Source organism: Phyllobates terribilis, unplaced genomic scaffold (genome assembly GCF_046119375.1).
Source record: "Phyllobates terribilis strain yellow unplaced genomic scaffold, ASM4611937v1 Scaffold_4__5_contigs__length_816908805, whole genome shotgun sequence".
Lineage (NCBI taxonomy): Eukaryota > Metazoa > Chordata > Amphibia > Anura > Dendrobatidae > Phyllobates > Phyllobates terribilis.
The window spans coordinates 600,098,100-600,170,188 of NW_027362764.1; positions in this window are offsets into that span (position 1 = coordinate 600,098,100).

Below are 72,089 nucleotides of genomic sequence, written 5' to 3' on the forward strand. Positions count from 1 at the left end.
AAAAAATTATATTCAGTTTGCAACCTTATGGAGGTCAGTATAGATGGACTAATAGAACAAGTCCCACACACAGCTAGAAGGCCAAATATTTTTTCAGAGGTAGATGCAGAAAAAAATTATATTCAGTTTGCAACCTTATGGAGGTCAGTATAGATGGACTAATAGAACAAGTCCCACACACAGCTAGAAGCCCAAATATTTTTTCAGAGGTAGATGCAGAAAAAAATTATATTCAGTTTGCAACCTTATGGAGGTCAGTATAGATGGACTAATAGAACAAGTCCCACACACAGCTAGAAGGCCAAATATTTTTTCAGAGGTAGCTGCAGAAAAAAATTATATTCAGTTTGCAACCTTATGGAGGTCAGTATAGATGGACTAATAGAACAAGTCCCACACACAGCTAGAAGGCCAAATATTTTTTCAGAGGTAGATGCAGACAAAAAATTATTTTGAATTTGCAACCTTATGGAGGTCAGTATAGATGGACTAATAGAACAAGTCCCACACACAGCTAGAAGCCCAAATATTTTTTCAGAGGTAGATGCAGAAAAAAATTATATTCAGTTTGCAACCTTATGGAGGTCAGTATAGATGGACTAATAGAACAAGTCCCACACACAGCTAGAAGGCCAAATATTTTTTCAGAGGTAGATGCAGAAAAAAATTATATTCAGTTTGCAACCTTATGGAGGTCAGTATAGATGGACTAATAGAACAAGTCCCACACACAGCTAGAAGGCCAAATATTTTTTCAGAGGTAGATGCAGAAAAAAATTATATTCAGTTTGCAACCTTATGGAGGTCAGTATAGATGGACTAATAGAACAAGTCCCACACACAGCTAGAAGCCCAAATATTTTTTCAGAGGTAGATGCAGACAAAAAATTATTTTGAATTTGCAACCTTATGGAGGTCAGTATAGATGGACTAATAGAACAAGTCCCACACACAGCTAGAAGGCCAAATATTTTTTCAGAGGTAGATGCAGAAAAAAATTATATTCAGTTTGCAACCTTATGGAGGTCAGTATAGATGGACTAATAGAACAAGTCCCACACACAGCTAGAAGGCCAAATATTTTTTCAGAGGTAGATGCAGAAAAAAATTATATTCACTTTGCAACCTTATGGAGGTCAGTATAGATGGACTAATAGAACAAGTCCCACACACAGCTAGAAGCCCAAATATTTTTTCAGAGGTAGATGCAGAAAAAAATTATATTCAGTTTGCAACCTTATGGAGGTCAGTATAGATGGACTAATAGAACAAGTCCCACACACAGCTAGAAGGCCAAATATTTTTTCAGAGGTAGATGCAGAAAAAAATTATATTCAGTTTGCAACCTTATGGAGGTCAGTATAGATGGACTAATAGAACAAGTCCCACACACAGCTAGAAGCCCAAATATTTTTTCAGAGGTAGATGCAGAAAAAAATTATATTCAGTTTGCAACCTTATGGAGGTCAGTATAGATGGACTAATAGAACAAGTCCCACACACAGCTAGAAGGCCAAATATTTTTTCAGAGGTAGCTGCAGAAAAAAATTATATTCAGTTTGCAACCTTATGGAGGTCAGTATAGATGGACTAATAGAACAAGTCCCACACACAGCTAGAAGGCCAAATATTTTTTCAGAGGTAGATGCAGACAAAAAATTATTTTGAATTTGCAACCTTATGGAGGTCAGTATAGATGGACTAATAGAACAAGTCCCACACACAGCTAGAAGCCCAAATATTTTTTCAGAGGTAGATGCAGAAAAAAATTATATTCAGTTTGCAACCTTATGGAGGTCAGTATAGATGGACTAATAGAACAAGTCCCACACACAGCTAGAAGGCCAAATATTTTTTCAGAGGTAGATGCAGAAAAAAATTATATTCAGTTTGCAACCTTATGGAGGTCAGTATAGATGGACTAATAGAACAAGTCCCACACACAGCTAGAAGGCCAAATATTTTTTCAGAGGTAGATGCAGAAAAAAATTATATTCAGTTTGCAACCTTATGGAGGTCAGTATAGATGGACTAATAGAACAAGTCCCACACACAGCTAGAAGCCCAAATATTTTTTCAGAGGTAGATGCAGACAAAAAATTATTTTGAATTTGCAACCTTATGGAGGTCAGTATAGATGGACTAATAGAACAAGTCCCACACACAGCTAGAAGGCCAAATATTTTTTCAGAGGTAGATGCAGAAAAAAATTATATTCAGTTTGCAACCTTATGGAGGTCAGTATAGATGGACTAATAGAACAAGTCCCACACACAGCTAGAAGGCCAAATATTTTTTCAGAGGTAGATGCAGAAAAAAATTATATTCAGTTTGCAACCTTATGGAGGTCAGTATAGATGGACTAATAGAACAAGTCCCACACACAGCTAGAAGGCCAAATATTTTTTCAGAGGTAGATGGAGAAAAAAATTATATTCAGTTTGCAACCTTATGGAGGTCAGTATAGATGGACTAATAGAACAAGTCCCACACACAGCTAGAAGGCCAAATATTTTTTCAGAGGTAGATGCAGAAAAAAATTATATTCAGTTTGCAACCTTATGGAGGTCAGTATAGATGGACTAATAGAACAAGTCCCACACACAGCTAGAAGCCCAAATATTTTTTCAGAGGTAGATGCAGACAAAAAATTATTTTGAATTTGCAACCTTATGGAGGTCAGTATAGATGGACTAATAGAACAAGTCCCACACACAGCTAGAAGGCCAAATATTTTTTCAGAGGTAGATGCAGAAAAAAATTATATTCAGTTTGCAACCTTATGGAGGTCAGTATAGATGGACTAATAGAACAAGTCCCACACACAGCTAGAAGGCCAAATATTTTTTCAGAGGTAGATGCAGAAAAAAATTATATTCAGTTTGCAACCTTATGGAGGTCAGTATAGATGGACTAATAGAACAAGTCCCACACACAGCTAGAAGGCCAAATATTTTTTCAGAGGTAGATGCAGAAAAAAATTATATTCAGTTTGCAACCTTATGGAGGTCAGTATAGATGGACTAATAGAACAAGTCCCACACACAGCTAGAAGCCCAAATATTTTTTCAGAGGTAGATGCAGACAAAAAATTATTTTGAATTTGCAACCTTATGGAGGTCAGTATAGATGGACTAATAGAACAAGTCCCACACACAGCTAGAAATTATTAAACAACATGTATGTAAGTACATGGATAAGAATGAAGTGATTAACCAGAGTCAGCATGGGTTTGTAACTAACAAGTCATGTCAGACTAACTTAATTTCCTTCTATGACAGAATCACTGACTGGGTGGATCAGGGAAATGCTGTAGATATAGTATATCTTGACTTCAGCAAAGCATTTGACAAAGTATCTCACACCATCCTTATTGAAAAAATGACCAAGTATGCAATGGACCAGGCAACTGTTAGGTGGATTCATAACTGGCTTAGTGATCGGACTCAAAGGGTGGTTGTAAATGGCTTCACATCCAGCTGGATGAATGTCTCAAGTGGGGTACCACAGGGCTCCGTCCTGGGACCTGTATTGTTCAACATCTTTATCAATGATTTAGATGAAGGAATTGAGGGTAAACTGATTAAATTTGCTGATGACACAAAGCTAGGAGGGATAGCTAATACTAGAGAAGAGAGAGAGAGGATTCAAAAAGACCTAAATAAACTGGAGCAGTGGGCAGCAACCAACAGAATGGTTTTTAACAGGGAAAAATGCAAAGTACTACATCTGGGCAATAAAAATGAAAAAAGCATATACAGAATGGGAGGAATAGAGCTAAGCAACAGTACATGTGAAAAAGACTTAGGTATACTAATAGATCATAGACTGAACATGAGTCAACAGTGTGATGCAGCAGCAAAAAAGGCAAATACAATTCTGGGATGTATTAACAGAAGCATACAGTCTAGATCACGTGAAGTCATTATCGGTCTTTACTCCTCTTTGGTCAGACCTCATCTGGAATACTGTGTACAGTTTTGGGCACCACATTTTAAAAAAGACATAGACAAACTGGAGCAAGTTCAGAGAAGAGCGACCAGAATGGTGACTGGTCTGCAAACCATGTCCTATGAGGAACGGTTGCAGGATTTGGGAATGTTTAGCTTGCAAAAAAGAAGACTGAGAGGAGACTTAATAGCTGTCTACAAATATGTCAAGGGCTGTCACATTGTAGAAGGATCATCTTTATTCTCATTTGCACAAGGAAAGACTAGAAGCAATGGGATGAAACTAAATGGGAGGAGACACAGATTAGATATTAGAAAAAACTTTTTGACAGTTAGGGTGATTAATGAGTGGAACAGGCAGCCACGAGAGGTGGTGAGTTCCCCTTCAATGGACGTCTTCAAACAGAGGCTGGACAGACATCTGTCTGAGATGATCTAGTGAATCCTGCTTTGAGCAGGGGGTTGGACCAGATGACCCAGGAGGTCCCTTCCAACTCTACCATTCTATGATTCTATGATTCTAAGCCCAAATATTTTTTCAGAGGTAGATGCAGAAAAAAATTATATTCAGTTTGCAACCTTATGGAGGTCAGTATAGATGGACTAATAGAACAAGTCCCACACACAGCTAGAAGGCCAAATATTTTTTCAGAGGTAGATGCAGAAAAAAATTATATTCAGTTTGCAACCTTATGGAGGTCAGTATAGATGGACTAATAGAACAAGTCCCACACACAGCTAGAAGCCCAAATATTTTTTCAGAGGTAGATGCAGAAAAAAATTATATTCAGTTTGCAACCTTATGGAGGTCAGTATAGATGGACTAATAGAACAAGTCCCACACACAGCTAGAAGCCCAAATATTTTTTCAGAGGTAGATGCAGACAAAAAATTATTTTGAATTTGCAACCTTATGGAGGTCAGTATAGATGGACTAATAGAACAAGTCCCACACACAGCTAGAAGCCCAAATATTTTTTCAGAGGTAGATGCAGAAAAAAATTATATTCAGTTTGCAACCTTATGGAGGTCAGTATAGATGGACTAATAGAACAAGTCCCACACACAGCTAGAAGGCCAAATATTTTTTCAGAGGTAGATGCAGAAAACAATTATATTCAGTTTGCAACCTTATGGAGGTCAGTATAGATGGACTAATAGAACAAGTCCCACACACAGCTAGAAGGCCAAATATTTTTTCAGAGGTAGATGCAGACAAAAAATTATTTTGAATTTGCAACCTGATGGAGGTCAGTATAGATGACTAATAGAACAAGTCCCACACACAGCTAGAAGGCCAAATATTTTTTCAGAGGTAGATGCAGAAAAAAATTATATTCAGTTTGCAACCTTATGGAGGTCAGTATAGATGGACTAATAGAACAAGTCCCACACACAGCTAGAAGCCCAAATATTTTTTCAGAGGTAGATGCAGACAAAAAATTATTTTGAATTTGCAACCTTATGGAGGTCAGTATAGATGGACTAATAGAACAAGTCCCACACACAGCTAGAAGCCCAAGTATTTTTTCAGAGGTAGATGCAGACAAAAAATTATTTTGAATTTGCAACCTTATGGAGGTCAGTATAGATGGACTAATAGAACAAGTCCCACACACAGCTAGAAGGCCAAATATTTTTTCAGAGGTAGATGCAGAAAAAAATTATATTCAGTTTGCAACCTTATGGAGGTCAGTATAGATGGACTAATAGAACAAGTCCCACACACAGCTAGAAGCCCAAATATTTTTTCAGAGGTAGATGCAGACAAAAAATTATTTTGAATTTGCAACCTTATGGAGGTCAGTATAGATGGACTAATAGAACAAGTCCCACACACAGCTAGAAGCCCAAATATTTTTTCAGAGGTAGATGCAGAAAAAAATTATATTCAGTTTGCAACCTTATGGAGGTCAGTATAGATGGACTAATAGAACAAGTCCCACACACAGCTAGAAGGCCAAATATTTTTTCAGAGGTAGATGCAGAAAAAAATTAAATTCAGTTTGCAACCTTATGGAGGTCAGTATAGATGGACTAATAGAACAAGTCCCACACACAGCTAGAAGCCCAAATATTTTTTCAGAGGTAGATGCAGAAAAAAATTATATTCAGTTTGCAACCTTATGGAGGTCAGTATAGATGGACTAATAGAACAAGTCCCACACACAGCTAGAAGCCCAAATATTTTTTCAGAGGTAGATGCAGACAAAAAATTATTTTGAATTTGCAACCTTATGGAGGTCAGTATAGATGGACTAATAGAACAAGTCCCACACACAGCTAGAAGCCCAAATATTTTTTCAGAGGTAGATGCAGAAAAAAATTATATTCAGTTTGCAACCTTATGGAGGTCAGTATAGATGGACTAATAGAACAAGTCCCACACACAGCTAGAAGGCCAAATATTTTTTCAGAGGTAGATGCAGACAAAAAATTATTTTGAATTTGCAACCTTATGGAGGTCAGTATAGATGGACTAATAGAACAAGTCCCACACACAGCTAGAAGGCCAAATATTTTTTCAGAGGTAGATGCAGACAAAAAATTATTTTGAATTTGCAACCTGATGGAGGTCAGTATAGATGACTAATAGAACAAGTCCCACACACAGCTAGAAGGCCAAATATTTTTTCAGAGGTAGATGCAGAAAAAAATTATATTCAGTTTGCAACCTTATGGAGGTCAGTATAGATGGACTAATAGAACAAGTCCCACACACAGCTAGAAGCCCAAATATTTTTTCAGAGGTAGATGCAGACAAAAAATTATTTTGAATTTGCAACCTTATGGAGGTCAGTATAGATGGACTAATAGAACAAGTCCCACACACAGCTAGAAGCCCAAATATTTTTTCAGAGGTAGATGCAGACAAAAAATTATTTTGAATTTGCAACCTTATGGAGGTCAGTATAGATGGACTAATAGAACAAGTCCCACACACAGCTAGAAGGCCAAATATTTTTTCAGAGGTAGATGCAGAAAAAAATTATATTCAGTTTGCAACCTTATGGAGGTCAGTATAGATGGACTAATAGAACAAGTCCCACACACAGCTAAAAGCCCAAATATTTTTTCAGAGGTAGATGCAGACAAAAAATTATTTTGAATTTGCAACCTTATGGAGGTCAGTATAGATGGACTAATAGAACAAGTCCCACACACAGCTAGAAGCCCAAATATTTTTTCAGAGGTAGATGCAGAAAAAAATTATATTCAGTTTGCAACCTTATGGAGGTCAGTATAGATGGACTAATAGAACAAGTCCCACACACAGCTAGAAGGCCAAATATTTTTTCAGAGGTAGATGCAGAAAAAAATTATATTCAGTTTGCAACCTTATGGAGGTCAGTATAGATGGACTAATAGAACAAGTCCCACACACAGCTAGAAGCCCAAATATTTTTTCAGAGGTAGATGCAGAAAAAAATTATATTCAGTTTGCAACCTTATGGAGGTCAGTATAGATGGACTAATAGAACAAGTCCCACACACAGCTAGAAGCCTAAATATTTTTTCAGAGGTAGATGCAGACAAAAAATTATTTTGAATTTGCAACCTTATGGAGGTCAGTATAGATGGACTAATAGAACAAGTCCCACACACAGCTAGAAGCCCAAATATTTTTTCAGAGGTAGATGCAGAAAAAAATTATATTCAGTTTGCAACCTTATGGAGGTCAGTATAGATGGACTAATAGAACAAGTCCCACACACAGCTAGAAGGCCAAATATTTTTTCAGAGGTAGATGCAGACAAAAAATTATTTTGAATTTGCAACCTTATCGAGGTCAGTATAGATGGACTAATAGAACAAGTCCCACACACAGCTAGAAGCCCAAATATTTTTTCAGAGGTAGATGCAGAAAAAAATTATATTCAGTTTGCAACCTTATGGAGGTAAGTATAGATGGACTAATAGAACAAGTCCCACACACAGCTAGAAGGCCAAATATTTTTTCAGAGGTAGATGCAGAAAAAAATTATATTCAGTTTGCAACCTTATGGAGGTCAGTATAGATGGACTAATAGAACAAGTCCCACACACAGCTAGAAGCCCAAATATTTTTTCAGAGGTAGATGCAGAAAAAAATTATATTCAGTTTGCAACCTTATGGAGGTCAGTATAGATGGACTAATAGAACAAGTCCCACACACAGCTAGAAGCCCAAATATTTTTTCAGAGGTAGATGCAGACAAAAAATTATTTTGAATTTGCAACCTTATGGAGGTCAGTATAGATGGACTAATAGAACAAGTCCCACACACAGCTAGAAGCCCAAATATTTTTTCAGAGGTAGATGCAGAAAAAAATTATATTCAGTTTGCAACCTTATGGAGGTCAGTATAGATGGACTAATAGAACAAGTCCCACACACAGCTAGAAGGCCAAATATTTTTTCAGAGGTAGATGCAGAAAAAAATTATATTCAGTTTGCAACCTTATGGAGGTCAGTATAGATGGACTAATAGAACAAGTCCCACACACAGCTAGAAGGCCAAATATTTTTTCAGAGGTAGATGCAGACAAAAAATTATTTTGAATTTGCAACCTGATGGAGGTCAGTATAGATGACTTATAGAACAAGTCCCACACACAGCTAGAAGGCCAAATATTTTTTCAGAGGTAGATGCAGAAAAAAATTATATTCAGTTTGCAACCTTATGGAGGTCAGTATAGATGGACTAATAGAACAAGTCCCACACACAGCTAGAAGCCCAAATATTTTTTCAGAGGTAGATGCAGACAAAAAATTATTTTGAATTTGCAACCTTATGGAGGTCAGTATAGATGGACTAATAGAACAAGTCCCACACACAGCTAGAAGCCCAAATATTTTTTCAGAGGTAGATGCAGAAAAAAATTATATTCAGTTTGCAACCTTATTGAGGTCAGTATAGATGGACTAATAGAACAAGTCCCACACACAGCTAGAAGGCCAAATATTTTTTCAGAGGTAGATGCAGAAAAAAATTATATTCAGTTTGCAACCTTATGGAGGTCAGTATAGATGGACTAATAGAACAAGTCCCACACACAGCTAGAAGCCCAAATATTTTTTCAGAGGTAGATGCAGACAAAAAATTATTTTGAATTTGCAACCTTATGGAGGTCAGTATAGATGGACTAATAGAACAAGTCCCACACACAGCTAGAAGCCCAAGTATTTTTTCAGAGGTAGATGCAGACAAAAAATTATTTTGAATTTGCAACCTTATGGAGGTCAGTATAGATGGACTAATAGAACAAGTCCCACACACAGCTAGAAGGCCAAATATTTTTTCAGAGGTAGATGCAGAAAAAAATTATATTCAGTTTGCAACCTTATGGAGGTCAGTATAGATGGACTAATAGAACAAGTCCCACACACAGCTAGAAGCCCAAATATTTTTTCAGAGGTAGATGCAGACAAAAAATTATTTTGAATTTGCAACCTTATGGAGGTCAGTATAGATGGACTAATAGAACAAGTCCCACACACAGCTAGAAGCCCAAATATTTTTTCAGAGGTAGATGCAGAAAAAAATTATATTCAGTTTGCAACCTTATGGAGGTCAGTATAGATGGACTAATAGAACAAGTCCCACACACAGCTAGAAGGCCAAATATTTTTTCAGAGGTAGATGCAGAAAAAAATTAAATTCAGTTTGCAACCTTATGGAGGTCAGTATAGATGGACTAATAGAACAAGTCCCACACACAGCTAGAAGCCCAAATATTTTTTCAGAGGTAGATGCAGAAAAAAATTATATTCAGTTTGCAACCTTATGGAGGTCAGTATAGATGGACTAATAGAACAAGTCCCACACACAGCTAGAAGCCCAAATATTTTTTCAGAGGTAGATGCAGACAAAAAATTATTTTGAATTTGCAACCTTATGGAGGTCAGTATAGATGGACTAATAGAACAAGTCCCACACACAGCTAGAAGCCCAAATATTTTTTCAGAGGTAGATGCAGAAAAAAATTATATTCAGTTTGCAACCTTATGGAGGTCAGTATAGATGGACTAATAGAACAAGTCCCACACACAGCTAGAAGGCCAAATATTTTTTCAGAGGTAGATGCAGAAAAAAATTATATTCAGTTTGCAACCTTATGGAGGTCAGTATAGATGGACTAATAGAACAAGTCCCACACACAGCTAGAAGGCCAAATATTTTTTCAGAGGTAGATGCAGACAAAAAATTATTTTGAATTTGCAACCTGATGGAGGTCAGTATAGATGACTTATAGAACAAGTCCCACACACAGCTAGAAGGCCAAATATTTTTTCAGAGGTAGATGCAGAAAAAAATTATATTCAGTTTGCAACCTTATGGAGGTCAGTATAGATGGACTAATAGAACAAGTCCCACACACAGCTAGAAGCCCAAATATTTTTTCAGAGGTAGATGCAGACAAAAAATTATTTTGAATTTGCAACCTTATGGAGGTCAGTATAGATGGACTAATAGAACAAGTCCCACACACAGCTAGAAGCCCAAATATTTTTTCAGAGGTAGATGCAGAAAAAAATTATATTCAGTTTGCAACCTTATTGAGGTCAGTATAGATGGACTAATAGAACAAGTCCCACACACAGCTAGAAGGCCAAATATTTTTTCAGAGGTAGATGCAGAAAAAAATTATATTCAGTTTGCAACCTTATGGAGGTCAGTATAGATGGACTAATAGAACAAGTCCCACACACAGCTAGAAGCCCAAATATTTTTTCAGAGGTAGATGCAGACAAAAAATTATTTTGAATTTGCAACCTTATGGAGGTCAGTATAGATGGACTAATAGAACAAGTCCCACACACAGCTAGAAGCCCAAGTATTTTTTCAGAGGTAGATGCAGACAAAAAATTATTTTGAATTTGCAACCTTATGGAGGTCAGTATAGATGGACTAATAGAACAAGTCCCACACACAGCTAGAAGGCCAAATATTTTTTCAGAGGTAGATGCAGAAAAAAATTATATTCAGTTTGCAACCTTATGGAGGTCAGTATAGATGGACTAATAGAACAAGTCCCACACACAGCTAGAAGCCCAAATATTTTTTCAGAGGTAGATGCAGACAAAAAATTATTTTGAATTTGCAACCTTATGGAGGTCAGTATAGATGGACTAATAGAACAAGTCCCACACACAGCTAGAAGCCCAAATATTTTTTCAGAGGTAGATGCAGAAAAAAATTATATTCAGTTTGCAACCTTATGGAGGTCAGTATAGATGGACTAATAGAACAAGTCCCACACACAGCTAGAAGGCCAAATATTTTTTCAGAGGTAGATGCAGAAAAAAATTAAATTCAGTTTGCAACCTTATGGAGGTCAGTATAGATGGACTAATAGAACAAGTCCCACACACAGCTAGAAGCCCAAATATTTTTTCAGAGGTAGATGCAGAAAAAAATTATATTCAGTTTGCAACCTTATGGAGGTCAGTATAGATGGACTAATAGAACAAGTCCCACACACAGCTAGAAGCCCAAATATTTTTTCAGAGGTAGATGCAGACAAAAAATTATTTTGAATTTGCAACCTTATGGAGGTCAGTATAGATGGACTAATAGAACAAGTCCCACACACAGCTAGAAGCCCAAATATTTTTTCAGAGGTAGATGCAGAAAAAAATTATATTCAGTTTGCAACCTTATGGAGGTCAGTATAGATGGACTAATAGAACAAGTCCCACACACAGCTAGAAGGCCAAATATTTTTTCAGAGGTAGATGCAGACAAAAAATTATTTTGAATTTGCAACCTTATGGAGGTCAGTATAGATGGACTAATAGAACAAGTCCCACACACAGCTAGAAGGCCAAATATTTTTTCAGAGGTAGATGCAGACAAAAAATTATTTTGAATTTGCAACCTGATGGAGGTCAGTATAGATGACTAATAGAACAAGTCCCACACACAGCTAGAAGGCCAAATATTTTTTCAGAGGTAGATGCAGAAAAAAATTATATTCAGTTTGCAACCTTATGGAGGTCAGTATAGATGGACTAATAGAACAAGTCCCACACACAGCTAGAAGCCCAAATATTTTTTCAGAGGTAGATGCAGACAAAAAATTATTTTGAATTTGCAACCTTATGGAGGTCAGTATAGATGGACTAATAGAACAAGTCCCACACACAGCTAGAAGCCCAAATATTTTTTCAGAGGTAGATGCAGACAAAAAATTATTTTGAATTTGCAACCTTATGGAGGTCAGTATAGATGGACTAATAGAACAAGTCCCACACACAGCTAGAAGGCCAAATATTTTTTCAGAGGTAGATGCAGAAAAAAATTATATTCAGTTTGCAACCTTATGGAGGTCAGTATAGATGGACTAATAGAACAAGTCCCACACACAGCTAAAAGCCCAAATATTTTTTCAGAGGTAGATGCAGACAAAAAATTATTTTGAATTTGCAACCTTATGGAGGTCAGTATAGATGGACTAATAGAACAAGTCCCACACACAGCTAGAAGCCCAAATATTTTTTCAGAGGTAGATGCAGAAAAAAATTATATTCAGTTTGCAACCTTATGGAGGTCAGTATAGATGGACTAATAGAACAAGTCCCACACACAGCTAGAAGGCCAAATATTTTTTCAGAGGTAGATGCAGAAAAAAATTATATTCAGTTTGCAACCTTATGGAGGTCAGTATAGATGGACTAATAGAACAAGTCCCACACACAGCTAGAAGCCCAAATATTTTTTCAGAGGTAGATGCAGAAAAAAATTATATTCAGTTTGCAACCTTATGGAGGTCAGTATAGATGGACTAATAGAACAAGTCCCACACACAGCTAGAAGCCCAAATATTTTTTCAGAGGTAGATGCAGACAAAAAATTATTTTGAATTTGCAACCTTATGGAGGTCAGTATAGATGGACTAATAGAACAAGTCCCACACACAGCTAGAAGCCCAAATATTTTTTCAGAGGTAGATGCAGAAAAAAATTATATTCAGTTTGCAACCTTATGGAGGTCAGTATAGATGGACTAATAGAACAAGTCCCACACACAGCTAGAAGGCCAAATATTTTTTCAGAGGTAGATGCAGACAAAAAATTATTTTGAATTTGCAACCTTATCGAGGTCAGTATAGATGGACTAATAGAACAAGTCCCACACACAGCTAGAAGCCCAAATATTTTTTCAGAGGTAGATGCAGAAAAAAATTATATTCAGTTTGCAACCTTATGGAGGTAAGTATAGATGGACTAATAGAACAAGTCCCACACACAGCTAGAAGGCCAAATATTTTTTCAGAGGTAGATGCAGAAAAAAATTATATTCAGTTTGCAACCTTATGGAGGTCAGTATAGATGGACTAATAGAACAAGTCCCACACACAGCTAGAAGCCCAAATATTTTTTCAGAGGTAGATGCAGAAAAAAATTATATTCAGTTTGCAACCTTATGGAGGTCAGTATAGATGGACTAATAGAACAAGTCCCACACACAGCTAGAAGCCCAAATATTTTTTCAGAGGTAGATGCAGACAAAAAATTATTTTGAATTTGCAACCTTATGGAGGTCAGTATAGATGGACTAATAGAACAAGTCCCACACACAGCTAGAAGCCCAAATATTTTTTCAGAGGTAGATGCAGAAAAAAATTATATTCAGTTTGCAACCTTATGGAGGTCAGTATAGATGGACTAATAGAACAAGTCCCACACACAGCTAGAAGGCCAAATATTTTTTCAGAGGTAGATGCAGAAAAAAATTATATTCAGTTTGCAACCTTATGGAGGTCAGTATAGATGGACTAATAGAACAAGTCCCACACACAGCTAGAAGGCCAAATATTTTTTCAGAGGTAGATGCAGACAAAAAATTATTTTGAATTTGCAACCTGATGGAGGTCAGTATAGATGACTTATAGAACAAGTCCCACACACAGCTAGAAGGCCAAATATTTTTTCAGAGGTAGATGCAGAAAAAAATTATATTCAGTTTGCAACCTTATGGAGGTCAGTATAGATGGACTAATAGAACAAGTCCCACACACAGCTAGAAGCCCAAATATTTTTTCAGAGGTAGATGCAGACAAAAAATTATTTTGAATTTGCAACCTTATGGAGGTCAGTATAGATGGACTAATAGAACAAGTCCCACACACAGCTAGAAGCCCAAATATTTTTTCAGAGGTAGATGCAGAAAAAAATTATATTCAGTTTGCAACCTTATTGAGGTCAGTATAGATGGACTAATAGAACAAGTCCCACACACAGCTAGAAGGCCAAATATTTTTTCAGAGGTAGATGCAGAAAAAAATTATATTCAGTTTGCAACCTTATGGAGGTCAGTATAGATGGACTAATAGAACAAGTCCCACACACAGCTAGAAGGCCAAATATTTTTTCAGAGGTAGATGCAGACAAAAAATTATTTTGAATTTGCAACCTGATGGAGGTCAGTATAGATGACTAATAGAACAAGTCCCACACACAGCTAGAAGGCCAAATATTTTTTCAGAGGTAGATGCAGAAAAAATTATATTCAGTTTGCAACCTTATGGAGCTCAGTATAGATGGACTAATAGAACAAGTCCCACACACAGCTAGAAGGCCAAATATTTTTTCAGAGGTAGATGCAGACAAAAAATTATTTTGAATTTGCAACCTGATGGAGGTCAGTATAGATGACTAATAGAACAAGTCCCACACACAGCTAGAAGGCCAAATATTTTTTCAGAGGTAGATGCAGAAAAAAATTATATTCAGTTTGCAACCTTATGGAGGTCAGTATAGATGGACTAATAGAACAAGTCCCACACACAGCTAGAAGCCCAAATATTTTTTCAGAGGTAGATGCAGAAAAAAATTATATTCAGTTTGCAACCTTATGGAGGTCAGTATAGATGGACTAATAGAACAAGTCCCACACACAGCTAGAAGCCCAAATATTTTTTCAGAGGTAGATGCAGAAAAAAATTATATTCAGTTTGCAACCTTATGGAGGTCAGTATAGATGGACTAATACAACAAGTCCCACACACAGCTAGAAGCCCAATATTTTTTCAGAGGTAGATGCAGAAAAAAATATATTCAGTTTGCAACCTGATGGAGGTCTGTATAGATGGACTAATACAACAAGTCCCACACACAGCTAGAAGCCCAATATTTTTTCAGAGGTAGATGCAGAAAAAAATATATTCAGTTTGCAACCTGATGGAGGTCAGTATAGATGGACTAATACAACAAGTCCCACACACAGCTAGAAGCCCAATATTTTTTCAGAGCTAGATGCAGAAAAAAATTATATTCAATTTGCAACCTGATGGAGGTCAGTATAGATGGACTAATAGAATGATGCTATGCCCAAAAGATTTTACTTCACTAGGTGCAGTAAAAAAATTGGTATTCTATACACAGGTGGTATATCTTGCAACACAGATAGGCTACTCCACTGACTAACACACTCTGCAATAGGCCAAAAAGGATTAGCTTTGCTAGATTTAGCCAAATGCTGTGAAAAAAACTTGCACAGCACTGGTACAGACCTGCCTGGCAAAAACTGATAGGAACTGATGTAACTTAGTCCTGAAAAGGACTGCAATTACAATTAGTCTTTACTCCCACAACCTATCTATTTAAGAGCACAGACCTGCCTGATAAAAGTCGTAGGGAATGCTGTAACCTAGTCCTTAAAAGGACTGCAATCACAACTATTCCCTACTCCCAAGCTATCTGTAGATTTGTGCGAAAATTGGCTTGAAATTAACAAGGTATAGCGCACACAGCAACAGCGGTGCCGTCTAACACGCAGCTGCAGCAGTGAGAAAATGGTGGCGACGGGGAAAATGGCTTGGTCTTATAGGGCAAGGACATGTGACATACACTGCCAATGACACATGCCCTTGCTTGTGTGAAAAAAAGCACTTCGCTCCGTGTGTGCGCTGCTGATAGGCTGACAGATTGCACCTCCCCACTGCAAATGCGGGAAAGAGAAAAAAAAATGGAGATCTTCATTGTTCCTGCAGAGATCCATCCCCTGCCCCTCCCCCCACCCCGCTGTACACTCAAACTGCGTATTAACATTAATTTTCATCATTACTGAGAAAAAATCCAGTTATGATTTTGGTGCACGAACAGTTATCGAACATAACCTCGAACAGCCGAATTTTTCTCAAATTGTTCGTGTTCGCCGAACGGCTCGAACACCGCCCAAAACAGCTCGAATTTGAGATTGGCGAACAGTTCGAGTAGAACAACGCTCATCTCTATTCTTTACGCCTTCTGAAGGCACGCAAAATAGCCTCTTTATCATTAAAGTCTAGGTATTTGGCGATGGCTTGTCTAGGTCTCTGATTCATTTCTGGTTCTGTGGCAGTACGTGGCCTAGGCGGCCCTATTCTGTGCGCTCTTTCCACTCTCATTTATGGCGCTAAACCCAGAGCTGATGGCAGATCCTCCTCGAATAGCCTCTGAAGTTGTCCAGGCTTTATCGCTTCAGGCAGGCCCACTACGCGTACGTTGTTTCTGCGTGACCGGTTCTCTAAGTCTTCAATGTGGTCAGCCATAATGTACACTTGTTTTAACATCCTTTTCTATGTGGTCAGTTTTATCCTCCACTTTCCTTGTTCTGTCCTCAGCTTCATCCAGTCTCTGCCCCTGCTGTGTAATGTCCTCTTTAAGGGCTGCCAGTGACTGCTGTATTGTGCTGGCTAGAGAGGCAGTGATCTCTGGGACAAGGTGTTTTGCTACTTCTTGTACCAAATCCTTATAGTTCATGCTGTCAGTTTATTGCACCAGCCACCAGTGAAAGCTTCTCCAACTGATCTGCTTTTCTGTTCATTTGCCAATGATCTACCTCTCTGACACCAGCATCGGCTTGCATCTCCTCCCCTGAAACTGCCTCGCTCCCCCTCTCCACTTGCTGTGATTGTTCAGTATGCTTGCCATCTTATCTCCTCTTTTCTCTCCATGCTTCTTGCCTGCTACAGGGATTTTACAGCCACTTCTGAGGATGTACCGGTCCATGTGCAGACAGGTACTTTCCCACTATCTTCCGGACCCTCTGCCCAGCGTCTCTGTATGTTTTTATGAGCCTGAGGGGTGGTAATCACCGGGGCTTTGCAGAGCTCTCAGTCTTCAATCTTCCTTAGCCAGGGCCAGATCCGGAAGACTTTTTTGAACGTTTTATTGTGAGCCCGTAAAAGTTGCTTAATACCTCTGACCATGTTGTTGACAGCAGTGATCTGGGGGTCAGAAATGCTTCCTGGGGCGATCCCCATGCTGTCCCCATGTCATTTGAGCACTGTCACTATCGTTTTGGGCACTTTTTAGGCTTTCTACAGACTGCCGGGGGTGCTGCCGCAAAAATGCTCGGGTCTCCCATAGACTAACATTGGGCTCGTTGCTCGGGTCGAGCACCCGAGTATCACGGTGAGCTCGACCCGAGCTTCGAGCACCCGAGCATTTTAGTGCTCGCTCAACACTAGTGGCGCGTCTTTCCAGACCGCAGCATGTCAATTTCTCCTGCGGGTCCGCATGCGTTCTTTCCCCATAGACCTAATCTCTATGGGGAAAGTCTGCATGTGAGAAAAAAAAAAAGAGGCCGGCGTCCATTTGCATAATGAGCTGAGACCAGAGGCAGCTCCTCCACAGCCAGCTCCGGATAGTCTGCACATACCCTGACAATGTTCCTCTGCCTCTGCTGGATTGCATTTGTGTCTGTCTCGCCTGTACTCCTTGGTTGTCCAACGAATTGTGACCTCTGCAGCCAGCGTTTTCAGATGGGAATTTGTTTAATAATTCCGCAACAAGAGCCTTCTCGTACTGCCCCATTTTATTATGCCTGTCCAGCGCGGGAATAACAGACAGAAAGTTCTCCTTGTAGTGTGGGTCTAGAAGTGTCACCAACCAATAATGACTGTCACCCAAAATTTGGACAAAGCGAGGGACATGGGAAAGGCAGCCTAACATCAACTCAGCCATGTGTGCCAGACTGCAAAGAGACAAGACTTCCGTGTCCTCACCAAGAGGACGACTGACCATGCCCTCACCCTCCTCCTCTTCCTCCTCTTCCCTGTACTCAGGCCATCCACGCTGAACAGACGGTATGACAGTTGTGCAGGTAGTACTGTCTATAGCACAGGAAACTAGCTCCTGTTCTTCCTCCTCCTCCTCCTCTTCCTCATTGTCACCCAATCCACGTTGGGATGAGATGAGGCTGGGCTGTGTGGAATCACCCTGTATGATTCCTTGCTCCATCTCATCTTGCTCCTCCAGCAATGCATCCTCTTTAATTGTGAGCAGAGAGCATTTCAGAAGACAGAGAAGCGGGATGTTGACCCTAATTATGGCATCATCGCCGCTCACCATCTTGGTGAAGTCCTCAAAGTTTTGGAGGATGGTACATATGTCTAACATCCATGTCCACTCCTGAGGTTTTATGTGTGGAGTTTAACCTTAATACCGACGGCCTTGTTGATGCTGGTAGTCAACAACTGCCCTCTTCTGCTCACAAATCCTCCCCAACATCTGTATTGTAGAGTTCCAATGTGTGGGGACATTGCAGATCAGTTGGTGAGCTGGAAGCTGCAAACGCTGCTGAAGCACGGCAAGGGCGGCGGAAGCTGTAGCTGACTTTCTAAAATAGGCACACAGGTGGGGTACTTTGAAAATCTGATCTTGCAGATTGGGCTAGGTTTTGAGAAACTGCTAAACCACGAGATTAAGCACATGGGCCAGGCATGGTACGTGTGTAAGCTCGCCTCGCCTCAGAGCCGCCACGAGGTTCCGGCCATTGTCACACGCGACCATTCCTGGCTGTAGGGTCAGCGGTGTCAGCCACAGATTTGCCTGCTTTTTCAGAGCTGTACACAACTCTTCAGCGTTGTGCGGTTTGTCATCTAAGCATATTAGCTTCAGCACAGCCTGTTGCCGCTTGGCCGAGGCAGTGCTGCAATGCTTCCAGCTTGCAACTGATGTGGTCATTTCACAGATGGATGCTGCTGAAGAGGAGGAAGTGCTGGAGCTGTAGAATGTGGGGGCAACTCTGATTGACCCAGGGCCTGCAATCCTTGGCAACGGGAGGACGTATTCCGTCCCAAGGTCCGACTGGGTCCCGGCTTTCACTATATTAACCCAGTGTGCCGTTAGCAAGATGTACCGTCCCTGCCCACAAGCACTTATGCACGTGTCCATGGTTAGGTGGACTTTCCCAGTAACTGCGTCGTTGAGGGCACGTCTAATGTTTGTGGGACATATGCTCATGTAATGCCGGGACGGCACACTGGGAGAAATAGTGGCAGCCGGCATCAAGTTGCGGAAAGCTTCCATCTCCACGAGCCTAAAAGGCAACATTTAGAGCGCAAGCATTTGCGAAATGTGTGAATTTAGTAGTGTGACCTGTGGGGCGTTGTCTGCTTATTTGCGCTTGCGTTTCAAGGACTGGGGTAGGGACAACTGAACGCTGCGCTGGGACAAGGACATGGACGTGCTTGATGATGGTGCTAGTTGAGAGTGTTCAACGACAGGTGCAGGGCGGGAGGCATCTTGTCATGTGCCATGGACTGTTGCTGGACCCTGGGGTTCGGCCCACTTAGTCAGGTGGTTTGCTGTGATGTGCCTGATCATGCTGGTGGTGGTCAGGCTGGTAGTTTTGCTACCCCTGCTGATGCTGGCCTGGCAGATGGTGCAAATGGCCTTTTTGGGGTTATCTGCAGAGTCTTTAAAAAATAACCAGACTCGGGAAGACCTAACAGTTGTACTGGCAACTCCCGTTGTGTTGGCGTTACGAGGAACGCTTTCCTGCCTTGTGTCTGCAGCCACCACACTGCTTGTTCTTGCCTGTTGTGGTGCTACGCCTCCCTCCCCCTCTGTGCTGCTGTCCTCGCTCAACGTGTCATCTTGCCAGGTTGGGTCAGTGACTTCATCGTCCACCACCTCGTCTTCCACTTCCGCAACCTGGTCTTCCTCCTGACTTTCTGGCAATTCTGCTCATCATCATCATCCACCTCTTGCGACAGCACTTTCCCACTGTCGCCTACTTGTGACCGTGGCTGCTCTAATATTTGGGCATTGCTACAAGCGTTCTCCTCTTGACTCGCTTGAAGCTGGCCAGGCGAGAGGCCCAAATCTACAAATGGAAAAGTGAACAGCTCTTCTGAGTACCAAGTGTGGGATCAGTTGTCTCTGGGCACTTGGCATGGTGGGAGGAAGGAAGATCAGGGTGAGGAATATGCAGTCCAGACTCATGGCTACTGAGACTTGACCGTATGGAAGACAGGGTGGTTTTGGTGGTGGCAAAGTGAAGCCATTATCTGCTATCCAACCAACAACCTTTTGACACTGCTCTGTGTTCAATAGTTGTGTTCTGCGGTGCCCTAGTAATTGGGACAGGAAGGCCGAGCGACAAGATGTGGGTGTTTGTTGTGGCACAATTACAGCTTGCCCACGGCCACGTCCTCGGCCTATGCATGCACCATCACCATCACATCCATTTCCCTGTCCCTTGCCACGCACCCTGCCCATTTTTAATGGAGGACAATATTTTCCACGTTCACGAGAAATGGCTGATTTTGGAACGCAGTTATATGTGATACTTCTGATAGAGAACCACAATTTTAAATAGCAGGCCTGTAATTTGTTAATACTATTCTTCACAGACACCTAGTGTGAATAGCTTGACCGATATACTGCAACAAAATGAAAATGGAAGAAATGGCTGATTTTGGAACAGTCTTATAGGTGATATGTCTGACAGAGAACCACAATTTTAAATAGCAGGCCTGTAATTTACTAATACTATTCTACACAGAGACCTAGTGTGAATACCTTGACCGACACACTGCAACAAAATGAAAATGGAAGAAATGGCTGATTTTGGATCACTCTTATAGGTGCTATGTCTGACAGAGAACCATGGTTTTAAATAGCAGGCCTGTAATTTATGAATACTATTCTAAACAGAGACCTAGTGTGAATAGCTTGACTGACACACTGCAACGAAATGAAAATGGAAGAAATGTCTGATTTTGGAACAGTCTTATAGGTGATATGTCTGACAGAGAACCACGATTTTAAATAGCGGGCCTGTAATTTACTAATACTATTCTTCACAGACACCTAGTGTGAATAGCTTGACCGACACATCACCAACAAAATGAAAATGGAAGAAATGGCTGATTTTGGAACACTCTTATATGTGTTATGTCTGACAGAGAACCACGGTTTTAAAGAGCAGGCCTGTAATTTACTAATACTATTCTTCACAGAGACCTAGTGTGAATAGCTTGATCGACACACTGCAACGAAATGAAAATGAAAGAAATGTCTGACTTTGGAACATTCTTATAAGTGATACGTCTGACAGAGAACCACAGTTTTAAATAGCAGGCCTGTAATTTACTAATACTAGTCTACACAGAGACCTAGTGTGAATAGCTTGACCGACACACTGCAACGAAATGAAAATGGAAGAAATGGCTGATTTTGGAACACTCTAATAGGTGTTATGTCTGACAGAGAACCACAGTTTCAAATAGCAGGCCTGTAATTTGCTAATACTATTCTACACAGAGACCTAATGTGAATAACTTGACCGACACACTGCAACAGAATGGAAAAGGAGGCCAATATTTTCCACGTTCAGTTTAAATTTCTGGATTTTTATCCCTGAAATATGGAACAGATCGGGCTTTATTCTGCAGTGAGAACAAGAAAATGGAGCAGAAAAATGGTGTACTCTGGATTGCTTTTTAAGGAAATAACCAGGATTAAGATAAAAAAAAAATTTGCCCTGGCCTCTGATATCTGGGGCTATGTCTACAAATATCTGTAATTATTACAGCAGCAGCAGCAGATATGACGTACAATGGACCCTCTTGTGCTGTATCATACATTGCAGTCTGCCACATACACTGCCTGCCTGCCTAGCACTGATTTTATGCAGCTGAATTAGTCCTCAAAAGGACTGTTACTTCAGATGGATATATATATTCTCTTGAAGCTCATCAAGAGAATGCCAAGAGTGTGCAAAGCAGTCATCAAAGCAAAAGGTGGCTACTTTGAAGAACCTAGAATATAAGACATATCTTCAGTTGTTTCACACTTTTTTGTTAAGTATATAATTCCACATGTGTTAATTCATAGTTTTGATGCCTTCAGTGTGAATGTACAATTTTCATAGTCATGAAAATACAGAAAAATCTTTAAATGAGAAGGTGTGTCCAAACTTTTGGTCTGTACTGTATATATATATATATATATATATATATATATATATATATATATATATGTTGCGGAATACCTATACTAACAGGATGTTCAATGGACCCTCTTATGCTGTATCATGCACTGCAGTTTGCCACATAGCCTGCCTGCCTGCCTGACTCCTGCTATCACAACTGAATATATGCAGCGGGATTAGTCCTCAGAAGGACTGTTAGTTCATTTGGATATATACAGTGCTGTGCAAATTAATTGGGACAAAGCAAAAAAACACATATTTTTGAATATTTAATAATAAAATGTTATAATGCACTGTTACATACTAATTTTAGTAAGAAATATGTACTCATTTAGCAGATATGATATTTTCAATGTATTTTGGCACTGATTCTACAAAGTTTTTGCATAAATTCTTCAATTCTTCATCATGGAACCACACTTGTATGGCACTGTCTATCATGCGTTCTTTGGTTGTACAGTCCATTTTGCCAAGACGTCTCTTCACAATGCTCCACAAATTTTCTATAGGATTTAAGTCTGGTGAATTTCCAGGCCAGTCCAGCACTTTTACTTTATTTTCTTCCAGGAATTTCTTCACACACTTGGAATTGTGGCATGGAGCCAAATCTTGTTGGAATGACCCTTCAAATTTACGCATGAATGTCACAATAAAACGTTTTAAAACGACTATGTATTTGGATGAATTCATCAAACCACATTTTATTACTCAAGGTTGTACACTCACACCTGTTCAAAGCAGTTAAAACTGGTTTGAATCACTGACTGGTAACCAACTTACAATTTTACTTAAAAAATGCTTTGTCCCAATTAATTTGCACAGCACTGTACATATATGTTGTGGAATACCTATACTAACTCTAAAGAAGCAAATTTCTCCCTGACGCAACAGCACCTCTCCCTACTCTGCCTGATTCCGGGGTACACTGTGACGAGCATAGCAGCGCCAGGTCTTATATAGACCTGATGACGCTGTGCAGCCAGTTAATCACTGTAATGCCCACAACCAACATGGCTACGGCATTACAGTGTGTGGCAGGCAATCCCTGCATGTTCATTGGCTCTCTAAAGAGCACCAAACATGCAGGGAGGGGATTCGAGTTCCCGCCCAAGCAACCCGGAAATACTCGCCGAGCGCTGAGCTTGTCGAGCACAGTGATGCTCGGGCGAGTACCGAGCAGAGGCGAGCACGTTCGCTCATCAATAGTGGTGACATCGCACACCAGTCGGTAAGTTAGAAGCTGCAAATGCTTCTGAAGCATGGCGAGGGCGGCGGAAGCTGTAGGTGACTTTCTGAAATGGGCACACACACGGTTTACTTTGACAAGCAGCTCAGGCAGATCCGGGTAGGTTTTGAGAAACCGCTGAACCACTAGGTTGAGCACATGGGTCAGGCATGGTATGTGTGTGAGGTTGCCTAGCTTCAGAGCCGCCACCAGGTTCCAGCCATTGTCACACACGACCATGCCTGGCTGTAAGTTCAGCGGTGACAGGCACAGATCTGCCTGCTCTGTTTGCTCTGTTATAGCTATTAACAAATCTTCAGAGGTGTGCGGTTTGTCCCCTAAGCATATTAGCTTCAGCAGTCCCTGTTGCTGCTTGGCCGAGGCAGTGCTGCAGTGCTTCCAGCTTGCGAATGATGTGGTCATTTCGGGGATGGAGGAGGAGGAGGTGTAGGAGCTGAAGAATGTGGGGGCAACCCTGATTGACCCAGGATCCGCAATCCTCAGCATCTGGAGGAAGTGTTCTGTCCCAAGGTCTGACTGGGTCCCGGCTTCCACTATATTAACCCAGTGTGCCGTCAGCGAAATGTACCGTCCCTGGCCACAAGCACTTGTCCACATGTCCTTGGTTAAGTGAACATCCCCAGCAACTGCGTTGTTGAGGACACGACTAATGTTCTGGGACACGTGCTTATGTAATGCGGGACGACACACCAGGAGAAATAGTGGCGGGTGGGGAACGAGTACCGAGGGATGACCACCGCTATCAGGTTGGGGAAAGATTCCGTCTCTACAAGCCTAGAAGGCAACATTTCAAGCGCAAGCAGTCGAGAAATGTGTGAGTTTAGAAGTGGGGCATTGGCTGCATATTTGTGCTTGCATTCCAAGGACTGGGGTAGGAACAACTGAATGCTGTGCTGTGACAAAGACGTGGAAGGTGACGCTGATGGTTGCAAGTGTGCAACGACAGGTGCAGGGCGGGAGGCATCTTTGCCTGCGCTATAGACAGGGGATTGGCGTGCACGCACAACAGCGGAAGAAGCAATGGTTCACCCGCAGACATTGTTTCTGAACCCTGGCGTTCGGCCCACCTAGTCGGGTGCTTTGCTGTCATGTGCCTGTTCATAAAGGTGGTGGTCAGGCTAGTAGTTTTGCTGCTCTGCTGATACTGGCCTGGCAGATGTTGTAAATGGCCTTTTTGGGGTTATCTGGACAGTCTTTAAAAAATAACCAGATTTGGGAAGACAGTTGTATTGGCAACTTCTGTCATGTTGGTGTTCCGGGGAACAGTTAGGCTGCCTTGTGTCTGTGGCCACCACACTGCTAGTTTCTGCCTGTTGTAGTGCTACGCCTCCCTCCCCCTCTGTGCTGCTGTCCTCGCTCTGCATGTCATCTTGCCAGGTTGGGTCAGTGACTTCATCGTCCACCACCTCGTCTTCCACTTCCACACCCTGTCCTCCTCCTGACTTTCTGGCAATTGTGTATCATCATCATCCACCTCTTGCGACAGTAATTGCACTTTCCCACTGTCACCTTCGTGTGACCATGGCTGCTCAAATATTTGGGCATTGCTACATGGAATCTCCTCTTGCCCCACTTGAAGCTGGCCGGGCGAGAGGCCCGAATCTATAAATGGAAAACTGAACAGCTCTTCGGAGATTCCAAGTGTGGGATCAGTTGTCTTAGGGCACTTGGCATGATGGGAGGAAGGAGGATCAGGGTGAGGAATATGTGGTTCAGACTCACGGCTACTGAGACTTGACCGTGTGGAAGAGAGGGTGGTGGTGGTGCTGGCAAAGTGACTGGAAGCATTATCTGCTATCCAACCAACAAACTTTTCACACTGCTCTGGCTTCAAGAGTGGTGTTCCCGCGGCCCACCAGTATATGGGACAGGAAGGTAGTTCGACATGATGTGGGTGTTTGTTGTGCTCCCTCAGCGGGCGCAGTTTCATCTTGCCCATGGCCTCCTCCTCTGCGTGCACCATCACCATCACGTCCACTTCTCCGTCTCTTGCCACGCGCCTTTACTATTTTAAATGGAGTGTAATATTTGGCACGCTCCACAAAATGTCTGCAAATTAAACAATACTCCACACACTCTTAAACAAAGGAACGCTTCTCTAAACCACTGGTCAGACAGTGAAGACGATGATGACTCGGTTCAAGAAGAAACAAATCTCAAAGAATACATTAAGGCTAAGTGCCCACGATGCATAAATGCTCCGGAGTTTTCCTGAGCATTTCTGCATCTCCCTGGCAGAAAAAATGCGTGTGGATTTTACATGCGTTTTTCCTGCCAGGGACAAGCGTAAATGAAGCGTTTTTGCATGCATTTCCGCATGCGGGTTGTCAAGCGATTTTAGCATCACTTGGAAAGTGCTTGACAACTTGGTCACACTATATAAATCCATGTAACCGGCATGGATTTACAGTACATAGTGTGACAGTAAAAGAATTGTAGAAAATAAAAAATAAATATTATACTTACCTTCTGATGTCCCCGGTGTCTAACGGTGGTCTAAAAGGACCTTCCATGACGTCATTTATTCATGTGACGGGTCACGCGACCGCTGACGTCAGCGGTCGCGTGACCCGTCACATGACTAAATGACGTCATGGCAGGTCCTTTTAGACCATCGCGAGCTGCCGGCGAGCCAGTACGGATTGTTATGGAGACCGGGGGCCATCGGAAGGTAAGTATAAAGTATAATGTATATTTTTTATTTTATTCTTTTTTTTTTTTACAGGTTCTATGGTACCCTGGTCTGGAGGAGAGTCTCCTCTTCTCTAAACCCGGGTACCATCCGCACATTGAACCGCATGATATCCGCATGTGCACATGTAGTGATGCGGATATTATGCAATTCAATGCAAGTCAATGGCAGCGAAAACGCAACGATTCCGCAAAATAATTGGTAGTGCTGCGGATTTTTCCGCAATGATAATCCGCAGCGGAAATTTGCGCAGCATGTGCACAGCACATGCGGATTATCATTGGGGAACATGGCAGACCTTCTACCAAGCGTTTTTAAGCGTTTCTGCAGCGGAATTGCCGCTGCGGAAACGCTTAAAAAACGCATAGTGGGCACACAGCCTAAAGTTTTTTATTTTTCCATCAATATGGCTGTATGAGGGCTTGTTTTTTTGCAGGACGAGTGCAGAGAAATTGCAAAAAAAAGTGCAATTCCACAATTGTTTCTTGGGTTTTTTATTTATCTAGATGTACACTAGCGCCCTAGAGATAGTATGAGATAAGTCAGACAGAAGCTGCATTCAGAAACACGAGTCCTGTGGGAAAGTCCATGAAGGAGGGTTAATAAAACAAATAAATAAGGTACGGCCGTGCTAGTGATTGGACCTGGGGGATTAATAAGGTGAAACCACAAATGGAGGTAATCACCTAGACCTGTTATAACCAGGTGAGCCAATTTACAAAGTGCAAAGAAGAAAAGGTTAAAACACATGGGAATAAGGGTAAATGTAAGTGTATTCCAATACTAAGAGGAAAACAAGATACATGTACAAATAATGGTGAATAGTACAATTAAAATAGTCCTGAATATAAAGTCATTAAAATGCATAAATACTTTGTCTAAGATGTGATTAATAGATGAAATATACAGTATGTGAGAATACTGTTACTATTACGTCTGGAGGAAAGAAGGTTGAGGCTATGTGTCCACGATGCAGAAATGCTCCGGATTTTTTCCTGAGCTTTTCTGCATCTCCCTGGCAGAAAAAACGCATGCGGATTGTACATGCGGATTGTACATGCGTTTTTCCTGCCTGGGACAAGCGGATGTGAAGCGCTCTTCACATGGATTTCTACATGCGGGTTGTCAAGCGCTTTCCAAGCGATTTTAGCATCACTTGGAAAGTGCTTGACAACTTGGTCACACTATATAAATCCATGCAAACGGCATGGATTTATATAGTGTGACCGTAGAATGTTAAAAAATAAAAAAATAAATCTATACTTACCTTCCGATGGCCCCCGGAGTCTTGATTCGATGCGTCTCGGCTTGCCGCCAGCTCGTGGTACACTGAAGGACCTGCCGTCACATGACTAAATGACGTCAGCGCAGGTCCTTCAGTCCACCGCAATCTGCCAGCAAGCGAAGACAAGGAGACCAGGGGCCATCAGAAGGTAAATATCATATTTATTTTTTATTTTATTCTTTTTTTTACAGGTTCTATGGTACCCGGGTATGGAGGAGAGTCTCTTCTCCTCCAGACCCGGGTACTATCCGCACATTGAAACGCATGGAATGTGCATGTACAGATCCAGTGATGCGGATTCCATGCGTTCCAATGCAAGTCAATGGCGGCGAAAACGCAGCGCTTCCGCAAAATAATTGGTAGTGCTGCGTTTTTTTCCACAATGATAATCCTCAGCGGAAATTTCCACAGCATGTGCACAGCACATGCGGATTATCATTGGGGAACATGGCAGGCCTTCTGCCAAGCGTTTTTTAAGCGTTTCTGCAGCGGAATTGCCGCTGCAAAAACGCTTAAAAAACGCATCGTGATCACACAACCTTAATCATAATCACAGACGTGGATTCTTTACTGTAAGAGCAGTGAGACTATGGAACTCTCTGCCGCATGATGTTGTAATGAGTGATTCACTACTAAAATTTAAGAAGGGCATGGATGCCTTTCTTGAAAAGTATAATATTACAGGTTATATATAATAGATTCCTTGATAGGGCGTTGATCCAGGGAACTAGCCTGATTGTCGTATGGAGTCGGGAAGGAATTTTTTTCCCCAATGTGGAGCTTAATGTTTGCCACATGGGTTTTTTTTTGCCTTCCTCTGGATCAACATGTTAGGCTATGGGTTGAACTAGATGGACTTAGTCTTCCTTCAACCTTAAAAACTATGTTACTATGTTATTATGTTACTTCCTCTTTCAACTGGCTGTTGGCTAGAAAGAATGAGGTGTTGATTCCTTGTATAACCAAGGCGGCTTTCGTCCATGCGGTTTCTGCTCCTGTTGCAGACAGGGCTCTATGAAAAGATTGGTCTGAAAAAACTTTAACAACTTGTAAGGAATAGAGAACTATATATTTAAGGACAACATCACATGTTCCACAATGGGGGTCTTATACATTATTGAGTGTCCGTGCAAAAAAATCTATGTGGGGCGGACTAAAAGGAAGCTTTCGCAAAGGATAAAAGAATACCTCAATAATATTAAGAAGGTTTTCAAGTCATCCACTCTCAAGGCATTTTAAAGAAACTCACAACCACTCCCATAAAGGCCTCATATTTTTTTTACATCCAAACCATCCCCAGACATTGGATGGGCAAGGATTACATGAGCCAGATATCAAGGGTAGAGTCCAAATGGATTTTTCTACTAAACAGCTTGTCACTAAATAGCCTAAATTTTGACATAAAATTATATACCTTGGCACCTTTGTGTATAGAGATGAGCGAACATGTTTGGAAAACGTTCGGTACTTTCAAATTCTGTACGAACACTGCATATTCGGTTCGTGATCGGACCCCCGATCGTTTTTACTCAAAATCAGCAAAATATGGCCAAAGGTCGGTAAATGATCGTGTTTCCACTAGTGCAGGATCGGGCAATTAATTTTCCAGAGGGGCCACATGAGAGACCGAGACTGATGTGGAGGGCCAAACTAATAGGCTGAAATTAACTCTGCTCAATATTAATATTAACATCTTAATTATAATTACTTTATATTAATATTAATTGTATCACTTAATATTGAGCAGAGTTAAGTATGCCGACATCCTCCTATATACCGTTTGAGCACACACACAGCCCCATGTATACCGTAAGAGCCTCCACACAGCCTCCTCATGTCCAGCAGGAGACCCCTATTGCCTCACCATGTCCGGCAGGAGACCCCCTTAGCCTCCCCATGTAGAGCAGGAGGCCACTGTAGCCTGCCCATGTCCATCAGGAGACTCCCCTAGCCTCCCTATGTCAAGCAGAAGACCCCCCCTAGCCTCACCATGTCCAGTAAAAGACCCCCCTAGCCTCCCCATGTTCAGCAGGAGACCCCCCTAGCTTCCCCATGTCCAGCAGGAGACCCCCGTAGCCTCTCCATGTCAAGCAGGAGACCCGCCTAGCCTCCCCATGTCCAGCAGGAGACCCCCCTAGCCTCCCCATGTCCAGCAGGAGACCCCCCTAGCCTCCCCATGTACAGCAGGAGACCCCCCCCATAGCCTCCCCATGTACAGCAGGAGACCCCCCATAGACTCCCCATGTTCAGCAGGAGACCCTCCATAGCCTCCCCATGTCCAGCAGGAGACCCCCATAGCCTCCCCATTTCTAGCAGGAGATCCCCATAGCCTCACAATGTCTATCAGTAGACCCCCATAGCCTCCCCATGTCCAGCAACAGACCCCTATAACCTCCCAATGTCCAGCATGAGACCCGCACAGCCTCCCCATGTCCAGCAACTGACCCCCATAGCCTCCTCATATCCAGCAACTGACTCCCATAGCCTCCTCATGTCCAGCAACTGACCCCCATAGACTCCCCATGTCCAGCATGAGACCCACATAGCCTCCCCATGTACAGCATGAGACCCCCACAGCTTCCCCATGTCCAGCAACTGACCCCCATAGCCTCCCCATGTCCAGCAACTGACCCCATAGCCTCCCCATGTACAGCAACTGACCCCCATAGCCTCCCCATGTCCTGCAACTGACCCCCATAGCCATGAAAAAAAGAACCACCACACTCACCTCGCTCCCGTTGTCATTGCCCCGACGCTGTGCCTCTGCTCCTGTATGTAGCTCAGCTGAGCTGACGGGATGACATGACGTCATCGTATCAGCTGTCTCACTTGCTGATTGGTGGAAGAAGGGGCAGGCGGTGCCATCTTGCAGATAGCCATGACAGTGAGAGGCAGCGGCAACGGACAGGCAGGGAAGGGCGCGGTGCGACCAGTGGGCCACTGGTTTCAGCCCACAGCCATACTTTGCCCAGGCCTGCACTAGTGTATTTTTTTAAGACTTTGGCTAGAATAGTGGTGCTGTATGATGATAGGGGAGACGTGTTTGATGAGGGGAGTTGGTGGGGAGAGGTTAGAGGATTGGTGAACTGTCATTCTTAATTTTCTTTTCTTAACTGTGTGGACATTCCGGCAGCCAATCAGGGAGCAGTAACCATCTACAACGTTCAGACACAAGGGTTTGTGTCATTGGCTGCCAAAGTCACATGTACCTCTCCATATAAAGAGTGGACATGTTGTTTTGGCGCCATTTTGTCAGTGTAACAGAGCAGAGAGGCTCCTCCTGCTGCTGCTACTGAATAGTGAGAGAGTGAGATAGTTAGCTAGGTGGTTGCTTGGAAGTCAAATAGTTTACATAGATAGGATCCTGTGTGGCTGTGAAATTGACCTTCCAGCAGATCAATCGTTTTTGCTATTAGTGTGGTCCAGACAGAGACACCATGCTACATTTCAGCATAGAACTCTGTTGTGCTGATATTTGTGCTCCATGCAGGAGTACACCTTTGAAACTCTAATTTTTTCTGGTACTACCGTGCTACATAAAGCAGGACACATCTGAGCTTGTAATTGTTTTGCGCTGAGATTCCGCTGTATCCAGGTGTCACGGGTGTGTCAGGGTTGACAGACAGTCATACGGTGTCCGGCTGTAGAAGGTCGCTGCTTTTGGCCTTACAAACATCTCCCTGATCCATTTATGATTCCTCTCTTTAGGACCCAGCGGTGATCCTCACCTTGCTTGGGGATTATATCTTTCCCTTTAGGACCCTGAGGTATCCTCACCTTTCTGCTGTTAATCAGCACTTCCTTGCCATGTCCTTAAATACACTGAGATTGCTCAGAGAGTTGCTGGTGATAGCGTGTATACCAATTCAGGCTTGGGATTTCTAGTAGTCGGCTAGAATTATCATGGATTTCCTTCGTGGATTGTTGCCATTAGTGATGAGCGAGTGTATTCGTTACTATTCGCACGGATAGTACAGCATTCGGGTTACTTGTTATATTGCGAGTATTTGTGTACTCGCCTCGCTATATTCGGATGTCCCGCCCTGCAGTTTTGGTGCCTCCTTTTCAGCTACTAAACATGCTGAGCTTCTAAACCAATCACAGTAATGCCGCAGACATCTTAGTTGTGGCATTACTGTCATTGGCTGGCCACCCAGCGTCATAGGGTCTATTTAAGCCCTGCCGCTGCCATTTTGTGCACATTGCGTCCCGAGCCTGCATTCTGCAAGCATAGGGAGAGACCGCTGAGCTGCTAGGGAGAGTGTTCAGGCCTCTTGATAAATCAAAAGCCCTTTTAAGGGCTACCTGCAGTGTATACTAGTTCAGTGTAGAGTATGGAGGGAGAGATACTCGAGCAGGGACAGTTTAAAGGAGCCGCTCACTAGTACCATAATACCACCAAAAAATAGCTCTTTTCAGAGCTGAAGACACACAACAAAGTCAGAGTACAGGGAGGGAGAGATTGTGTGTTAGGTAGGGAGAGGTTAAAGTGTTCGTCCAGTGTCCATCTTAAAACAGCTCTTGTCAGAAGCAAAGCAATATTTTTCCTGCACACAGAGTAGTAGCATTTTGTGCTGCCTTTTTTTTTTAAAAGCACAGGTCTGTCCACATTAGTCCACTTAAAAAGGCGGCTAGTGCTCAACGCAAAGCAGTAGTCCAAACATTTCCTACTGCCTGCTACCAAGCACGCACCAGGCCATTTTCCCTGCAGTTTTGGGGGTGACAGCCTGCCTTCTGTCCACATTAGTCCACTTAAAAAGGCGCTTAGTGCCTTATGCAAAGCAGTAGTCCAAACATTTCCTACTGCCTGCTACCAAGCACGCGCAAGGCCATTTTCTCGCTGTTTTGGGGGTGACAGCCTGCCTTCTGTCCACATTAGTCCACTTAAAAAGGTGTTTAGTGCCCTACGCAAAGCAGTAGTCCAAACATTTCCTACTGCCTGCTACCAAGCACGCACAAGGCCATTTTCTCTCTGTTTTTGGGGTGACAGCCTGCCTTCTGTCCACATTAGTCCACTTAAAAAGGTGTTTAGTGCCCTACGCAAAGCAGTAGTCCAAACATTTCCTACTGCCAAGCATGCACCAGGCCATTTTCCTCGCCTGTTTTTGGGGTGACAGCCTGCCTTTTGTCCACATTAGTCCACTTAAAAAGGCGGTTAGTGCCTTACGCAAAGCAGTAGTCCAAAAATTTCCTAGTGTCTGCTACCAAGCACGCACCAGGCCATTTTCCCTGCTGTTTTCGGGGTGACAGCCTGCCTTCTGTCCACATTAGTCCACTTAAAAAGGTGTTTAGTGCCCTACGCAAAGCAGTAGTCCAAACATTTCCTAATGCCTGCTACCAAGCACGCACCAGGCCATTTTCCTCGCCTGTTTTTGGGGTGACAGCCGGCCTTTTGTCCACATTAGTCCACTTAAAAAGGCGGTTAGTGCCTTACGCAAAGCAGTAGTCCAAAAATTTCCTACTGCCTGCTACCAAGCACGCACCAGGCCATTTTCTCGCTGTTTTGGGGGTGACAGCCTGCCTTCTGTCCACATTAGTCCACTTAAAAAGGTGTTTAGTGCCCTACGCAAAGCAGTAGTCCAAACATTTCCTACTGCCTGCTACCAAGCACGCACAAGGCCATTTTCTCTCTGTTTTTGGGGTGACAGCCTGCCTTCTGTCCACATTAGTCCACTTAAAAAGGTGTTTAGTGCCCTACGCAAAGCAGTAGTCCAAACATTTCCTACTGCCAAGCATGCACCAGGCCATTTTCCTCGCCTGTTTTTGGGGTGACAGCCTGCCTTTTGTCCACATTAGTCCACTTAAAAAGGTGGTTAGTGCCTTACGCAAAGCAGTAGTCCCAAAATTTCCTAGTGTCTTCTACCAAGCACGCACCAGGCCATTTTCCCTGCTGTTTTTGGGGTGACAGCCTGCCTTCTGTCCACTTTAGTCCACTTAAAAAGGTGTTTAGTGCCCTACGCAAAGCAGTAGTCCAAACATTTCCTACTGCCAAGCATGCACCAGGCCATTTTCCTCGCCTGTTTTTGGGGTGAAAGCCTGCCTTTTGTCCACATTAGTCCACTTAAAAAGGCGGTTAGTGCCTTACGCAAAGCAGTAGTCCAAAATTTCCTAGTGTCTGCTACCAAGCACGCACCAGGCCATTTTCCCTGCTGTTTTTGGGGTGACAGCCTGCCTTCTGTCCACATTAGTCCACTTAAAAAGGTGTTTAGTGCCCTACGCAAAGCAGTAGTCCAAACATTTCCTACTGCCTGCTACCAAGCACGCACCAGGCCATTTTCCTCGCCTGTGTTTGGGGTGACAGCCGGCCTTTTGTCCACATTAGTCCACTTAAAAAGGCGGTTAGTGCCTTACGCAAAGCAGTAGTCCAAAAATTTCCTACTGCCTGCTACCAAGCACGCACAAGGCCATTTTCTCTCTGTTTTTGGGGTGACAGCCTGCCTTCTGTCCACATTAGTCCACTTAAAAAGGTGTTTAGTGCCCTACGCAAAGCAGTAGTCCAAACATTTCCTACTGCCAAGCATGCACCAGGCCATTTTCCTCGCCTGTTTTTGGGGTGACAGTCTGCCTTTTGTCCACATTAGTCCACTTAAAAAGGCGGTTAGTGCCTTACGCAAAGCAGTAGTCCAAAAATTTCCTAGTGTCTTCTACCAAGCACGCACCAGGCCATTTTCCCTGCTGTTTTTGGGGTGACAGCCTGCCTTCTGTCCACTTTAGTCCACTTAAAAAGGTGTTTAGTGCCCTACGCAAAGCAGTAGTCCAAACATTTCCTACTGCCTGCTACCAAGCACGCACCAGGCCATTTTCCCCGCTGTTTTTGGGGTGACAGCCTGCTTTCTTTCCACATTAGTCCACTTAAAATGGTGTTTAGTGCCCTACGCAAAGCAGTAGTCCAAAAATTCCCTACTGCCTGCTACCAAGCACGCACCAGGCCATTTTACCCACTATTTTGGAAGCCACCATCCCAAGGGCCACCAATCACAAATAATAGTTAGGCTGGAGTAGGAATACTGTGCTGTTTTGTCCACTGAAAAATGTGCATAGGGTTTGTAAAAATTAGCCCTATGGACTGAGTCATGGTTGACACAGGAGGCCACCATCCCAAGGGCCTCCAATCACAAATAGTAGTTAGGCTGGCGTAGGAATTCTGTCTTGGTTTGTCCACTGCACAATGTGCATAGGGTTTGTAAAAATGAGCCCTATGGGCTGAGTCATGGTTGACGCCAGAAGCCACCATCCCAAGGGCCTCCAATCACAAATAGTAGTTAGGCTGGTGTAGGAATTCTGTCCTAGTTTGTCCACTGCACAATGTGCATAGGGTTTGTAAAAATTATCCCTATGGCCTGAGTCAAGGTTGACGAAGGAAGGAAACGGATTTTTATGGGAACGGGGTGACATTAACAGCAGTAGCGTTAATCTGCATTTTTGGTGAATTTAGGTTGGCTTGCTGTCATCTAGAGGGATTACAAACTGTGGAGATATCCAGTCCTTGTTGAATTTAATCAGAGTAAGTCTGTCTGCATTTTCTGTGGAGCGGTGTGAGCACCTATCAGTGATGATTGCCCCAGCGGAACTGAAAACACGCTCAGACACCACACTAGCAGCCGGGCAGGCCACCACCTTCAAGGCGTATAAGGAGAGGTCGGGCCAAGTGTTCAGCTTAGACACCCAATAATTAAAGGGAACTGAAGCATCAGAAAGGACGCACATATGTTCACTTAAGTACCCCTTGACCATGTTCTGCAACTTATCCCTCCTTGGCATTGTTACAGGCACAGATAGCCCTTGCTGTTGTGTTGGTTTATTGAAAATTGCCCAATTTGTGCACATTTTCCCCCCACCTCTGTTGGAGCTGGTGTTCGTGTCTCTCCCAATTAATCCTTGGTGTTGAAAAGAGCCGGTACCTCTGCCACCAGCATTGTCTGAGGGTGATGTTTTTAGCAACTGATCTACAACGGCCCTCTTGAACGATTCCATTGTAAAACTGTTAGAACCCTCCTGTTAGTTTTTTCTATTTTGCTGGTCACATGACTTTTTGCCTATATAATCCAGCTCCGCCCTCCTGGCCTTGCTGGACTTCAGTGTTACATTTACTCTTAAGCTAGCCAGGTGCTTTGTACCTTTCTCTGTAGTTTGCTTGGTCTTTTTACCACTAGTACTTCTGTTTGTTTGTCTTTGCTCTGCTACAATTTCTGCTAGGAGGTGTCCAACTATATCCCAGTCCTTAGTTCTTGTAGGGACCCCTCCCTTATATCTATAGGTGCGTTCAGACTAGCCGAGGACTTAGGCGGGTCTGTTCACAAGGAACAGGTCCCCCGCTGCATCGTAGAGAATCAGCTTAGTCCTATTGTAGGGACAGTTTTCCTATCTTTCCTTAGTGTTTGTAGTAGTTCATAACAAAAACTCTTTGGTGACTCCAAAAGCACAGAAGGAAATTTCTCCTTGTACCGTGGATCGAGAAAGGTGGCGAACCAGTAAAGTTCGCTCTTGTCACCTGCACCTTAAAAACATCTCCAGAATCCGACCTTTTCTCACCTTTCAAACTGCTAAAACACTTACTGTCGGTCTTATTCACTCTCGTCTGGACTACTGCAACTCTCCCTCTTACCAAACTTTCTCCTCTCCAATCCGTCCTGAATGCGGCAGCCAGGGTTGTATTTCTGTCCAGCCACTTCACCGATGCCTCCATCCTGTGCAAGTCATTACACTGGTTGCCCATTCGCTACAGAGTCCAATATAAACTCATCACTCACCCACAAAGCTCTCCACAGTTCTGCACTGCCGTATATCTTCTCTCTCATCTCTGTCTGTTGCCCTACACGTGCCCTCCATTCTACAAATGACCTAAGACTAACATCCCCCATAATCCGAACCTCGCATCTCCGTCTCCAAGACTTCTCTCGTGCTGTGCCAGTTCTCTGGAATGCACTGCCACAGGAGATCCGACTGAGGCCTAGTCCCCACATCTTCAAGCGTGCTTTAAAAACCCATCTCTTTAAACAAGCCTACCTCCTCAGCTACTCAGTATACTAAATTTCCCCTGTTCCCTCCTTCTAAATATTATTCAGTATCTGCACCCTACTATTTATCTGTCTCCACACTCTCCATGCACACGATAACTGAACTCAATACTTGATTATTGCACTTAAGCATACTGGCTGATGACCGGATTATGCAGCTTTACATGAAAATCCCTACTTATTATAATTGCCAGACTGGAAATAACAAGCACTTTTCACGTATTGTGTCCACCCATTTCCTTGTAGAATATAAGCTTGCAAGCTGGGACCTCACTCCTAATGTAACTGTTTAAACTGTCTTACCTTGTATTGAATTTATTGTATGTACATGTCCCCGCTTAATTGTAAAGTGCTGCGGAATATGTGGCGCTATATAAATAAAAATGATTATTCTTATTATTGTTGGATAAAATGTGTATCACGCAAGTGTCTTGCCACAGACATTTACACATGAACTGTGCCATGTGGCCAAGCTGCAAAAAGGCAAATGTTCTGTGTCCCCAACAGTAGAAACAATACCCATCCTCTCCTCACGCTGACTCGCCTCGTACTCCTCCTCCACCTCCTCCTCTCCAGCACATCCTGACTGGACAGACATGAAGCTTGGGTTGGGTGTCCCCTCTGTAGCATTACAAGTCCCCTCGGTAGCACAGATAAACAAGTCCTCTTCCTCCTCATCTACCTGCTCATCACCCAATGTTGCCTCAAAATACTGGCAGGGTTGGGTAGTATCACCCATTTGGAAATATGGCTCCATACCAACATGCTGGGCACTCAAAGCTTCCTCTTTGAGATTATGCAGTGATTGTTTCAAGAGACACAGCAGTGGAATGGTTACGCTGATAATAGACTGATCACCGCTCGCTAGGTTGGTGCAGTACTCAAAGTTCTCAAGAAGCTCACAAATGTCAGCGATCCACACCCACTCGACAGTTGTTATGTGTGGTGGCTGACTCTCAGTCTGTAGAAGCAAGATATGGTAATATTAAAATGTAACTTTTATTTGATATGCAATAAAATAGACCAAATCTACTATATACTATCTACTCAAATCACAAATTAAACTCACAAGGTCCTCATGACCCTAAATCCAGAGACAAGTGCATGTACTGATATAAAATTCTATAGCAGAAATTTTTACTAAGTATATTATCAACCACTTATATGAGTATAACTTTAGCCAAAGTCTATACCCATACAGATTCAATGCATACCCAGAAAATGTTGCAGTGAGGTAGGTTAATGATAATATACACCTACCTAAGAACCTAAGCAAATGGTGACCAGGTGTACCCAAATTACACTTAGGAACACTGATTATTTAAATAGGTATAATAAAAAGGTGCTACTGTGCTGCACACCTATCCTTTAGATACAAACATACAGGACAAACATCTAAATACACAAATCACCACAGAGAACACAGTGCAAAAAGGCAAATAAGACAAACTCTGTCTGTCGTAAGTCAGAACAAACCTCTCAAAGAATGCAAAGGACTCCTACTGTAGAAAAAACTGAAACAGTCTTACCAAGTCCTGCAAATCAGCATGGCTCGCTCAGTGTCAGTGTGGCATCAGTCTCATAAGTCCAACTAACTGGTCACATAAAAGAGAGATAGAGGTGCGGTGCTCCCTACGCGTTTCCTCTCATCCAGATTCATCAGGGGAGACTTTCATGACTGGGAATGCTGCAGCATTACTGACCATCCAGTCGTTATCCTCCTAAATGGTCACATTTGACCATGAACGCCATAATAGCTCCCACCATGGAGCTGCTATTTATGCCAGCCGCCCTTAGAGTTCACAGCTGGGTCATTTCCAGTCGCGTCTGACCTACTTCCGGCATCTGGAGCGCAAGCCTCAGCCGTGGACCACATCCTCAGCCGCCTGGTCGTCATTTCCGGTGACGTAGTGCTGTCGCCAGTCACTGGAACGCATGATATAGCAGTGGAACGCACCTGTGCATTCAGAGGCAGCGCTATGTTCTAGGCGGTCTTACGCTACTTAGGGACCACAGAGAAGCAGCGCTATTTTAGAGGCAGTCACACATAACTTGGGCATAAGCAGGGCAGAGGTGAACTAAATACATATATAATCTTCAGTCCTCAGTCCCTCTTAAGAGATAAATCCCTTAATGGCCACCCATCACAAAATGTAACAAAATACCATTAGGTGTTGGATCCAAAATAGCCTAAATAGGGAAAAGAAAGGGGGGGCACGGATAAAGATATATATCCATACTCAAAGTGTGCCACCCACTCCCTGAAGTATGAGTTGTATTCTAGCCACAGTAATTAATATGTAGAGGGATAAAAATGAGCATAGGGTCCTCCCAAAACCATGCGTGTCCAAAACAGATATAAGATAAACTCATAAAGAGTATTTGGGACTCTGGCAAGAGAAAGGAGCTACACTCAGGAGTACATGCAATGACCACTGTCGCTGGAGAGGTTCTGTACACATTACAGTTGGTGAGTTGCAGAATAGTAGTATGACAATGAAGAAATAACATATAGAGCAGGGTGTGAAGAAAAGGGTGTATCTATCTCCAGACTTAAGGCTTGTTTTCAACATCTAGACCAGGGGTCTCAAACACGCGGCCCGCGAGCCGCATGCGGCCCCTGAGGCTGCTTTATGCGGCCCGCAGGCACAGACCCCTTGATGATCCCGACCTGGTCCAGGAAGAGCTGCCGACAGCAGCGCTGAATTGCCGCACAGAGACTGTTTCCCAGCACAGCATTTCCAATGCCAGCCGCTGGCCAATCAGAGGCCAGCAGCTGATATCTGCGTGTCGGCGCAGTGAGTATGATGTCATTGCCGTACGCTGATGTCAGCTGCAGGCCTCTGATTGGCCGGCGGCTGGCATTGGAAATGCTGTGCTGGGAGACAGTCTGTGTGCGGCAATGCAGCGCTGCTGTCGGCGGCTCCTCCTGGACCAGGTCGGGATCGTCAAGGGGTCTGACTCTGTGGTGCCTGCGGGCCACATCTGCAGGAAGGACGCCGAGGGAACGGAGGACAGGTGAGAATCATCTTTTTTTTTTTTATGTGTGTGAAGAACAGCACAGGGGGCACATAGCCAAAAGATGGGGACCTGGATGGGGCACATAGCCACAAGATGGGGACCTGGATGGGGCACATAGCCACAAGAGGGGGACCTGGATGGGCACATACCCACAAGACGGGGACCTGGATGGGGCACAGAGCCACAAGATGGGGACCTGGATGGGGCACATAGCCACAAGATGGGGACCTGGATGGGGCACATAGCCACAAGAAGGGGACCTGGATGGGCACATACCCACAAGATGTGGACCTGGATGGGGCACATAGCCACAAGAGGGGGACCTGGATGGGGCACATAGCCACAAGAGGGGGACCTGGATGGGCACATACCCACAAGATGGGGACCTGGATGGGGCACAGAGCCACAAGATGGGGACCTGGATGGGGCACATAGCCTCAAGAGGGGGACCTGGATGGGCACATACCCACAAGATGGGGACCTGGATGTGGCACATAGCCACAAGATGGGGACCTGGATGTGACGCGCCCCCTGGGCCATATTCAAGGGATACCCGGAGCCGGATCTGTATGGGGGTAGTAGTCCTTGTGGCGGTGACCCGGTCCGTGCCCAGGGTGTCAAACTAAGTGGCAGTCTATGGCAGTAGATGTTAACTTGGATGTCGACTACGCCACCCGTTGAGTGCGGCTTTGAAGCCGCCGCTGCAGAGCAGTCCGCTGAGGCCGGTGGTATATGTGCAGCAGTGATGGTATAACCCCCAACGGGAGGGGTATGGCCTCAGGGCAGCAGGTGTGAATGATGGGGGTTGTGATGATGCAGGAAGGAGAGGCAGAGTCAGGAGATGCAGTTTCAGGGTTTTTACTCACTGATGTTGCTTTAGTCACTCTGGCCTTGAGTGACCACCCGAGCCGTGCTGCGTCCACCAGGTCCTGGACTCGGCTAACCCCCAGGCAGTCCGGAGCATGGTCCTGAGCTTCCCTGTCTCTCTCTCTTCCTCCTGGCCGTTCCCACCAGGGATCCACCTTTGGCCGGCTCCCTCGGGTCTCTTGGTGGTCAAACCTCCTCTGGGTTCCCTGACCCTATGCTTGGTGTGCCTTTCTGGTGGATTTGGTGAGGGTCGTGGCAAATCTTGACCACGACCTCCGGTTCCTGGCTGAGGATTAGTGGCCTCCACCAGTTCAGGTTCCGGTACCCGTGTCCGCCAACCCTTCACCCTTTCTGGTCTGTTTCTGGGTTCTTGGGGTTCCTTCTGTCTTTCTCTCTGGGTCCTTCTTACTCCTCTCTCTGCAGGCCTTGCTCTGGAGCTGGGCCCAGCCGGAGCCACAGCTCCCTGTCAGCCCTCCTGGCTGAGCTCCTCTCCTGGACTCTCTGACCCTGTTCCTAAGATGGTGCCCACCTTATATACTCCCTCTATGTGTGAGCCCAGGTGACCAGCACCCAATGAGCTCCTAGCTTTACCCAGACTACTCCCCCTATCTGCCCCTACACTACTGGGATGTTCCACCCCCCTCCCACTCCAGCCAGGGACAGACGCTGTCGTACCTGCACATTTACTGGTGGGAGTACCGTAGTTCTGTCCCCCGGAAATGGGATGTATGTAGTGCATGCAGCCTACTAAGCTCAGTTCCACACTCCATCCTTACCCGGGAGTGGAATACCACACCTCTGGCTTGAGGTGCAATACCCCTGTAGCAGCCGAATCCTCAGGGTGCTACAGATGGGCACATACCCACAAGATGTGGACCTGGATGGGGCACATAGCCACAAGAGGGGGACCTGGATGGGCACATACCCACAAGATGGGGACCTGGATGGGGCACATAGCCACAAGATGGGGACCTGGATGGGCACATACCCACAAGATGTGGACCTGGATGGGGCACATAGCCACAAGAGGGGGACCTGGATGGGCACATACCCACAAGATGGGGACCTGGATGGGGCACATAGCCACAAGATGGGGACCTGGATGGGCACATACCCACAAGATGTGGACCTGGATGGGGCACATAGCCACAAGAGGGGGACCTGGATGGGCACATACCCACAAGATGGGGACCTGGATGGGGCACATAGCCACAGTATGGGGACCTGGATGTGGCACATAGCCACAGGATGGGGACCTGGATGGGGCACATAGCCACAGGATGGGGACCTGGATGGGCACATACCCACAAGATGTGGACCTGGATGGGGCACATAGCCACAAGAGGGGGACCTGGATGGGGCACATAGCCACAGTATGGGGACCTGGATGTGGCACATAGCCACAGGATGGGGACCTGGATGGGGCACATAGCCACAGGATGGGGACCTGGATGGGGCACATAGCCACAGGATGGGGACCTGGTTGGGGCACATTAGTACAAGATGGGGACATTACTACAAGATGTTTGCCATTATTACTATATGATGCTAATTGTAAGACAATTTTACTGTATGTGGCCAATTGGGGGAAACAAAATTGTAAAAATCAAAAAAATAAAAATAAAGCATGAAAAAATATTGGGCACTAAAAATGCTGTTTTATATGTAAACTAAAGTAAACACAAAAAAGTACACGTTTATTATCGCCACATCCATAAGAACCCAAGCTATAAAAAAATAAACACGGCAAAAATGTTCAAAAGGTGTATACAAAAAAAAATGGTATCACTAAAAATGTCACATTGAACAAAAAATGCGGCCCCCCAAATTCAAATTTTTTCCATTTGCGGCCCATATACCCAGCCGAGTTTGAGACCCCTGATCTAGACCTACCTGACAGTGGAGGTTGGCACCCACAACCTGCGCAGTGGTGCCCCCACTCCGCGGCGGCTGGACCTACTCTCCTGTCCCTCATCTGTCCCTCATCTTACAGAAAACATTTGAATGATACCTGCTCATTCAGTCCGCTGGGTACCATGGTATGTAGATCGTGTATCCATCTTGTTTCTCTTTGTAGGATAATCCTATCCCAGTCACCCCCTCTTAGTGGGGATTTGATCTTATTAATACCAATAAATTTGATGCAGTCCGTACGTCCCTGATGTAAGATTATTGTTGACATAATTAGCCAGAGGTGTATCCCTCTTGTCTTATCTCGCAAATGTTCACAAATCCTCCTCCTAAGTTCTCTCCTGTTTTTTTCCCACGTATTCAACATTGCATTGGCATGTAGCTTTATATAATCGCTTTCGACCTAAATTTGATGAATGTATTAATCTGGTACACCTTTCCAGTTACTTTACTATCAAATGTTTTAGCTTGGGTAATGGCCTTACATGCAACACAGCTGGCACATTTAAAACATCCTTCAATAGGGGTTTGAAGCCAGTTGGTCTCTGATCTTTGGACGTAGTGACTATGTACGAGTCTGTCTCGCAGGGACCTACCCCTCTTATATGTAATTTGAGGGGATGATTTCACATATTCGCCTACAGTACAGACCAAAAGTTTGGACACACCTTCTCATTTAAAGATTTTTCTGTATTTTCATGACTACGAAAATTGTACATTCACACTGAAGGCATCAAAACTATGAATTAACACATGTGGAATTATATACTTAACAAAAAAGTGTGAAACAACTGAAAATATGTCTTATATTCTAGGTTCTTCAAAGTAGCCACCTTTTGCTTTGATGACTGCTTTGCACACTCTTGGCATTCTCTTGATGAGCTTCAAGAGGTAGTCACCGGAAATGGTCTTCCAACAATCTTGAAGGAGTTCCCAGAGATGCTTAGCACTTGTTGGCCCTTTTGCCTTCACTCTGCGGTCTAGCTCACCCCAAACCATCTCGATTGGGTTCAGGTCGGGTGACTGTGGTGGCAAGGTCATCTGGCGTAGCACCCCATCACTCTCCTTCTTGGTCAAATAGCCCTTACACAGCCTGGAGGTGTGTTTGGGGTCATTGTCCTGTTGAAAAATAAATGATGGTCCAACTAAACGCAAACCGGATAGAATAGCATGCCACTGCAAGACGCTGTGGTAGCCATGCTGGTTCAGTATTCCTTCAATTTTGAATAAATCCAAGACAGTGTGACCAGCAAAGCACCCCTACACCATCACACCTCCTCCTCCATGCTTCACAGTGGGAACCAGGCATTTAGAGTCCATCCGTTCACCTTTTCTGCGTCGCACAAAGACACGGTGGTTGGAACCAAAGATCTCAAATTTGGACTCATCAGACCAAAGCACAGATTTCCACTGGTCTAATGTCCATTCCTTGTGTTCTTTAGCCCAAACAAGTCTCTTCTGCGTATTGCCTGTCCTTAGCAGTGGTTTCCTAGCAGCTATTTTACCATGAAGGCCTGCTGCACAAAGTCTCCTCTTAACAGTTGTTGAAGAGATGTGTCTGCTGCTAGAACTCTGTGTGGCATTGACCTGGTCTCTAATCTGAGCTGTTGTTAACCTGCGATTTCTGAGGCTGGTGACTCGGATAAACTTATCCTCAGAAGCAGAGGTGACTCTTGGTCTTCCTTTCCTGGGGCGGGCCTCATGTGAGCCAGTTTCTTTGTAGCCTTTGATGGCTTTTGCAACTGCACTTTGGGACACTTTCAAAGTTTTCCCAATTTTTCGCACTGACTGACCTTCATTTCTTAAAGTAATGATGGCCACTCGTTTTTCTTTACTTAGCTGCTTTTTTCTTGCCATAATACAAATTCTAACAATCTATTCAGTAGGACTATCAGCTGTGTATCCACCAGACTTCTGCACAACACAACTGATGGTCCCAACCCCATTTATAAGGCAAGAAATCCCACTTCCTGTCAGGCACACCTGTGAAGTGAAGTGAAAGCCATTTCCGGTGACTACCTCTTGAAGCTCATCAAGGGAATGCCAAGAGTGTGTAAAGCAGTCATCAAAGCAAAAGGTGGCTACTTTGATGAACCTAGAATATAAGACATATTTTCAGTTGTTTCACACTTTTTTGTTAAGTATATAATTCCACATGTGTTAATTCATAGTTTTGATGCCTTCAGTGTGAATGTACAATTTTCATAGTCAGGAAAATACAGAAAAATCTTTAAATGAGAAAGTGTGTCCAAACTTTTGGTTTGTACTGTATATCCTCATCCATATGTAAAATCGGCCAATGTTTCTGAAGAATTTGTCTAACTTCATTAGACTTATTTGAAAATGTGGTAACCAAACGACAGATATCACCGCTCTCCTGGTCTTTTAGGGACGGATTTAACAAAGCCGAACATCCTCTTGCCAGAGTCTCCTTATAGGCCTTAGTTAGAACTCTATCTGGGTAGCCTCTTTCAGTAAACCTTCTGCGCAGTTCAGCTGCCTGATGATGAAAAACAGTGTAATTTGAGCAGTTCCTGTGAATTCTCATAAACTGTCCCTTTGGAATGCCTTTCTTTAACGGGAGGGGATGGTTGCTCTCCCATCTTAGCAGTGAGTTGGTAGCTGTTTTTTTCCTATAAGTCTGGGTTGCAATTTCACCACTCACCTCTTTATGTATGAGGATATCAAGAAATGGTAAGGTGTCTCCACCCACTTCATAGGTAAAGTGTAGGTTCAAGTGATTCTGATTCAATTTGTTTACAAAGATGTCAAACTGTGTGGAATCCCTTTTCCAAAAAATCAGGATATCATCTATATAGCGTACCCATAATGTTACCCTCTCACTGCCTTCGATTGAGTTGTCCCAGAAGACGACCATCTCCTCCCACCAGCCCAGGTACAGATTAGCATACGATGGGGCACAGGGGCTCCCCATCGCCGTACACCTGAGCTGGTGGAAGTATACACGGTCAAACAAAAAAACATTCCTGTTAAGACAGAATTCCAGTGATCTCTGGACAAAAGCATTGTGCTCAAAAATTGGCAGCCTCTACTGCGCAAAAAAAAATCAGCTGCTTCCAGACCTTTTGTATTGGGGTATTGATGAATATAGAGACTCCACGTCAATGCTGGCAAGTATGACGTTGGGGTCCGCAGAAATGCAATCAAGCTTCCTCAATAGGTCGCTGGTGTCCCGTATGTACGAGTTGAGACTCAGAACGAATGGCTTCAGGACTTTGTCCAAATAAATACCTATATTCTGAGTGATACTGTCCACTCCGGCCACAATAGGTCGTCCCTAAAGCGGATTAGTCCCTTTATGTACTTTTGGTAGACTATAGAATGTGGCCATAATGGGAAAGTTAGGGCAGATGAAATAGTGCTCCTTCTTACTGCTGACTCCAATATTTAGACCATCCTGAACCAATAGTCTCAACTCGTTTAGAAAAGTATCTGTAGGATTTCTCCTCAGTACTCCATAGCATCCTTTGTCTTGTAATAAATTGAGGCACATTTGATGATAATCTTTAGTATCCATTAACACCACGTTGCCTCCTTTGTCCAAAGGCTTAATTGTTATTGACTTGTCTTTTTCAAGAGTGCATAAGGCCCACATTTCTGCTTTAGTCATATTGAATCTAGATCTAACATTATGCTCATCCAATCTAGTCAAATCATCTGTGACTAAGCTTAGAAATACATTAATCGGGCCCAAATCAGCTTGTGGTGGTGGCATTTTTGTGCTTTTAGATTGCAAGTATGTGAACGGACCCCTACCTTCCAAATTAGGGTTAGGTAAACCCAACTCAAATAGTGTCCTAATATCCATCAATAGATCATCCGGGACCCCCAACTCAGAACAGGTATGTTTATTCATACGAATGTGATGTTTGCGCCACTTTACCTTGCGTATAAACAAATTAAGATCTTTTACTATTTTATGGATCCGGGTGGTGGAACCTCTGTGCTGGGATGCAAGGAGGGACCAGAGGGGTGTAACTAAGTGCCTACTCGGACTGACCGTGGTCGCACGGCGACTTAGTCGACTCCGTGAACCAAGGAGGGACCGGGCATGTGGACCAGGTGCCATTCTGGGACCGACCTTGTGAGAGAGCAGGCGACTCCCATGGGTCAGTTGGCTGAAGCTGACAGGTACAGCGGGAGAGCACGGCAGGTAGCCTGACGGGTGATCCGGGTTGGCAAGCAGGCGGGCACGGCAGGTAGCCAGTCAGGTGATCCAGGTTGGCAAGCAGGCGGCCACGGCAGGTTGTCAGACGGGAGATTCGGGTAGGCAAGCAGGCGGACACGGCTGACAGACAGGCTGGCGGACACGGCTGACAGACAGGCTGGTGGGCACGGCTGACAGACAGGCTGGCGGGTACGGCTCATAGATAGGCTGGCGGGCACGGCTGATAGACAGGCTGGCGGGCACGGCTAACAGACAGGCTGGCGTGCACTGGAACCTGAGGGCTGTGGAGAGTGTTAGCACACAAACAACAACCTTGCACAGGCACCTCCATTTTGGAGGAGGTGCTTTATATAGGAGTGGTCCTCCGGACATTGGCCGGGGACTCTTTAGGACGGCGTGCACGGCCCCTTTAAGAGGGAGGGAGCGTGCGCGCCCTAAGCACAGTGCCCGGGAAGCTGTGCACGCAACAGCAGCTGCGGGAGCAGGGGAGCTGGAGGACGCCGGACCAGGACCGTGTCGGTGAGGGGAACGGCATCTCTGCCCGGCAGGAGGCAGAGACGCCGACGCTACATACTGCTTCAAATGAGTTGTAGTCTGTGGTGGGAACAAAAGTAAGACCCTTACTTAAAACTCTCATTTAGGTTGACTCAGAACTCTTGATGAGAGATTAATAATCTGTAGGTTCGTTATGGGCCCAACGGGTTGGAGAGATTGAACAGGCTCCTCAACGGGTACCGCGATTCTAAAAAATGTCCTCTGACCGGTGACCTCCTGTTGTTATTACAGTTCCTGCCCCCTCTCCCTCTCTGTTTCCCCCTGTGATTTAAATCTGGATTCAGAGTCCGAAATCTCAGTATCTGTAGATGAGATATTTGTCTCTGGAATCCTGAAACCTCTGCTAGATTGAAACACATACGCTTTATTATCCTTGAACTCTTGCAAGTCCCTTACAAAATATTTATGCTTTTGTTCCTTCAAATGATACTGGAATTTTTCCAGAGTATTCTGCAGTGATGCATCCTTCACAGTAAATTCTGGGTCTGATGAGAATTTTTTGGTAACCTCTATTTGTGTCTTTAGGGATACATTCAAGTTTATTAAAGTTTGTTTCTCTTCTTCCAAAAGTAACCTCATGAATTTAAGTGAACTATCTGTAGCTTCCCGCTCCCATTTGGAAAGTAAAACAGGGGTTTTATATCGAAACGAGGGTTGGAGGGTAATTCTAAGATGTCTGGGGACAATCCTGGCTTTCAAATAGCTTTCAAGGGTCTGAACTTCCCACCATGAGGTGGTTTGATCTTTAAATGTTTTTTTAAGGTCCTTAAAAGCTGTATTGAAAGATGGGGTATATTTCTTTTGGACAAACGCATGGTCTGAAAAGACCTCTCTTAGCCTCAGTCGCCCAACTACTAATGTCTATGCCTGCGGTCAAGAAACCAGCCATACTCAAAAATCAAGAACAAGTAAGCAATGGAGGAATATTAAAGCCACTATCAATAGTAATGTAGAAGCAAGATGTGGTAATATTAAAATCTAACTTTTATTTGATAGGCAATAAAATAGACCAAAGTGAGTATCTACTCAAATCACAAATTAAACACACAAGGTTCTCATGACCCTAAATCCAGAGACAAGTGCATGTATTGATATAAAATTCTACAGCGGAAAATTTTACTAAGTATATATATCAAGCACTTATATGAGCATAACTTTAGCCAAAGTCTATACCCATACAGATTCAATGCATACCCAGAAAATGTTGCAGTGAGGTAGGTTAAGGATAATAGAGTTATACACCTACCTAAGAACCTAAGCAAATGGTGACCAGGTGTACGCAAATTGCACTTAGGAACACTGATTATTTAGAGTCCGAAATACGTATAATAAAAAGGTGCTACTGTGTTGCACACCTATTCTTTAGATATAAACATACAGGACAAACATTCTCTCAGTCTGACGGGCATGTTGAAGCTGGTATTCAGCTACTGCCCTCAACTGTTCACTAATCCTCGCCAACATATGATAGGTTGAGTTCCACCGCGTGGGAAGGTCGCAAATGAGTCGGTGACTTGGAAAATTCAAGCGCTTTTGCAGCGCTGTAAGAGCAGCAAAAGCGGTAGAGGAATGGCGGAAATGGGCGCTAATACAGCGCACCTTCTCAAGTAGGTACGGCAAGTCACGGTAAGTTTTCAAAAATTTCTGAACAACTAGGTTCAGCACGTGAGCCATACATGGAACGTGTACCAGCTTGCCGACCTTTAAAGCCGCCACCAGGTTACGCTCATTATCACAGACGACCAGACCAGGTTCGAGGTGCACCGGGGAGAGCCACTGATCGGTCTGTTGAGCTTGCCACAGCTCTGCTGCAGTGTGTGCGTTCTGACCTAAACAGATCAGCTTCAGCAAAGCGTGTTGCCGCTTTGCTGATGCACTGCTGCACAGGTCCCAGCTTGGCAGTGATGGGGAGGGTAATTCAGCAGAGGATGAGGAGCAGGAGGAGGAGGGGAGAGAGGAAGTGGAATATGAAAAGGCGGAAACCCTGACAGAAGTTGGGCCCGCTATTCTTGGCATGGGTAGGTTATGTGATGTTCCAGTTTGCACCTTTGTCCCACCCTCCACCAGGTTCACCCAGTGTGCCATGACAGAAATGTGTCATTCCTGTCCAAATCAACTTGACCAGGTGTCTGTTGTTAGGTGGACCTTCCCGGTTACAGTGTTGCATGGATTTATATTGTGTGACCAACTTGTCAAGTGATGCTCAAAATCGCTTGGAAAAGTGCTTGAAAAAACGCATGCAAAAATGCATGTAAAAACGCTGAAAAAACACTTCTCTCTGGCAGAAAAAACGCATGTAAATCTGCATGCATTTTTTTCTGCCAGAGAGAGGCAAAAACGCACTGCATCAAATCTGCTACATGGACACATAGCCTTAGGGTCAGCTAGGGCCAGGTTTCCTGCTCGGCGATAGGTTCAGAACCTATTTATGGTCTATAGGGGAGTTAGGGTTTGTTGTTTAGATCTGTTTAGGGGTTTCCACTCTCCCCTTTCTTAGCGGTAGGGCTCCCTCTCCTTTTCGCACCATTATGCGCTGGGTTCTCTACATTATTAAAAGAAAAGAACAAACAAACAAACTGACTTTCGGAGGTTTTTTTGTTGTTGTTGTTTTTTTTTCTTTGTTGTTATGGATCCCGTTTCGGTGCTGGCAGATCGGCTGTTCAGCAGCAACAGCAGCAGCCGCAGACTCCTAAGGTTGGGTACTCTGCAGGTAGGCCGGTCCAGCTTGAGCCCAAAATTGCCCTTCCAGTCAGGTTTTCAGGAGGTAGAGACAAGTTTTTTGTGTTTAAAGAAGCTTGTAAATCATACTATAAGCTTCAACCCTACTCTTCTGGAGATGAGGAGCAGTGAGCGGAAGTTGTGAGCTTACTGTTACACGGAGATCCTCAATCCTGAGTTTTCTCTTTGCCACAGGGCTCTGCTTGCCTCCGATCGGTTGAAGAATTTTTCGGGGCTCTTGCCATCATCTATTATGATCCTGACCGAATCTCCTTCGCTGAATCCAGGCTGTGTCACCATCAACAGGGGGATCGGTCAGCGGAGACTTATAGTTCCAAATTTCGTAGTCGGGCAACCGATACCAAGTGGAATGACCCGGCTCTTAGAAGCCAATTTTGTCAGGGCCTTTCAGAAAGGTTAAAGGATGCCTTTACAGTTTATGAAACCCCGGAGTCCTTGGAGGCTACCATGTCATTGGCTATACGCGTAGATAGACGTCTTCGGGATAAGAGGGTGAGACCACTTTCTCCAGAGCCCCTTTTTTGGGGCAACACCCCAGTCCTGGGGGGGCAGTCTGGGGGTGAACCTGTACTCATGGATTTGGAGGAGCCATGCAGTTAGGGGGAGCTACTACATCACATATCTCCCCTGAAATCCACAAGAGAAAGGGTTATATAACAAAAGATCGTCATATAGTACAAATAGATCACACTCCGTCCAAAAGGATTGGTGAGTAACCCTGAACTTGTGCTGCAAAATAATACTGGTACTCGCCTTTGAGAAAGCGGTTCTCTTATACCACAAGACGAGCGTAGGGCTGCGCCCACCACCACCCACCCTCCTTCCCCTGACTTCCGCTGTGTACTCTTAGTAGGTACTACACACTTTGTGTTCATGCTATCTGCAAACCCCCCCCCCCCCTCCCCCCATTGCGGCTATGGATCTTTCACTGTGATATACCGATTTGGCAAACACATGCATCCAGTCTATATGTGTTGGTACGGCTGGGGTCCGATCTGAATAGCATACGCATCTACATACTGGGGATTGTTTCACGCTATCTCTGTGTTTATAACTAATATTTCTTAGCTCTATATGAATTTATTTATTTATTGGTCAGAGGGCACTGTGCAATTATATGCTTGATTACCAGGGTTGTGACCAGGGTGTTTTGTTACCCCATTTATGTATACGTATAATACTACCCTCAGTACATTATTCCATCTGTTGCGATTCCCCTCATCGTCTATCCATGTTTCTTGTATGATTCTTATAATGTGTTTAATAAATTTGCATACCTTTTCAAAATATTTATTGCTGCTTTGTTCTCCTTTTTTTGTAAGAGAAAGGGGGTGTGGTTTTTTTTGTGGTAAAAAGGGACATTTTATCGGGGTCTGTCCCTCGGTTCCTAAGCAAAAAGGTACATCTGGAACTCAATTGATCCTTGGTAGTGTGGAGTTGGATAATCAGGGGGTGTGTTTGTTTTCTAGATGCAGCTCTCGGTTTGTCCTGACAGCAGAGGTGGTGGTAGAGAGAAGGACTGAGAAAATTTCTGTGTTTTTGGACAGTGAAGCTGGAGTCAGCATGGTTGAGGCTGGGTTTGTGAGAACTCATGGGCTTACTTGCAGTACGTTAACTAAGCCCATCCCCATTTATGCCATCGACTCAGCACCACTAGCTCAGAGATGTCTGACACAGATTGTACATGTGTCATGTCCCATGATTTGGGAATTTTACAGCCTGCATTACACTTCTTTCACTTGTCATGTATTGCAGTTTTGTTGCTATGCAGTAATGTTTGCTTTCTGTGACATGCAGAAGTAGTGCTGTTGCAGAGTGTGACAGTCACAAGTAGTGCTGTTGCTTTAAAAGCATTCGGCAACTATTAGAAGTGACACAAGCACATGAGAGAGGTAGTGTTGTGCTCCAGAAGCATCCAGCAACTAGAGGGGTTAACACAGTCACAGGAGATATCAAGGGTTTTAGCAGAGCCCCAGAGGGATTGTGGGGAAGTTGTGTACTGTCTGGCTGGAGGCAAAGAGAAAACTGGTGTGTGTGTTTTGCATCTGACAGAAGCGCCCCTGCAAGTGAAAAGGATTCAAGTCAGGAGTGAAGCTAAGCACAGGTCAGGTAGAGTTCCTGAACTAGCAGTGCAGAGTATTGTCAAGCAGAAAGATAAGGACTGTAAGAAATGGTGTCACAGGGATCATCTCCCTCAGCAAACCCTCCCCCCTCCTCTATCTCACTGTGCTGTAAAGAATGCTATGTTCATTAATGTGCCTTTGCATTAGAACTGTGCTGTCCTGTACTACTGAGAAAACTGTGAACTGCTGTGCTGCTAAGGAAACTGTACTGTTTGTTACTTGAGCCTGTTGATGATAAGACTTAACTTGCACTGGCTGTTAAGCTTCTTATTAAATGCTACTGTTCTACCGTTTATGAGGACTCGTCAAGTGTGTCTGGTCAGCAAGTGAAACAACCTACGTGTCTGTGCCTGAGGGTCAATACCCCTGTGTGCGTGAGAGAAGCTTCAGCACATGGTCTATGGTCGCCCTGAGTAACAGTTCCCCCAGGATTCCAAAGAATTCATGTAACCTGTCTCGCCCCTATCTGAACCTAGCGGCGTGCGTGTAACATTTCTTTAGAAGGCTGTCCTTTCTCTTTCCCTGTCTCTCTCTGATGTGACTGTGATGTAACTAACCCATCCCTTCTTCCCCATGTTTCTTCACATTCTCCATCTTAGCCATGATAGAAGCTCATGTGCTTACACCCTGTATCCAAAAAAGGTATTTTTACCAGCGGCATATTCGAATGTTATCAAGCATTCTGCAAGAAAATAAATCTTCTGAATTTTCACCAACTTGCTTCCTGCAGCCGAGTTAAACTATCTGAGGACATCGCCTTTGTGAGTACAGTCAAAAGAGTCAACCTAGAAACTGTGTCTCACAGCGTCACTGCGGCTGAAGAGCTAGATTTGCTGATCAGGTGGCTTGGGCCACAATCCACGGATCGGGTCAAGAGACTCATATCTCTCCACATCAGTAATCCAAAGACTGTTCTCACTGCTGAATGGGATAGACTAGATCGAAGTTATGGTAGTCCTGAAGCCATAGAAAACGCCCTGTTCAAGCGACTAGAGGATTTTCCAAAAATATCCAATAAGGACAATTTAAAATTCAGTGACCTCCTGTTAGAGCTTCAGCTGGCCAAAGCAGACACGCACCTACCTGGCCTCAGCTACCTGGACACTGATCGTGGGGTAAATCCGGTTTCTAAGCTACCATTCAATATCCAAGGTAGGTGGGCCACACTTGGATCAAAGTACAAAAGGCAAAATGAAGTCTCCTTTCCTCCATTTTCCTATTTCTGTGAGTTTATCGAAAATATTGCAGAGTGTAAGACTTACTCAAGCTTTTTTTATGGAGAACCCAGCGGCCCTTTTTCATTCCCTCCCAAGTATGAAAGTCCACGTTCAAGCAACAGAAACTTCAGCAGTCCAGTGTCAGTGAAGAAGACTGAAGTTCTTTAGTGATGAGCGAGCACTAAAATGCTCGGGTACTCGTTGCTCAAGTCGAGCAAATTGGAATGCTCGAGTGCTCGGTCCGAGTAACAAGCCCAATGTAAGTCTATGGGAAACTCGAGCATTTTTCTGGCGGCCCCCAAGCGGGCTGCAGAGGGCCTAAAAATTGCCCCAATCATAGTAACATAGTTTGTAAAGCCGAATAAAGACTTGCGTCCATCAAGTTCGACCTGTTAGTTCTGTAATTGCTAAAGTTGATCCAGAGGAAGGCAAAAACCCTAAATGATTTGGCCAATCTTCACCTGAGGAAAAATTCCCTCCCGCCTCTGAAACCAGCAGTCAGAATAAATCCCTGTATCAACCTACTATTTTATTTTATTTTTAAGTATATGCTGAAATCTGCCTGGTATCTAGAAATGCATCCAGTCCCCGCTTGAACTGGTGTAGTGAATCCGACATTACCGTCTCCTCACTCAGTGAATTCCATATTCTCACTGCTCTTACCGTAAAGAACCCCTTCCTATGCTGGTGCTGAAACCTTTTCTCTTCCAGTCTCAGTGAGTGCCCTCTTGTTACCGTAATATCCCTCCTTTTGAACAAATCCCGGGCAAGATCTCTATACTGTCCCCTAACATATTTGTACACATTTATTATGTCCCCCCTCAACCTTCTCTTTTCCAAGCTGAATAGTCCTAGTTTTGCCAACCTCTCTGGGTATTGCAGTCCCTCCATTCCCTTTATTAATTTTGTTGCCCTCCTTTGTACTTTTTCAAGCTCATTTATATGCTTTCTATATATTGGGGCCCATAACTGAGCACAGTATTCCAAGTGTGGTCTGACCAGTGCTTTGTACAGTGGAAGAACAATGTTCTCATCCTTTGCAGCTATACCTCTTCTGATACATCCCATTACCCTGTTTGCCCTTACAGCAGCGGCCTGACTTTGGGCACTCCAATTTAGTTTGCTATCAATCAAGATGCCCAAGTCCTTCTCCATCTCTGAATTCCCCAATGATTTCCCATTCAGTGAGTACTGGTGCAGCTGCCAGCTGTAGCCAGACAGGAGACTCTGACTGAAACAGTCAGGGAAGATCTCATGTAATGTAATATATGTCTATTACATTACATGAGATCAGAGATCAGAAAAATAAAAATTAATGTCCCATACAGGGACTAAGAAAAAATGTGAAAAAAAGTAAAAAAAAAGTTTTTAAACTATTAATAAAAAAATCACAAAATAAATAAAAATAAATAAATAAAATATTAAACCAATAAATCCGTATATTTTTACAAAACCAAAAAAAGTACACATATTTGGTATCGCCGCGTCCGAAACAACCCGAGCTATAAAACTGTCACACTAATTAACTCCTTCTGTGCACACCGTAATAAAAATAAATAAAAAACGGAGCAAAAAAATATGCTTTTTCATCATATTGCCAAACAAAAAGTGGAAAAAAATGCGATCAAAAAACAAAATAGAAATAAAAATGGTACCACTGAAAACGTCATCTTGTTACGCAAAAAAAAAGCCGCCATACAGCTCCATCAGCCAAAAAATAAAAAAGTTATAGCGCTCAGAATAAAGCAATGCAAAAAAAATATTTTTTTCTATAAAATAGTTTTATTGTGTAAAAGCGCCAAAACATAAAAAAAATACAGTAAGTGTAGTATCGCTGTAAACGTACTGACCCGAAGAATAACGCTGCCTGATCACTTTTACCACACGCAGAACGGCATAAAAAAAAAACTCAAAAAACAATTCCTGAATTGTTTGTTTTTGTTAATTTTAACTCCCAAAAAACGGAATAGAAAGCGATCAAAAAATGTCACGTCCCCAAAAATGGTACCAATAAAAATGTCAACTCGTCCCGCAAAAAACAAGCCGTCACATGACTCTGTCGGCCGAAATATGGAAAAATTATAGCTCTCAAAATATGGTGATGCAAAAATAGATTTTGCAAAAAAAGCGTCTTTTAGTGTGTGACAGCTGTCAGTCATAAAAACCCGATATCAATCTGGTATCTCTGTAATCACACCGACCCGAAGAATAAAGTAATCTAATCAGTTATATCACACTAGGAACGGCGTAAAAAATAAATAAAACCAATTCTTCACCTGCTACTGATTTGTTTATTATGTCCCCAAAGATCCCAGTAAGGCTCTGCCCACATTTATCCTGTGCTCTGCGCTGAGCACTTACACCAGAGTTTCCGTGTAAATCTCTGAAATACATGATTCAGCCGGAACCCATGACGGAAGATTCCCTGTAATGAGACAGATATAGGCCACTGTGGACGCCGTCTAGCCTGGGATCCCACGGTGTCATTTGTTTTAGGCGTGCATAAAAGTGCGGTTGGCCACAGTTTTGTGCACTTCTGAAAAAAAGGACACCGCTACACAGAGGCCAGACGGTGTCCAGAGTAACTCTGCTGCCTCATTACAGTGAATGGATCCTGCAGGGGTTTCATCTGAATTACATCACTTGGAAATTTAGATGGAAACCCCGATGTAAGTGCTCAGCCTAGAGCGCCGGATAAATGTTACGTAAAATGTTCCCAATAAAAGCTTCAACTCAGTCCTCAAAAAAAGCTAGTCCCCACTCAGGTCCGTCATCTGTTAAAAATATAAGGGACTTCCAAGTTACTGGTAGCAGAAAGGCTCTGGAAAAGCAAAATGACCCTTGCCCCCCAAAAGAAATTCAGAAAATTTTGTGCTCCCAAATCCAAATGCCTATTCTACAATAATTTGTTCTCCAATTGTCAAATAGCACTCCGTCCCCCCCAGATCTCACCGTATGGCTAAGCGGTACGATACAGCCACATATGGGGTATTGACACTTTTAGAAGAAATTGTGTGACACATTTCGGCACCATTTTTACCCATTGCCCTGTGTGAAAATGTAAAATCTGAGGGTAAAACATTTTTTTGTGGTAAAAATATAATTATGCTTTTTTCACTGCCCAATGGTATAAATTTAAAAATTAAAAAATACTCACTACTTCCCTAGATGAATTCCTTGAGAGGTGTAGTTTACAAAATGGGGTCATTTGTGGAGGTTTCTGCTGTTTTGGCATGTCAGCGACTCTTCAAATGTGACATGGTGTCTGCTGCCTATCCCAGCCAACATAGCGCTCCTTTCTCTTCCGAACCCTGCCGTACACCAAAGCAGTGGTTTTCCCCCACATATGGGGTATCGGCGTACTCAGGAGAAATTGTACAACAAATTTCATGGTGCAATTTCTCCGGTTATCCTTATGATAATGCAAAATTAGGGGATGAAAAACATTTTTTATGGGAAAAATGTGAAAATTTTATTTTCACGGCTCAATATTATAAACTTCTGTGAAGCAGCTGGGGGTGCAAGGTGCTCACCACACATCTAGATAAGTTCCCTAAGGGGTCTAGTTTCCAAAATGGTGGCATTTGTGGGGGGTTTCCGCTGTTTAGACACATTAGGGGCTCCACAAATGTGACATGGCGTCCGCTAATTATTCAAACAAATTTTACATTCAAAAAGTCAAATGGCGCTCCTTCCCTTTCAAACCCTGCCGTGCGCCCAAACAGTGGTTTTCCCTCACATATGGGGTATCGGCGTGTTCAGGAGAAATTGCACAACAAACTTCATGGTGCAATTTATCCTGTTACCCTTATGATAATACAAAATTAGAGAATGAAAAAGATTTTTTGTGGGAAAAATGTGAAAATTTTATTTTTACGGCTCAATATTATAAACTTCTGTGAAGCAGCTGGGGGTGCGAGGTGCTCACCACACATCTAGATAAGTTCCCTAAGGGGTCTAGTTTCCAAAATGGTGGCACTTGTGGGGGGTTTCCACTGTTTAGTCACATTAGGGGCTCCCCAAATGCGACATGGCGTCTGCTAATTATTCAAACAAATTTTACATTCAAAAAGTCAAATGGCGCTCCTTCCCTTTCAAACCCTGCCATGCGCCCAAACAGTAATTTGCCTCCACATATGGGGTATCAGCGTGTTCAGGAGAAATTGCACAACAAATTTCATGGTGCAATTTATCCTATTACCCTTATGATAATGCAAAATTAAGGGATGAAAAACGGTTTTGTGGGAAAAATGTGAAAATTTTATTTTTACAGCTCAATATTATAAACTTCTGTGAAGCACCTTGGGGTTCAAGGTGCTCACCACACATCTAGATAAGTTCCCTAAGGGGTCTAGTTTCCAAAATGGTGTCACTTGTGGGGGGTTTCCACTGTTTAGGCACATCAGGGGCTCTCCAAACGCAACATGGCGTCTGCTAATTATTCAGACAAATTTTACATTCAAAAAGTCTAATGGCGCTCCTTCCCTTCCGAACCCTGCAGTGCGCCCAAACAGTGGTTTTCCCTCACATATGGGGTATCAGCACGCTCAAGAGAAATTGCACAAAAAAATTTGGGGTCCATTTTTTCCTGTTACCCCTGTGAATATAAAAAAAATTGGGTCTAAAGTAACATTTTTGTGAAAAAAGTTAAATGTTAATTTTTTTTTTCCACATTCCAAAAATTCCTGTGAAGCACCTGAAGGGTTAATAAAGTTCTTGAATGTGGTTTTGAGCACCATGAGGGGTGCAGTTTTTAGAATGGTGTCACTTTTGGGTATTTTCTGTCATAAAGACCACTCAAAGTGACTTCAAATATGATGTGGTCCCTAAAAAAATGTTTTTGTAAATTTTGTTGGAAAAATGAGAAATCGCTGGTCAACTTTTAACCCTTATAGCTCCCTAACAAAAAAAAATTTTGGTTCCAAAATTGTGCTGATGTAAAGTAGACATGTGGGAAATGTTATTTATTAACTATTTTGTGTGACATATCTCTCTGATTTAAGGGCATGAAAATTCAAAGTTTGAAAATTGCAAAATTTTCTAAATTTTCGCCAAATTTCCGATTTTTTCACAAATAAACGCAAGTTATATGGAAGAAATTTTACCACTATCATGAAGTACAATATGTCATGAAAAAACAGTCTCAGAATCAGGGGAATACGTTGAAGCGTTCCAGAGTAATTACCTCATAAAGTGACAGTGGTAAGAATTGAAAAAATTGGCCTGGTCACGAAGGCAAAAACAGGCTCTGGTGCGAAGTGGTTAATGAAGCTTTCAAAAATTTTGCCCACAACGGACGTCAGACTCACCGGCCAATAGTTTCCGGCGTCACTTTTCGCTCCCTTTTTGAATATTGGCACTACATTCGCCTGTCGCCAATCAAGTGGCACAGACCCAGTCTCAACAGAGTCCTTAAATCGATGGGAACATTGCTCAAATGACATGGGAACAGCATTTCTGACTCCCAGGTCACTGCTGTCAACAACGTTGTCAGAGGTATTACGCCACTTTTACGGACTCACAATAAAACATACAAAAACGAAACTAAAATGGATTTTCTGGGAAATATGTTAAGGAACATCCTTTCCAGGATAATGACTTTTATATAAGGCAAAATAAATAAACAAAAACAAAAATGCTTCTCCACACCTTGGACTATGTTCACACGTAGCGTTTTTGATGCGTTTTTGCACTTTTGCATTGCTTTCAACCAAGACAAATGCATTCACCCGGAAATGTCATTTTAACATTTTACAGCCTTATCTGGCCATGTGGTGTGTGACATGGGAACAGCATGGGGAAGACCACTGGGGCTGGAAGCATCTCTAACTCCCAGGGCACTGCCTAAAACTGTGGTCATCTCATCAGACGTGATCCTATATTACTGCGGTAATACAGACATTTTTGGCAACGTGACAAATCTTAAACTCCATTTAAAATGGGCAAGGAACGGGGAAGTGGACGTTATGGTGATGGTGATAGTGCACGTAGAGGCCGTGGGCAAGATGAAACTGTGCTTGCTGAGAGACCACAACAAACACCCACGTCATGTCGAACTACCTTCCTGTCTCAATTTCTAGGGAGCCGTGAAACACAACTATTGAAGCCAGAGCACTGTGAAAAGGTTGTTGGTTGGATAACAGATAATGCTTCCAGTCAGTTTGCCACCACCACCACCCTGTGTTCCACATGGTCCAGTCTCAGTAGATGTGAGTCTGGTTCACGTTATTATTATTACTTTATCGCCATTTATTCCATGGCACTTTACATGTGAAAAAGGGGTATACATCGCAAAAACAATTACAATAATCTTGAACAAAAATGTGACAGGAGAGGAGAGGACCCTGCCCACGAGGGCTCAGTCTACAAGGCATGGGTGAGGAAACAGTAGGTGAGGATAGAGCTGGTCTTGCAGCGGTATGGTGGAGCGAGGGTAACTGCAGGTTGTACGCAAGTCGCAAGAGGTGTGTCTTCAGCTCCCTTTTAAAGGTTTCAACTGTAGGCGAGAATCAGAAATGGTGGGGTACAGAGTTCCAGAGAAGGGGGGATGCACGGGAGAAATCTTGTATGCGATTGTGGGAAGAGGAGATAAGAGGGGAGTAGAGAAGGAGATCTTGTGAGGATTGTAGGTTGCGTGCAGGTAAGTACCAGGAGACTAGGTCACAGATGTATGGAGGAGACAGGTTGTGGATAGCTTTGCATTCCAAGGTTAGGGTTTTGAACTGGAGTCTCTGGGTAATGGGGAGCCAATGAAGGGATTGACAGAGAGGAGAGGCCAAGGAATAGCGAGGGGACAGGTGGATTAGTCGGGCAACAGAGTTTAGGATAGATTGGAGGAATGCGAGAGTGTTAGAAGGGAGGCCACAGAGCAGGAGGTTGCAGTTGTCGAGAAGGGAGATGATGATCGCATGCACTAGTGTTTTTGTAGATTTGTGGTTGCGGTTCTGGGAGATTTTTTAACTTGGAGTCGGCATCTTCCTCACCCTGATCCTCCTTCCTCCCACCATTCCGAATGCCCTGAGACAACTGATCCCACACTTGGACACTTCGAAGAGCTGTTTGTTCATCTTTCCATTTATAGATTTTGGCCTCTCGCTCGGTCCGTTCGGAAGTGGAAAGAGCTTGGATATGTGGTTTGAAGGAGAGATTAGAGTTCAGGGTTACCCCAAGAGCTGTTCACTTTTCCATCAATAAATTTGGGCCTCTCGACCGACCAGCTTCAAGCAGGGCAACAGAAAATCACATGTAGCGATTTGAGGAGCCATGGTCACCCGAAGGTGACGGTGGGAAAATGCAAACACTGTCGCAAGAGGTGGATAATAGTGAGACACACTGGACAGAAATTCAGGAGGAGGACCAGGGTGCGGAAGTGGAAAATGAAGTAGTGGACGATGAAGTCACTAATCCAACCTGGCAAGGGGACATTTAGAGCGAGGACAGCAGCACACTGGGGGAGGGAGGCGTAGCAGCACAACAGTCAGGAACAAGCAGTGTGGTGGCCACAGACATAAGACGGGCAAACGCTCCCCGGAACACCAACACAACGGAAGTCACCAGTACAACTGTTAGGTCTTCCCGAGTTCTTTTTTAAAGACTGTTTAGATAACCCCAAAAAGGCCATTTGCAACATCTGCCAGGCCAGCATCAGCAAGAGCACCAAAACTACCAGCCTGACCACCACCAGCATGCTCAGGCACATGACAGCTAAGCACCTGACAAGCTGGGCCAAACACCAAGGTCCAGAAACAGTGTCTGCGGGTGACACCACTGCCTCTTCTGCTGTTGTGTGTGCACGCCAACCCTCTGTCCATCCGAAATACGTATAATAAAAAGGTGCTACTGTGTTGCACACCTATTCTTTAGATATAAACATACAGGACAAACATTCTCTCAGTCTGACGGGCATGTTGAAGCTGGTATTCAGCTACTGCCCTCAGCTGTTCGCTAATCCTCGCCAACATATGATAGGTTGAGTTCCACCGCGTGGGAAGGTCGCAAATGAGTCGGTGACTTGGCAAATTCAAGCGCTTTTGCAGCACTGTAAGAGCAGCAAAAGCGGTAGAGGAATGGCGGAAATGGGCGCTAATACAGCGCACCTTCTCAAGTAGGTACGGCAAGTCACGGTAAGTTTTCAAAAATTTCTGAACAACTAGGTTCAGCACGTGAGCCATACATGGAACGTGTACCAGCTTGCCGACCTTTAAAGCCGCCACCAGGTTACGCTCATTATCACAGACGACCAGACCAGGTTCGAGGTGCACCGGGGAGAGCCACTGATCGGTCTGTTGAGCTTGCCACAGCTCTGCTGCAGTGTGTGCGTTCTGACCTAAACAGATCAGCTTCAGCAAAGCGTGTTGCCGCTTTGCTGATGCACTGCTGCACAGGTCCCAGCTTGGCAGTGATGGGGAGGGTAATTCAGCAGAGGATGAGGAGCAGGAAGAGGAGGGGAGAGAGGAAGTGGAATATGAAAAGGCGGAAACCCTGACAGAAGTTGGGCCCGCTATTCTTGGCATGGGTAGGTTATGTGATGTTCCAGTTTGCACCTTTGTCCCACCCTCCACCAGGTTCACCCAGTGTGCCATGACAGAAATGTATCATTCCTGTCCAAATCAACTTGACCAGGTGTCTGTTGTTAGGTGGACCTTCCCGGTTACAGTGTTGCATGGATTTATATTGTGTGACCAACTTGTCAAGTGATGCTCAAAATCGCTTGGAAAAGTGCTTGAAAAAACGCATGCAAAAACGCATGTAAAAACGCTGAAAAAACACTTCTCTCTGGCAGAAAAAACGCATGTAAATCTGCATGCATTTTTTTCTGCCAGAGAAAGGCAAAAACGCACTGCATCAAATCTGCTACATGGACACATAGCCTTAGGGTCAGCTAGGGCCAGGTTTCCTGCTCGGCGATAGGTTCAGAACCTATTTATGGTCTATAGGGGAGTTAGGGTTTGTTGTTTAGATCTGTTTAGGGGTTTCCACTCTCCCCTTTCTTAGCGGTAGGGCTCCCTCTCCTTTTCGCACCATTATGCGCTGGGTTCTCTCCATTATTAAAAGAAAAGAACAAACAAACAAACTGACTTTTGGAGGTTTTTTTGTTGTTGTTGGTTTTTTTTCTTTGTTGTTATGGATCCCGTTTCGGTGCTGGCAGATCAGCTGTTCAGCAGCAACAGCAGCAGCCGCAGACTCCTAAGGTTGGGTACTCTGCAGGTAGGCCGGTCCAGCTTGAGCCCAAAATTGCCCTTCCAGTCAGGTTTTCAGGAGGTAGAGACAAGTTTTTTGTGTTTAAAGAAGCTTGTAAATCATACTATAAGCTTTAACCCTACTCTTCTGGAGATGAGGAGCAGTGAGCGGAAGTTGTGAGCTTACTGTTACACGGAGATCCTCAATCCTGAGTTTTCTCTTTGCCACAGGGCTTTGCTTGCCTCCGATCGGTTGAAGAATTTTTCGGGGCTCTTGCCATCATCTATTATGATCCTGACCGAATCTCCTTCGCTGAATCCAGGCTGTGTCACCTTCAACAGGGAGATCAGTCAGCGGAGACTTATAGTTCCAAATTTCGTAGTCGGGCAACCGATACCAAGTGGAATGACCCGGCTCTTAGAAGCCAATTTTGTCAGGGCCTTTCAGAAAGGTTAAAGGATGCCTTTACAGTTTATGAAACCCCGGAGTTCTTGGAGGCTACCATGTCATTGGCTATACGCGTAGATAGACGTCTTCGGGATAAGAGGGTGAGACCACTTTCTCCAGAGCCCCTTTTTTGGGGCAACACCCCAGTCCTGGGGGGGCAGTCTGGGGGTGAACCTGTACTCATGGATTTGGAGGAGCCCATGCAGTTAGGGGGAGCTACTACGTCGCATATTTCCCCTGAAATCCACAAGAGAAAGGGTTATATAACAAAAGATCGCCATATAGTACAAATAGATCACACTCCGTCCAAAAAGAATGGTGAGTAACCCTGAACTTGTGCTGCAAAATAATACTGGTACTCGCCTTTGAGAAAGCGGTTCTCTTATACCACAAGACGAGCGTAGGGCTGCGCCCACCACCACCCACCCTCCTTCCCCTGACTTCCGCTGTGTACTCTTAGTAGGTACTACACACTTTGTGTTCATGCTATCTGCAAACTCCCCCCCCCCCCTCCCCCCATTGCGGCTATGGATCTTTCACTGTGATATACCGATTTGGCAAACACATGCATCCAGTCTATATGTGTTGGTACGGCTGGGGTCCGATCTGAATAGCATACGCATCTACATACTGGGGATTGTTTCACACTATCTCTGTGTTTATAACTAATATTTCTTAGCTCTATATGAATTTATTTATTTATTGGTCAGAGGGCACTGTGCAATTATATGCTTGATTACCAGGGTTGTGACCAGGGTGTTTTGTTACCCCATTTATGTATACATATAATACTACCCTCAGTACATTATTCCATCTGTTGCGATTCCCCTCATCGTCTATCCATGTTTTTTGTATGATTCTTATAATGTGTTTAATAAATTTGCATACCTTTTCAAAATATTTATTGCTGCTTTGTTCTCCTTTTTTTGTAAGAGAAAGGGGGTGTGGCTTTTTTGTGGTAAAAAGGGACATTTTATTGGGGTCTGTCCCTCGGTTCCTAAGCAAAAAGGTACATCTGGAACTCAATTGATCCTTGGTAGTGTGGAGTTGGATAATCAGGGGGTGTGTTTGTTTTCTAGATGCAGCTCTCGGTTTGTCCTGACAGCAGAGGTGGTGGTAGAGAGAAGGACTGAGAAAATTTCTGTGTTTTTGGACAGTGAAGCTGGAGTCAGCATGGTTGAGGCTGGGTTTGTGAGAACTCATGGGCTTACTTGCAGTACGTTAACTAAGCCCATCCCCATTTATGCCATCGACTCAGCACCACTAGCTCAGAGATGTCTGACACAGATTGTACATGTGTCATGTCCCATGATTTGGGAATTTTACAGCCTGCATTACACTTCTTTCACTTGTCATGTATTGCTGTTTTGTTGCTATGCAGTAATGTTTGCTTTCTGTGACATGCAGAAGTAGTGCTGTTGCAGAGTGTGACAGTCACAAGTAGTGCTGTTGCTTTAAAAGCATTCGGCAACTATTAGAAGTGACACAAGCACATGAGAGAGGTAGTGTTGTGCTCCAGAAGCATCCAGCAACTAGAGGGGTTAACACAGTCACAGGAGATATCAAGGGTTTTAGCAGAGCCCCAGAGGGATTGTGGGGAAGTTGTGTACTGTCTGGCTGGAGGCAAAGAGAAAACTGGTGTGTGTGTTTTGCATCTGACAGAAGCGCCCCTGCAAGCGAAAAGGATTCAAGTCAGGAGTGAAGCTAAGCACAGGTCAGGTAGAGTTCCTGAACTAGCAGTGCAGAGTATTGTCAAGCAGAAAGATAAGGACTGTAAGAAATGGTGTCACAGGGATTATCTCCCTCAGCAAACCCTCCCCCCTCCTCTATCTCACTGTGCTGTAAAGAATGCTATGTTCATTAATGTGCCTTTGCATTAGAACTGTGCTGTCCTGTACTACTGAGAAAACTGTGAACTGCTGTGCTGCTAAGGAAACTGTACTGTTTGTTACTTGAGCCTGTTGATGATAAGACTTAACTTGCACTGGCTGTTAAGCTTCTTATTAAATGCTACTGTTCTACCGTTTATGAGGACTCGTCAAGTGTGTCTGGTCAGCAAGTGAAACAACCTACGTGTCTGTGCCTGAGGGTCAATACCCCTGTGTGCGTGAGAGAAGCTTCAGCACATGGTCTATGGTCGCCCTGAGTAACAGTTCCCCCAGGATTCCAAAGAATTCATGTAACCTGTCTCGCCCCTATCTGAACCTAGCGGCGTGCGTGTAACATTTCTTTAGAAGGCTGTCCTTTCTCTTTCCCTGTCTCTCTCTGATGTGACTGTGATGTAACTAACCCATCCCTTCTTCCCCATGTTTCTTCACATTCTCCATCTTAGCCATGATAGAAGCTCATGTGCTTACACCCTGTATCCAAAAAAGGTATTTTTACCAGCGGCATATTCGAATGTTATCAAGCATTCTGCAAGAAAATAAATCTTCTGAATTTTCACCAACTTGCTTCCTGCAGCCGAGTTAAACTATCTGAGGACATCGCCTTTGTGAGTACAGTCAAAAGAGTCAACCTAGAAACTGTGTCTCACAGCGTCACTGCGGCTGAAGAGCTAGATTTGCTGATCAGGTGGCTTGGGCCACAATCCACGGATCGGGTCAAGAGACTCATATCTCTCCACATCAGTAATCCAAAGACTGTTCTCACTGCTGAATGGGATAGACTAGATCGAAGTTATGGTAGTCCTGAAGCCATAGAAAACGCCCTGTTCAAGCGACTAGAGAATTTTCCAAAAATATCCAATAAGGACAATTTAAAATTCAGTGACCTCCTGTTAGAGCTTCAGCTGGCCAAAGCAGACACGCACCTACATGGCCTCAGCTACCTGGACACTGATCGTGGGGTAAATCCGGTTTCTAAGCTACCATTCAATATCCAAGGTAGGTGGGCCACACTTGGATCAAAGTACAAAAGGCAAAATGAAGTCTCCTTTCCTCCATTTTCCTACTTCTGTGAGTTTATCGAAAATATTGCAGAGTGTAAGACTGGCTCAAGCTTTTTTTATGGAGAACCCAGCGGCCCTGGTTCATTCCCTCCCAAGTATGAAAGTCCACGTTCAAGCAACAGAAACTTCAGCAGTCCAGTGTCAGTGAAGAAGACTGAAGTTCTTTAGTGATGAGCGAGCACTAAAATGCTCGGGTACTCGTTGCTCAAGTCGAGCAAATTGGAATGCTTGAGTGCTCGGTCCGAGTAACAAGCCCAATGTAAGTCTATGGGAAACTCGAGCATTTTTCTGGCGGCCCCCAAGCGGGCTGCAGAGGGCCTAAAAATTGCCCCAATCGATGGGAACAGTGCTCAAATGACATGGGAACAGCATTTCTGACTCCCGGGTCACTGCTGTTAACAACGTTGTCAGAGGTATTACGCCACTTTTACGGACTCACAATAAAACATACAAAAACGAAACTAAAATGGATTTTCTGGGAAATATGTTAAGGAACATCCTTTCCAGGATAATGTCTTTTATATAAGGCCAAATAAATAAACAAAAACAAAAATGCTTCTCCACACCTTGGACTATGTTCACACGTAGCGCTTTTGATGCGTTTTTGCACTTTTGCATTGCTTTCAACCAAGACAAATGCATTCACCCGGAAATGTCATTTTAACATTTTACAACCTTATCTGGCCATGTGGTGTGTGACATGGGAACAGCATGGGGAAGACCACTGGGGCTGGAAGCATCTCTAACTCCCAGGGCACTGCCTAAAACTGTGGTCATCTCATCAGACGTGATCCTATATTACTGCGGTAATACAGACATTTTTGGCAACGTGACAAATCTTAAACTCCATTTAAAATGGGCAAGGAACGGGGAAGTGGACGTTATGGTGATGGTGATAGTGCACATAGAGGCCGTGGGCAAGATGAAACTGTGCTTGCTGAGAGACCACAACAAACACCCACGTCATGTCGAACTACCTTCCTGTCTCAATTTCTAGGGAGCCGTGAAACACAACTATTGAAGCCAGAGCACTGTGAAAAGGTTGTTGGTTGGATAACAGATAATGCTTCCAGTCAGTTTGCCACCACCACCACCCTGTGTTCCACACGGTCCAGTCTCAGTAGATGTGAGTCTGGTTCACGTTATTATTATTACTTTATCGCCATTTATTCCATGGCACTTTACATGTGAAAAAGGGGTATACATCGCAAAAACAATTACAATAATCTTGAACAAAAATGTGACAGGAGAGGAGAGGACCCTGCCCACGAGGGCTCAGTCTACAAGGCATGGGTGAGGAAACAGTAGGTGAGGATAGAGCTGGTCTTGCAGTGGTATGGTGGAGCGAGGGTAACTGCAGGTTGTACGCAAGTCGCAAGAGGTGTGTCTTCAGCTCCCTTTTAAAGGTTTCAACTGTAGGCGAGAATCAGAAATGGTGGGTTACAGAGTTCCAGAGAAGGGGGGATGCACGGGAGAAATCTTGTATGCGATTGTGGGAAGAGGAGATAAGAGGGGAGTAGAGAAGGAGATCTTGTGAGGATTGTAGGTTGCGTGCAGGTAAGTACCAGGAGACTAGGTCACAGATGTATGGAGGAGACAGGTTGTGGATAGCTTTGCATTCCAAGGTTAGGGTTTTGAACTGGAGTCTCTGGGTAATGGGGAGCCAATGAAGGGATTGACAGAGAGGAGAGGCCAAGGAATAGCGAGGGGACAGGTGGCTTAGTCGGGCAACAGAGTTTAGGATAGATTGGAGGAATGCGAGAGTGTTAGAAGGGAGGCCACAGAGCAGGAGGTTGCAGTTGTCGAGAAGGGAGATGATGATCGCATGCACTAGTGTTTTTGTAGATTTGTGGTTGTGGATCTGGGAGATTTTTTTACTTGGAGTCGGCATCTTCCTCACCCTGATCCTCCTTCCTCCCACCATTCCGAGTGCCCTGAGACAACTGATCCCACACTTGGACACTTCGAAGAGCTGTTTGTTCATCTTTCCATTTATAGATTTTGGCCTCTCGCTCGGTCCGTTCGGAAGTGGAAAGAGCTTGGATATGTGGTTTGAAGGAGAGATTAGAGTTCAGGGTTACCCCAAGAGCTGTTCACTTTTCCATCAATAAATTTGGGCCTCTCGACCGACCAGCTTCAAGCAGGGCAACAGAAAATCACATGTAGCGATTTGAGGAGCCATGGTCACCCGAAGGTGACGGTGGGAAAATGCAAACACTGTCGCAAGAGGTGGATAATAGTGAGACACACTGGACAGAAATTCAGGAGGAGGACCAGGGTGCGGAAGTGGAAAATGAAGTAGTGGACGATGAAGTCACTAACCCAACCTGGCAAGGGGACATTTAGAGCGAGGACAGCAGCACACTGGGGGAGGGAGGCGTAGCAGCACAACAGGCAGGAACAAGCAGTGTGGTGGCCACAGACATAAGACGGGCAAACGCTCCCCGGAACACCAACACAACGGAAGTTACCAGTACAACTGTTAGGTCTTCCCGAGTTCTTTTTTAAAGACTGTTTAGATAACCCCAAAAAGGCCATTTGCAACATCTGCCAGGCCAGCATCAGCAAGAGCACCAAAACTACCAGCCTGACCACCACCAGCATGCTCAGGCACATGACAGCTAAGCACCTGACAAGCTGGGCCAAACACCAAGGTCCAGAAACAGTGTCTGCGGGTGACACCACTGCCTCTTCTGCTGTTGTGTGTGCATGCCAATCCTCTGTCCATGGTGCATGCAAAGATGCCTCCCGGCCTGCACCTGTCATTGCAGACTTGCAACCATCACCGTCCACGTCTTGTCCCTTTCCAGCGTTCAGTTGTCCCTACTACAGTTCTTGGAATGCAGTATGCAGCAAGTATGCAGCCAGCCACCCAGCCACCCACAGGCCGCAATACTAAATTGCCACATTTCTGGACTGCTTGCACTTGAAATGTTGCCTTTTAGGCTTGTGGAGGCGGAAGCTTTCCACAACCTCATGGTGGCGGCGACCGGGTGTCCATACTCGGTCCCTAGCAGCCACTATTTCTCCTGGTATCATCTCCGCCTTCCACAAGCGCGGGTCCCAGAAAATTACCCGTGCCCTTCCCAGTGAACTTAAGTGGGAAGGACTGCCTAATCACAAACAGGTGGACAAGTGAATGTGGCCAGGGACGGTACATCTCACTGACGCATGTCATTGGGTTAATATTGTGCTCGGTCTACTAGACAACGACCAAATTATTCATGATAGTTGGAACATCCATCTCCTTAGCTTTGTGTTACTTGGAATGCAAGCGCAAGTATGCAGCCAACTACTCACCCACCCACAGGAGGCAATACTGATCTGACACATTTCTGGCCTGCTTGCTTGCACTTGAAATGTTGCCTTTTAGGCTAGTGGAGGCGGAAGCTTTTCACAACCTCATGCCAGCGGCGGCCGGGTGTCCATACTCGGTCCACAGCCGCCACTATTTCTCCCGGTATCGTCTCTGCCTTCCACAAGCGCAGGTCCCAGAAAATTACCCATGATCTCTCAAGTGCACTTACTGGGAAGGACCACCTAACCACAAACACGTAGACAGGTGAATGTGGCCAGTCCACAGTAAGGAAAAAAAAAACAGCCATAGAGTGTCCCGGAACCTGCCCACACACTTTTCGTAGCCAGGGCTGCTTCTCGGCAGGGTTGGACGGGCCCACCAGAGAACCGGAGACTCTTTCAGTGGGCCCTGGCTTCTCCTTCAGGAGAGTTCATAGTGCCGAGGTGAGGTCATGATGATGGTAGAGGCCACCATCTGCTTAGTTTTCTGTTACTTGGAAAGCAAACGCAAGTATGCAGCCACCCTCCCGCAGGCCGCAATAATAAACTGCCACATTTCTGGACAGCTGCTTGCACTTGAGGCCTTTTTGGCTCGTCGAGGCTGAAGCTTTCTACAACTTAATGGTGGAAGTGGCCATAATCGGTCCCCAGCCGGCACTATTTCTCCCGGTATCATCTCCACATTCAACAAGTGCGAGTCCCAGAACATTACCCGTGCCCTCCCCAGTGCACTTAAATGGGAAGGACAGCCTAACCACAAACACGTAGACAAGTGAATGTGGCCAGGGACGGTTCATCTCACTGACGCATTCCACTGGGTTAATATCATGGAAGCTGGGATCCAATGAGACCCTGGGACGGAACACGTTCTCCCGACGTAGAGAATTGCTTGCCCTGGGTCAATCAGGGTTACCTCTACATTCTACAGCTCCTGCACCGCTTCCTCCTCCTCCTCTTCAGCCTCCATCTCCATCACTTGATTCATTTTTTCAGGGCATATTTCAGATTATTTACTTAAACTTCGTGTGTGGCAATAACAATAAGCAGGACTGTATGCTTAGGCGACAAACCGCACAATGTTGCATAGTTGTTGACAGCTGTATCAGAGAAGCTGGTGTCAGCTCTGGAGCTAGGCAAGCTCGCACATGCACCATGCCTGGCCCATGTGCTCAACTTAGTGGTTCTGCAGTTTCTCAAAATCTATACGGATCGGCCAGAGCATCTTGTGAAACTACGCCACGTGTGTGCCCATTTCAGGAAGTCAGCTACAGCTTCCGCCGCCCTGGCAGGGCTTCAGCAGCGTTTGCAGCTTCCAGCTCACCGACTGGTGTGCGATGTGACTACGCATTGGAAATCAACGCTGCAGATGTTTGGAATGATTTTGAGCAACAGAGAGCAGCTGTTAAGTACCAGCTTCAGCATGTCCGTCGGCATTCAGTTTAGCCTCCGCACATAAGAGCTGTTAAGTGGGCATGGATGTCTGACATCTGTGCCCTCCTCCAAAACTTTGAGGACTCCACAAAGATGGTGAGCGGCGATGACACATAATTAGCGTCACCATCCCACTTCTGTCTACTGAAATGCTCGCTGTTCACAATTAAAGAGGAGGCATTGCAGGCGGAGCAAGAAACTACAGGGTGATGCTACTCAGCCCAGCCTCATCTCAGCGCGGATTGGGTGATAATGAGGAGGAGGAAGAGAACATAGATAGTAATACTCTTGGTGAGTACAGGGAAGTCTTGGCTGTTGGCAGTCTAGCACACAAGGCCGATTTTATGTTCCCCTGCCTTTACAGTGACCATTGCGTTGTACGCATTTTGGGCATTACAGAAAACTGGCACGGCCCGAGAGAATTCTTGGAGACGGAGGTGTGAGGTTCTGATTAAGGAGGATGTCAGTCTTAGGTCAGTTGCAGAACGGAGGGCACAGGAGGGGTGATCCACAGAAATGATGGACGAGATATAGGCTGGTGAAGAACTGTGGACAGCTTGGTGGGTGATAGAGATGAGTATTGTATTCTGTAGTGATTGTTTAACCTAACCCTTGCAATGACTGGCACAGGGTAGAGGCGTCGGTGCAGCGGCTTAATAGAAATATGACCCTGGCTGCTGCATTCAGAAGGGATTGGGGAGGAGACAGTTTGTTTAGAGGGAGACCGATTAGAAGAGAGTTGCACTAGTGATTAAGAGTGACAGTAAGAGTTTTTGCAGTATCAAAGGTGAGAAAAGGTCAACTTCTGGAGAAGTTTTTAAGGTGCAGGTGATATGAGCGAGTCAGTGATTTTCCAAAGTTGAATAAAGGAAAGTTGTGTGTCAAATATGACAAACATGAGTCCAAGATAACAGGCGTGGGAGTTATGGTAGCAGCACCTAAAGGAAATTGCAAAGTCAGGTACAGGTAGGTTAGTAGAGGGAGGAAACCGAAGGAGTTCATTTTGGGAGACATTAAGTTCAGGCTCTTGTTGAAGAATTTTAACAAAAAAAAAATTCCCATCTGACAATGCTGGTGGCAGAGGTCACAGTCAAACAGTTCATTGGACAACCAAGGAGTACAAGCGAAGAAGACACAAATCAGATGCGGCAGAGGCAGGAGAATGCTGTTAAAGGTTTGGGACAGTTTTCTCAGACCCTCCCAGCTCCCAGGCCCTGATACACGGGGTACTCGGACAAGGAGGGAAAAGTTTTGGAAGATGCAAGCTGGACACGTGGCATGAACTATCTTTCTACGCCTTGGAGGTCCTGGCCACTAGCGTTTTGTCAGTGATAGTTTTTAGTGCCGCCAGGGGCATTATAACTGATAAAACTGATAGGCGCATCCACCTGTCAACTGAAAATGCTGACAGGCTGACTCTTATAAAAATGAACAAGGGCTGAATTGGGTCAGACTTCTCATCACCACCAGATGATAGCATCAAACATAAACTCAAATCCAGTGGTTATTTTTTGGGGAGTCTATTCCCATCCACCCTTTCACACCCAGACATGGGTATACCCTTCAGGAATTGATCTATTTTATGTCACCCTCCTCCTTCTCCTCATCCTCCACCACCATATCATCAGGGAGACCGTGAGGCATCACCCACATAATTTTTTTAAGGGTGTTTCTGATTAGAAACTAGCAAATATTTCAATATTCTTTTCGTATTACAATTGCCATTTTTGGAATATTCGCCAATGTAATTGTCAAATATTTGCCAAACATTGCCAAAC